This window comes from Tauraco erythrolophus, chromosome 3 (genome assembly GCF_009769465.1).
Source record: "Tauraco erythrolophus isolate bTauEry1 chromosome 3, bTauEry1.pri, whole genome shotgun sequence".
Taxonomy (NCBI): domain Eukaryota; kingdom Metazoa; phylum Chordata; class Aves; order Musophagiformes; family Musophagidae; genus Tauraco; species Tauraco erythrolophus.
The window spans coordinates 11,066,731-11,138,339 of NC_141467.1; the positions used below are offsets into that span (position 1 = coordinate 11,066,731).

At 43.8% G+C, this 71,609-nt stretch overlaps 1 protein-coding gene across 1 annotated transcript; it reads left to right on the plus strand.

Moving 5' to 3' along the window:
• The first annotated feature begins 16,692 nt into the window (after nt 1–16,692).
• RNF144B (ring finger protein 144B) lies at nt 16,693–48,231 on the plus strand. The gene is made up of 7 exons (XM_009983067.2): nt 16,693–16,857; nt 29,722–29,826; nt 38,570–38,630; nt 44,219–44,423; nt 45,561–45,705; nt 47,804–47,893; nt 48,091–48,231. Exons 1-7 carry the CDS (start codon nt 16,693–16,695, stop codon nt 48,229–48,231), a joined length of 912 nt encoding a protein of 303 aa, XP_009981369.2.
• Nucleotides 48,232–71,609: the final 23,378 nt, after the last annotated feature.

Consider the following 71,609-nt stretch of genomic DNA (forward strand, 5'->3'; position numbering starts at 1 on the left):
TTCCCAAAAGGGTGAAATTACTTTCGTCAGTGTAACTCTTACAGAAATATCTGCGTGAAGTGTTTGAAAATGCTGCAGTATTAGGACATACCTGTGTGGCAAGTAGTTGCCAAGATGGCATACTGTCAGTCATATATCTGTTTTAGTTCATATACAAGAACTCTCTTCGTACTGAAACCACGTCTGATTAAGCTGGAGGGAGCCCAAGTTTGAAATGCAGAGATTTCCTCCTGGTTTAAAGACATTTCTTCTGCCACAGTCTCAGGAAGGAAGAATATGCTGATACATATTGTGTTAATGTACACTTCTAATCTTTTCAGGGTTTAGTGTTATGTTGTTTATGTAAGCACTTTCTAAATATACAATAGATTTTTTTTCTAGTTTGTAATTATTTTTTTTTTTACACAAAACAGAAAATGGCATTTACTCGTATGTTTGCACTGCTTTCTCAGCGTAAGGCTTTCTCAGCACAAAGCTGCTTTGGTAATGAAGATGTTTCAGTCTGGTTTATTCTAAAGCTCTGTATTTTCTGTAATGCAAAGGCACTCTGCTTCCTAAGTGTACACAGCAATATCAAATATCTTCCTTCAGCGAGCACTGTAAGTAGTAAAATATTTAGCATGACTACAGTTAAGGAAGCATGGCAGGGTGACTTCCCATCCTCTTGGTAAATAGACACTGAATGCTTTTAAGAAGTAAATTTTAGCAGAGGTACAGGCCATGACTGAAATATCCCCATGCAGCTTTCCACCTGACTGTGAGCAGGCACAGCAACATGATATGTTTGGCTACCCTCAGCCTGAAGGGCAAGGGGTCTCGGTTAAGGGCAAGCACTGGGTTTGGGATACCAATATTTACGGAAACAGAAGTTTCAAAATCCTATCCTTAAATATTTTTCGAAACAAATATATTGACCTGATTCTTGTCCTGTTAAGTAAGGACTTGTCTGTGCCTGAATGTGAGTGGGCGTATGGGTTGTTGTCATAGCATGAAAGTGGCTGAAACCCTTCCCTCAATGAACATAAGCTGCATTGGAAAAAATATTGATAAGGGGATGGCTGCAGGTATGCTGCCAAAAGTGATGCTTTAGATTATGGATTGAGAAGTGTGTGTTTGCAGAGCATCTAAAGCTGTGGTAAAGTAGGAGTTTTTCCTTCAAAATAAACTAGAGCTGTTCTGGAGCCAAGCTGGTATGATGAGAATCAGACTCCTTTTCTCCCACGCACCTTACTGTCCGATGAGGGTATTTAACACAAAGTGCTGTCTGCTTGTACCAGGACATAGAAACCTCCCTACACTTCATATAGGAATAGCATTTGGCAACCTGGTGTAGTTTCTGTTCCCTGTGCTGAACTATATCCTGTGTGCTCCTCACTGATAGTCACCATCGTCTTTCCCACAGATGGTGACATTTTGGTGATTTTGTTTGTGTGGTGGTATATTTTGGAGCAAAAGTTAGTAATATAAATAGCAAACAATACGGAGTTGTTTCTCACTAGCTAGATTCTTGGATTACACTGTATTCTCTAAGTGCTTCATAAACTCTGTAGAAACAAATAAACAGCGTGGAAGTGATTATCTGGCCTTTCCCTTCTGGTGGAGGAGGAAAGGATGTACTTGTCCTAATTAACATCCTAAGTTTATAATGCAACTGTGAGAAGCAGCAAGTCACTTTACAGGAAAGCAAGCAGCGCTAATACTTAACCCGGATCCCAGTTCATTAGTATGCCTCTGATAATATCTGTGGTATGAGTCTGGGCCCCGTGCCTGCAATCCACCCTGTCCAGACCTTTCGGTGACTTTTAGTGATGAGGCCCAGTGGAGTGTATTGCTTTGATGTGTAGGTCAAAAAAAGCTGCTATAGGCTTGCTGTCCCTCTTCTTCAGTGGGGAGTTTTCTTGAATGTGTCAGAAACTACACAGTGCCTATAGAATGCACGTATCAGATCCATAAATATCTCCTGGGCTAGTAGTGCTGTGACATCTGAGACCATAATTACAGCTCTGGACTCATAGATGTTACAAGTACACGTGAATGGTGTGGCAGGCTGCCAGTGTTGCTGTGAACTGAGTCCATGGGACCTCCTTGCACATACCAAAGCAGAAATTGCCTTCAGCTTCATGAGGCTGAAAATGGTTCTGGATCTGTCCTCTTCCTCTGCGTGCTCACTGGGAGGTGGGTACAGTTACCTCCTCTGCCTCTGGCTTCTCCGTGCCAAAGCCCAGCTTTGTGTGATGCACTTCACAAATTCTCTTTGTTACCTAACATCCAGGAATAACCTTACATTCATTCCGTCTCAGAATTAATCTTCTTTTTGTTTGTGAAGGGGAACACTGGACAAAACAAAAAAGAAGAGATCCAAAGGGAAAGATAGCAATGACACTAAGCTCAGCCTCTAGCATTTTGTGTTTCTGCTGAAGCACAGCTGAGCTCCAGTGCTAGACTATGAGCCTTCTCACTTGATAAAAGTACAGGTCTGAGGGCCATCGTACACTGCAAATTTACCTAGTCTTGGACAAATATTTACGGAGATGCTTGTGCCAAATAACTTTGTGCTGATCAGTAAGGAAATAGTGTTCAGTAATCTTTCTCTGTGTCTCTTGTAAATTATTTCGGCTCAGTGGGAACTGAGTGGGAATTACATTCAGAAAGTAGATCATTGCTAGCAGATACTAAAACATTCATAAAAAAAAAAGTATCTCAAATTACAAAGGACCTCATCCTTCTCTTCCTACTGAAGTGGGACTTTTTCAACTCTTAGTCTTCCAGGGAGGAGCAGAGATACTGAGTGGAAATTTCTAGGCTTGAGAGCATGACTAGGTTAACTGCATTGTAAACACTTTCAAATCAAAAATGTAGCTATATAAAACATGTTTTGTTGATGCAGTTTCCTAGGTCTCTTTGTATGTGTTGATACTTGCACACAATGACATGTGTTCCCCATTTCTGGTTCCTCTTATTCTATTTTAATAAAGAAAAAATATTGTGGATGGTCCAAGACCTGGGTGTTTTTTACTGTATTTCTAGGGAAATCTGCTCAGCCTCCAAGGGAAAAATTCATAATCCGTAATTAGAAATGCCATCCGCTTACCTGATTCTTTGATTGTCCTTGGTGCCTGCAAGTACAGTTTTGACTTTGGTGGAGTTTGAGCTATTTGATTACAGGACCTACAAGCATCTTTGTGCCGTGTGTTTGTGAATTGCTCAGATAGAAGGAAGAAATTTTTTACACTGAGGGTGGTGAGGCACTGAAACAGGTTGCCCAGAGAAGTTGTGGCTGCCCTATCTTTGGAGGTGTTCAAGGTTGGATGAGACTTTGAGCAACCTGGTGTAGTGGAAGGTGTCCCTGCACATGGCAGGGGGGTTGGGACTAGATGATCTTTGAGGTCCCTTCCAACCCAAACCATTCTATGATTCTATGATCTTGGAGTCCCAAAGCCAGCCAGCACCAGGCACAGCGATTTGGGCCATGTGAATCTGACTCCTGCTGCAGAACGGTTAACCTCCCTCAAGTAAGGCAGTCTCAGACATGCTGTAGTCAAGGGACTGTTTGTATAAATTATGTTTATATAAAACCTGATGAGAAATTCTGTACCTGTCTGACAGACTTCAAAGACCATAAATAAGGGCAATTGGGTGAGTCAGGGTGGGACTATTGTGTGGCTCCAGAATTGGAACTTGATAAGGTGTATTTTTTGGTGTTGGTCTGAAGCTGTTACCAGTGAAGATGGTGAAGTCAAGATGTGCTGTTGATGGAAACTGTAGTCAGCATATTACTGTGGAAAAGCCCAGCTTGTTTGTGTGCGCTAGAACACATCACCTGCACGGGTTTTTTTCTTGTGTGCTAGAGCCTGTTGTAGACAAAACCGTCATGGGTTTTTTGTCTGAAGGAGAGATGAGAGATGCTGATTAGGAGATGGAGTACAGAATTACTTTTTACTAGAAGGAAAAAAGTACCATTTTACTGTAATGCTCATGTTTCTTCCTTTCAGTTGAGAAGGTCAGTATTTGTGTCTGTTGCAGGCTTTTCTGCCTTTCACTTCGCTGTAATAACAAGGAGGGGAGGGAAGGTGTAAGACGTGAGTCATTACTCCAAGAGTGGACACTGTCTGGGTGTCTGACCGAAGCTTTGATGTTCATGTTTGGTTATACAAACTATTGTATCTTCAGACTGCCAGGGAGTAAATGTGCAGAACCAAAGACCTTTTTGTGCTCTATATGTTTGGAAAAAGGAAAAACCATTGCAACAGAAGAGCTGTATCTCTGTGTTCAGGGACTGAAACAGATCCTTCAAGGCTACCTCTACTTACGCTTTTGTGTACTATATGTTGCTGTGGCTTAGGGGTGAATTCCTTACTCATGCACATATAGCCACAAATCATTCAAAATTGCATACTCTAAACCTCTATGTATATAGAAGGAAAAACACGTTTCATGACAGCTAGTATATAGGCTAATCATTTACGTGCAAAGAAAATTCCAGGATTAAGTAGAAGCTGTGACATGCAGGCTGACACCGATTATGTCTGAGCAGTAGATGGGAAAGTTCAAGTGTTCTGCCTGTGCTTAATTTTGGAAGCATTCTGATGGGTGGAGGTGGGAGATAATGTAGGAAAACAAGCTAGTCTTCTCTCCTTCAAAAAAAAAGAAGGTTGCAAAGATACAGTCGATGGGGAAAACTAGCTGATCCTGTAGGCTATTTACCATTGCACTCACTTGAAGCTTTTTCACAGCAGCAGAGGCTCAGCTAACCACTGATCCTGGAACTCTTCCCAATGGGGTTTACCCATTATAGGGCTAAGACAACATCCATGGTGCCAGCAACAACTTGCTTGCTGAAGTTTTGCACAATGGAGAGGATGCAATCTTGCACCCTCCTGACCTCTTCACAGTTGCACTGTGTTGGGGAATCTTCATGACAGTCTCGGGGAGGATTTGTGGGAAAGGCAATCATGCCCTTTCTCTGGAGTGCACTAAAAGCTACATATATATATATTTATATATAACTTAGCTGATACTACTTTAAGGACCTGTGTTTTTTGGATTGGTCAATGTTTTTATTGCAAATACCCAAGCAGTGTACATGGCTTGACCAGTTTCAACCCCCTTGTTGACTTAGCTTCCCACATTTTGGGAGAATGGGCCAACAAATGAAGGAAACATGCGGTAGTGGGGAGAGGAGTAGAGAAGGAGTCAAGAATTCTTGCCGTAGCTCCTTTTCCTAATTCCTTAACAATGAAGACAAAATGCCTATTTGAAGGGCATTAGTTGTCATGTTTGTAATTAAAGAAACATCTAGCAGAAAGTTATTTTTCAAAAGATTTCTGTCAGATTGTAACCCTATAGTATAGTAAATCTATGAGTTCCTTCAGTGCTGTGTTCTAGATTTTTCTGAGTGTTTGGGAGGTGGAGCAGCTTCTTTCAACTGCTCTTAGTTGCTTATCCTTGCACACATAAGCAGATCCATTGGAGCCATTGGAAACACTCCCATTGGCAGGGCTTCGATGTCATGGCTAAGATCATGTAGAGACTAGCTGGTTGTTGACAGATACTAAGGCTCTTGAGGCTGAAATCTTGTATATTTACAGGTTGCTGTTCCCCTTTGAAATTATTTACCTAACAAAGGTTGAAAATTGGAATTGAAGTGAGGGAATGATGAATGCAAACCTCCAGCTGCATTTGATGTACATTTCTGGTTTATTATATGTCTTGTGGTAGCATCTGTGTTTCTAAGTAGCTGTATTGAGCCCCTGAGAAACTAACTGTGCTCCCTGTGCTTGACACTGTACAGGCAAAAATCTTCTGTGAACGCTTAGAGCCTGAAACATGGAGACAGAAGGTGGATGTGGAAAGTCAAGTGGGAGAGGGCAGGGCAGCAATGAGACAACATTGCATCGTGTGGTAGACAGTGTTGTCAGCTGAGCTGCTGCAAAGCTTTTTGACTCAAGTTTAAGAAAATGTCATATTTGTCTTATACAGTTAGTAAGATGCAGGGCAAAATAGATCATGCTCTGTTAAAAAGGTTTATAAAAGTGAGATTTCAAAATATGTAGCTGTTAAAGTTAGTCAAGAGCCTAAGACTAATTGCAGCTGAAGCTATTATTGTTATTCCAGCATAGTGTGCAACTTCTGTTCAGTAGTGTGTACGTGAAGCCTGTCAGAGGTTAGAGATGCTCCATATTCATGTCCTGATTGATGGGGTGGGCACCACGCAGCTCCTCCGCGCTGCGGCAGCAGGCAATGTGGGAGGAATCACCTGCAGCAGAACTCCTCGCTCCCAGTGTGCTGGGCTCCATTGCCCTTCCCATGCATGGGCTGGAAAAGAGGGAGAGCAAATGTGAATACTGAGAGGACAAGCGGAGAGAAGCTCAGTCAGGAGATTATTACTGGAGTTTATGTCTCCTTTTCACCTCTGCAGATCTGGCCAGAGCTGGGACTCGTTCAGTGCTCTGTCCTTCCCTCATCTCCGGGTGCAGCTGACTTTGGTAGGGCTCACTGAGGAACTGGCAGAGGGGTGGTTTAGGAATACACTCTGATTAGTTTAATAACCAGTTGTGTGAAGCAGTAGTAGTTACTTCAGTAAATGCACGTGTTCAGTTTCAAAACAACCTGCTCATGACTGGGTCCAAACCTCTGCTATTGCTTCTTAATGACTGTATTGTTTCTTGTCAAACTCCAGTACAGCGGCTATTCATGTTGTTTTCTTAATGGATAATGCTTGTATGGTCTAATTTTAATTTTTGACTCCCAGTCTTGGGAATGTCATTGTAGCTAAGACTTCAAAGTTACCACTGGGTAGTGTGTTTCCCCCCACAGCTTTCTAAGTCATTGAGATGTATTTGGATCAAGGGCAGTTTTCAATGTTTTACTTGTTTTATCTTGGTTACCTTGATAGGTTTCTTTTATAATAATGGGCGGCATATTTGACTGCGAGATTAGATAGGAGCAACTTAAAACATTATACTTACTAGTTTTATTTACTGAGCCGTCACACAAAAATTGTTATAGAAGAAAAATGAACTTATTATTCGATTCCCGTTGATGTAAATCTAAAGTTGTGTGAAAGTGCTTTTCAGTCCTTCTAGTGAACAAGGACTGTATGACCATAATCTTGCAAGTTTGCAGTATTCTTGGCCTGATACAGTGAAATGACAGAGACGTTAAAGGTATCATCTTATTACAAGCACTGAAAAAAACATTTCTCAGGTCTTCTTTTTTAAAAATAAATACCTAAATATGTATTTTTTTTTTTCAGCTGATGGCGTTCAGTAAATTTTTTTGGTATATGGTGTTTTTGCAGAATTCAGTGGAGGATCAATTTCATTGTTTCGGTCAGCTGAGTTTTTCTTTGGCTTCTGGCAAACTCTGCACGCTTCCCTTATCCCTAAGAAGTTTCTTGCTGTCACTTTTGAGGCCTGGCTTTGTGTCATGTCTCTGCTTGCCTTGCACCCAGGACGCTGCTTGCTCCAAACACAGCATTGGCTGCTCTGAAAAAGGAGCCATCTCCAGCCAGAGGAGCCTGACAGCCCAGTTAGTTTCTTCTTGGAAGAAGTGTCCATACTATGAACAGACAGATAAAGTTGATCCCTCTGTCAAATAAGGTTCCATTGCTTTCATGTTAACACTGTGTATTTACAAATACCTTCTAAAAAATCCCTGATGTTAGAACAGGTCAATGTCACAAATTTATTCTGAACATGCCCTATCTAAACTGTAAACATTCCAGCTCAAGGAGTTAACATATCCCAAGGTTTTGTTATCTGATTAACAAAAATAAACATTTTTTTTCTGTGTCAAAGGCAAATTGTTACATCTGACTTCCTATTCCTGTTTCATCTGAGACGGCTAGCAGAGTTAACAACTTGTTTCACCTCCCAAAAGCTCAATTCCTTTTTACTTAGTAAATGCTACAGTTACCCAAAGCCTTCATGTGGTCAGAAAGGGAGACCTATCATTTGCTTTTGTCATTAATGCCATGAAGAGTGCATTTTTATTTAATAGTGGTGTATTACCTTTTGTGAACAGGAAGTTAAAAGTAAAGTGCACCAAACTAGTTTGAGTGGAAATTCCTTGTAGCTTAGCATTAACAGATGTTGCATAGTGTCATTAAGAATAGAGGGTGTTATTTAGATAAGCTTTAGAGTCTAATCTTACCCTGGTAACCAATACTTGGAATTCCACTTGGTATAATTTTGATGTTTCAATGTGTTTTGGAAATATTTGGAGACATTTGATGCCAAAATATGCAAGTTCTGTTGTCTGGCTGCAGTTTGCCTGTTTCAATGCATTTTGTGCTGATCAACTTTCTTTAGCTCTTTGACTGCCAGGGTGAACAAAAATCTTTAGGGGAATCCTGCTACTGACCACCTGCAGGACCAGATGTGTCACCATAGCCTTCTGCCCGGCACTGTCGCACTCCTCAGGCATAGTGAATTTGATACGATACGTCTGGATCATCCCAAACTTGATGCTCAGAGGCCTGCCCAGGACTCAAGTCCAGTAGATCTGGTGCAGGGAGCTATGGCTGTGTGGCCTGCCAGTGTTAACAGAGCTGTATCCTGAACTTTGGCATGTCCTAGTTCAAGCACAGTTCCAGCAGAACTGGGTGAAGGTGATGGCTTCTGTGGTACAATGGTCTGACCTGAGTCCATGCAGAAGGTCTTACTCCTGTCCTCATGGATTCAGTCAGTATTGCCATTGAGGCTCCTGTCAGTGTTGAAAAGAGACCAAGACCATGTTTTCGTTATGTATTTCAGTTTAGTAGCAGGCTGCATTATTTCTTTTTCTGTCTTTTATGTTTTTATCTTCAAGTGATCAGAAAGTGTTTTTCCTAGCTGCCTGTCAGCTGGGAGTAGCAGCGTTTATTTCACCATTAGCTATTAGAGTCCGTTTTCTTGAACTCCCCAGCTTTTTAGGAATGGAAGGAGGAAAAGCCCACTTTTTTCCTCTTGCTTATTCTAAAGCAGTACTGCAAGGAAACATAAAGGTTTCCCACAATTGCAGAGAGTCACATCTGTTTGGGGGGGTGGTAAAAGTGATTTGTTCTATTCCGTTAATATCCATGGTCTTCTTGCAAAAAAACTCCCTGAGAACATGTTGATGTAGGGTTGCTAGAAGTTACTGTGAAGAACTGGTATTCTAAAATCTCGGAGTTATTCATACCTCTCAGTGTTACAGCACAGTACAGATGTTACCCAAAGTGTACTCTCAGAGACTTGTGGAGACTGATTTACGTGCGCCGTAATGACATTTTGATTTATTTGAATGATTTGAAATTATTGGGTGCATGTGAGATTTGGGAAACTGTTCAATATGTGTTTTAGACATCCTAAAGTGCTGGTATAAAAATGCCTGGCAGGAAGCAGGATGATATTCTTAATGAGTGCAGTCTGTCCCTTATAGGTTTTTTTTTTTGTGAAAGAGGCTTCCCACTCACTACATTCCTTTCAAAGTATTTGATATATTTGTTTTGTGGTTGCTAGCATGATATGAAAATACTCCATACAACCAGTGCTTCTTGAACAGCAGCTCAAGGGCTTTTTTTTTTTTTTTTTTCCAGGCATTCCAATGAAAACAAGTGAGAGAAATTGCCTTCGGTATATTCTCATGTACCAGGCAGCACGTTCACTTAGGCTGCTTGTTCTTTAAACAAGTTTTCTTAAAATAAAAATTTTACGGTGCAGAAAACTGCCAGGAAATATTATACATCTGACTTTTCTTAAGCCCTGCTCAAAGAGAATAGGTATTGAAATACTTTTATTCTTTCTAATGATTTGGCTTGGTAGCATATTATGGTAATCTAGAAATGGGTTTTCCTCATACATGCATGTAATCGAATGCTTGCTGTATTAAGGCATAGATGTAATATAGTAACTCTGAATATATTAAAATTGTATTTAAATGTATTTAAAATTAGACCTTCTATTCACTTATCTGGTTGCTTGGTTTTGACACCACAACTTCAGAAAGTCTAAGTAATTGTTTAACTCGTTCATAATCTCATTGCCATAGAGTAAAATATTCAGGCTTTGATGCCCAGCAGCACTTAAACATATGATTAAATGTCCTTCTTGAAGATGAAGGCTTTCCTGAATTGGAGCTTTAATCCTGTGTTTTACAGCCTTACTGAATCACTGCTTGATAAGTAATGCTGTATGGACCAGAGAGGTGGCTGTGTGTAGGCAGTGCGTATCAGAAGAAGGAGAAATTAATGCATTGTGGTCTAGCGGTCAGGCTATTAGACCGCAGATGTACTGGTATGCTTGATTCAGACTAATTCTTTGTGCAGAGCTGTTGAGTTTAAAAAAGCTGCCTTAGAAGAGAATTTTGAATCACATTGTCTTGAGAGAGTTGGGATGGCTAAGGACTTGTAACCAAAACTGATAACGATGGGCTTTTGCTGAAGTTGATAGAAATGTGGGTTTCTGACAGCTGCCTTCACATATCCTAATTTCGTAGCTCGGTTTATATCTTCTATGATCTGACCCCATTATCTTAATACCACTCTGTTATGTTTTTTAAATCGTTCTATAATTATTCTTTTTCTCCAAGGGCCTTATTTTTAGCATTGGTTTTGAACACTTGTATTTTTCAGGTAGTTTTCTTTTGCTATTTTATTTTTTAAGGGGGAAACTTAGTTACAGGAAACAACAGAATCCTGAGCTGAACGATGTCAAAATAGGTTTTTATATGGCATTGAAGTAATTTCGTAATGGGTGGAGTACTTGCAAAATCTCTAGGGCATGAGAAACGATTGTAGTACTTGCAAATGTTTCTTCAAGAAAGTTCAGTGAATACCTGGTACACTAAATAGGATCTTAGCACAGGTGCTGTGAGTAGTTTTGTTTTGATAATAAAATGGTTTTCATAAAATAGAGAGGTGCTACGTTATGCGTTAGGCCCACACATGACCTTAAACCTAACCTCAACCTCTTTATGATCCCACCATGCTTATGCAAGTCCATGCCTGAGTGCTGGTTTATGGTAAACCTGGGGGGTACTGGGGTAGAGAGGACTGTCAGGTCTCACCCTGTCCCACAGGATGGGCCCAGGCACACGCCACCCTGCAGGAAAAAACACATAAAAGACTTTTTTTTTTTTAATTTATTACATGAATGTTTCCTGGAGCAACGTGTCTTGTGTTTGTACATTTCCTCACTTCCTTTAAACTCTGAATTGAGCAAAGAGCCTACAGCTCTGCTAACTTCAGCAGAATTGTTTGCAAACACAAGGCTTGAAGTGGTTTCTCCAAGAACTCTGTTGTTGCTATTGGATGCAGCGTGTGAAAAATGAAAGGATGACTTGTGGTGCTGAATATAATCCATTCATTCTCCTCCAGCTTCAGTGCAGAAGGCTTTCATGATTTTATGTGATGTTTCTAAGCAGTGAAAGTCACATTCAGACACTTTTTTTTTTTTGCTAAGTACAGTGACTTGATTTCAGGCACACAGACAATGTCCTTCTGATGTTGCAGCTCGAGAGACTGCCTGGCTTGTTTGCTCTATCACATACACAGAGTAACTTTTGTTCTTTCAGCCTGATAATCTTGGTTTGAGGCACCTGGACAGGTTCAAGTGAGCCTTTGTATGGCTGTAACAAGGATGTCACCTTACAATGCGTGCTCACAGGGAAAGTTTCAGCTCTAAGTTGCATCAATTTTTAACATCTCTGCAGAGCTGTGGTGGCCTGACCTTGGCCGGCTGCCAGACGCCCACCCAGCTGCTCTCTCACTCCCACTTCAGGGAGTTAATCGTTTCTACTTCAGGACACTAATCCCAAGATTTGCAACAGGTACCTGTCTAGAAGCAGGCGCAGCAGATATTTGCAGTTAGGGAGTTGTATTTTCATGTTACTGTTTCTGCTTGGACCTATCCTTCCCACCCCCCTGAGCCCTTTCACCTTCTGCTTTGAGCATGCTCTAATGTTTTCTTGCTTATGGGTAGCGTTGAGACATTTCAGTGCTATGCGAAAGCACAAAGCTTTGTCACCTCCCAGAGACAAGGCGAAAGTGTCCGCAGGCAGATGAACGAAATGGAAACATGGATGGGTCTGAGCGCGCAGCAAACTGTGGTCCTGGTGACTGTCCGTTCTGGGACTGGCCCTCCTGGGACTGGCCCTGTATAGCTCACTCACATTCATTCAGACTTTCTGGTCCTGCCTTATCCTATGACATCAACACTGTTAGTGTCAGTGCCAGGGAAGGATGAGTCTTCCCAACAGTTCTTCTTCCTTATAAGCTGGGCAGCGTACAATTTGAGGAAATACATCTCATTTCCTGGAAATTCTGTGCAATGTAAAAGGAGCATGATCTGTGTGTATGCGTGCATGTACGTGCCTGATAGAAGAATGTAAAAAAACTTGAATCTTTACAGTTCATGAGTGTTTATGCACACTGGGGCCAGTTTGACCCTTCTTTGCCTCTGATTTACACTGGTGCAGAATTTGTCTAGTATGATCCTCCGGGTTACAGTGTCCTTGAGAAGTGTTTATCCTTATTCCACAACATCTCATGGAGCCCGTGTTGCTGTTCAGTGGAGGTTTTGGTGAGGAGTTAGATGCTGTATTCGGGTTTAGTGATACATTTCTTGCTTTATTTGGCATTTATCCTAAATGGATCATTTGTGTTTGTGAGCGTGAAAGGGAAGAGCTTAGTGATTAGAAGTGTATTTTATCTATACCAGGGTCCATTTTTTTCAGAGACTTTTTATTTGCTTTTATTTCAGATCACTTTTATTAATATAACCAAATATGGAATGGTCTTTTCCTCTGTCAGCAGCTCATTCTTCAGTGACTCCCTCTTCCCTGGCATGACACATACATCCAAGATGTTTTGTTTTAAACCTAAATTGTTGGCAACTCACTTGTAATTACAGTAGGAATTTTAATCCACTGTGAAGAGAACTAATGGCTATATAATTAACTAATGACATTCTGTGGGACTAAGCCTAGCAAAGTGAAAGCCATAAAAATTTGGAGGGCTTCTCTGCAGTGTATGGAAAAGTTGGTTCTGGAAAAGTCAGAGTATTAAAGTGGGGGAGATGGTTTTAGAGCTTGGGAGAGAACAATGAGTCTTGCAAAAGAACGGGAGAAGGAGTAGAGAGTGAGAACAGGAGGAAGACATGTCTTTCTCTCCCCATCGTTTTTACCATCTGATCTAATCATGGGAATGAACCTCCTCCGCAGGCCTGATTTCAGAGCCCAGTTGCCGTTGGATGGGGCTGCCCACCTCTGTAACCGTTAACTCTTCCTCCTGCATGCCTCCCGTGGCAACCGTAGCAGAAGTCACAATTCTGGGTTGCTCTGGGAAAAGGAGCAGGCCAAGTAGGCCCATGCATCTGCTCTCTCTTCGGCAGGCAGGTTTTCAGGTGCCAACAGGATGGCTTTGCCTGTGCCAGCCTGACCTGGAGGACCACTTATGGACAAGCTGGCCTGGAGGGAGTGCTGCTGCTGGTAGCCATGGTGCCTCCTCCGTGGTCCATGCAGGCGGGGCGCACAGCTACCCCGTGGCTCTGATCCTGTTCGCTTCATTTGCTGAAGGCTGCTGGGGTTAATGAGGCTGCGGTGAGGCAAGCTGGCCTGGGCTGTGTAGGAGCAGGATCCTCTGGTTCTCCAGGTTTGCTTGGTGTCGTCTGCTGGAGATTTCCACAGAGTGCTCTGCTTGTTTTAGAGAGAACCTCAGCCCTGCTCTGGCATCCTGGTGCGAGGGAAGGAGAAGAGGGAAGGGAACAGGGAGCAAAAATGAATTTAACCTATAAACAGTCTTCAGGGACAAGGGTGCCTGAGATATCATAATGAATCCCCACAGCCATCACACTGTGGCGTCTGGCCACTACCAGGTCAGAGCAGTGTATCGGCAGCCGACTCTTCACTGTGGCAAACTCTCTTGCTGTCACACTGAGTGCCAGATTTAGGCCATCTAAAATTAGCCCCTAGCCCTAAACCTCAGCTGTACACCTGAATCTTTCTACTGCTGCCTTAATAAAAGCATGCAGGGTCACAACCCTTTTGGTTATAAAAAGAACACTGACTTTGGAAGCAGCTGTATCCACTTTATATCCATTCTTAGATCCTGAAATGTTCCTACCTGTTCTTTTGCACATTCCTCCTCTTAATGTTGCTACCTTTCACTGTGTAAATGAAGAAATGTCAGATCCGTGCAGTGTGGGGTGAGTAGCTTACCTGTACAAATGCAGCTGCTGTTGAAAAGCATACCTGAGCAGATGTGATACAATTCTCCTAAATACAGAGATAACGCCTAGCACATAGCTTTAAATAACACGTAGTTCTTGATCTGCCGTGGTGTTTCCAGTGACTCACTGTTTTTTCTCCCCCGTTGCAGTAATTACAGACGAGTATTGCAGTCCCTGACTCAGAGGGAGGCTTCCTTCCAAGGCTTCTGGCCGTGCTGGAGTGCCAGCCCTGCAGCCGTACAGAGCAAATTGTGAGGGGCATCATGGTAGCAGGCGGGGACTGCACCAAGAATAGTGTGGGCATGGCGTATATTTTGAACTAGTGATAACAAGCCATTAAAGACAGAGTTTGCTTTGGATTAGAAGCCAGGAATCTGGTTGTCAGAATCTTGACTATGACTCTTGTGTCTCTAAAACTGGGTGCTTATAGGAAAGACATCCCAGGGGACACATCTGATGGCTTCTCTGTCAGGCTAGGCTAGGAGACTGCAAGCTGTAAAAATTAAAAAGCGGTAAGAGTGCTCCCACCCAGATTAGCTGTGGTTTCATGGCTTCTGAAGAGAAAGGGTCTTCCTGCAGACTGGTGGGAACACAGGGCATGAGGCTCATGGGGCAGGGCTGGGAACGGGGCTCGGCTGTGTGTCATGTTGTGGGGTGGGAGCTGCCGGGTGAGCTTTCACATGCACTGACCCCTTGAGCTCCATAAGCACCATCATTTCTTCCTCTGGGGAGGAATTCAGCAGGTTCTGCAAGCCGGCACGTTGTGTACGCACAGACTGGCTGCAGCTGGCCTGGCTGCTCCAGGAGCCACAGAACGGCAGCAGGGACGTGCTGCCAAATGTGACCTGACAGCCCTGACACGAGGGTGCCCGGAACTGCAGGGCAGGCAAGCAGAGGTGGACCAAAGGGCTTGAGTCTCCTGTTTGCCTCCTGAGATGTCAGATCTGGCAGGCACACGGCTGGATCTTCATCCTCTGTTGTTTTCATGTTCATGCAGCCTCCATTCGTGATGCAGCTTTTTAGATTTAGTAGAGCTGCGCTATTACTTGGTGCAAGCAGCTGCGTGCAGCTGACCACCAGGTCTCTGCTTGCAAGAAATGTGTGTGAAGGTCTTCTTGCCATCAGCTAAGTGTATTCAGAAGCAGATCTGTGGGAGCTGGGTCAAGTTTCTTGGAAATAGGAATAGATTTTCCTGTGCCTTACATGCTGCATGGAACCTCACTGTCTATTTTGAGGTGAATAAAATCTGCAAATTTGCTTTCCGTTGTTTTAGCTTAAGCGTGAGGACATTCTCTTTAAGATCTCTTTCAGCATCACTGTGTAAGAATGAGGGTCTTGAATTTTTTTACAGTTATGGTGCAATGTTTTCAAATGCTTAGATCAGAAAACATTACACATGAGCATGGTATGGTATTTCCCTTTGCTGCTTCTCGAAGGACAGAAACTTCTTCCCCTAGCACTGCTGTGACATAACGTGTGGCTATTCTGAGCATCTCCCTGTCAAAGTGCTAGTGCACTTAGTTCATGGTTCACAAACTTCAGTTAGGTGCCTAAGAGCCCTCTGAAATAGGAGAGCTGGATTCCAGTGAGTGGGATGGACAGAAGCTACAGAAAAAAAAAAAAAAAGCTACAGAAGTGAGCAGGCAGCTCTCTGGCATAGTCAAAGGAATGCAAGAAACAGGCCTGCATATGGAATATGCTTACTTGCTTGGATTTAAGCTCCAGCCCCGTATGAAGTAGGACATACAATCTGAAACCCTTTCCTGGGTTTAGATGCCCTTGCCATCCCTCTTGCGATGGTACCCACCACTTACGTTACGGGCTAAATGTTTGAAGTTCTTGCCTAAAAAGTGGGAATCTGTGCTTGCTGTCACCTTGCACTGTCCAGGAGAGCTCCCTCGCCACCAGCCGGAATGGAAAGTGGGAGTAGAGACAGCCTTTGAAACGGTGTGGGTGCAATGAAGACCGAAGGATTTATAGGGATAAGAGGAGTATGACTCTGAAACTCATTCAAGAGGGCACAGTGAGGTGTATAAGTATATACATATGAACACAGCTTGTTTTTTTAATTAAAAATTCATTGTCCCAAGTCAGATCCCTGCTCCTACGACTTTGGTGAGGGCTCTGACCGCTATACTGTTGCATATAAGATAGATAACGTCTCATGTGTGTGAGTTTTGGTTTGTTTTTTTTTTTTTTTTTTTTATAAATATGGTGATAAATGGCCTGACTGAGGTGCTTTGTGCCAGCAAGGTGAATGTTCTCTGAGAACCCAACCCAGTTCAGGCCTTGTGGCGAGGTGGGCTCTCAGGCACCTTCTTTGTAAATTTTGAACAGCCTGAAGTGTGAGACTGGCACCAAGATGCCAAATTAGTACATTTAGCAGGTGCTCTTATGGATCTGACATGTAAATTCTCAGGTCAATGAGAAGTGACCATGTGGCTTGTGGGATGTTTCAGCTGTTGATTTCTCTTTTCAGGCTGATTGGACCATTAGTGAGTGAATGGGCTCTCCTGGGGAAACTCGTCCTCACACCATGACAGCTGAGGAGTCAGAAGCTGGAGAGTTAGCTCTGGAGCCCCTGCTCACTTGCAAGCTATGTCTCTGTGAATATTCCCTGGATAAGATGACCACTCTTCAGGAATGCAGCTGCATCTTTTGTACATCGGTAAGATCTAGCAGTGCCTTTATGTTACAGGAGCAGGGTAATGGGAGATAGACAGAACTGGGAGATGGGGTTGCTTGTCCTGTACAAGAAGCATGTGTTATCCATGCTGATAGAGGATGCTTTCCTAAAGAACATTTGGTGTTAGTCCGTATTGTCTTATTTAAATACTTCTCTGTCATTCTGCTTTTGGTAATTCATAACTCTCACAGACATTCCCATAGCAAATAATGATAAATCCCAGCAGTAAATGGGAAAAAGGATGCATTTTAATACTGTCAGAGAACATACACAGTCTCTATGCAATCTCAGTATTTTTTTTTTTCTGAGCAAAATCTTGAAATGTCGTAGGATAACTGTGAGGTTTTGTTTCACTGTTATAATTTTTTGACTACTCAGAGGCCTTTTAAGTCTTGTATGTAATTTGTGTGGGCAATGAGAAAACCTAAACAAAAATGAACCTTGGCCTATTGAACTTTTGCGTCTTCTGTCTGTGCCGCAGAGATGTTGCCTAGGTCATGCGTTGCCTGTAGTTGTCAGTGAGGACTTTCTGTCCTGCAACTTCAGATTAAATAAAGCTGGTGGAAATGATAAAGGCGGAGGTTGAGTGAGCTGATAAAAGCCCTACAGATATTAGTACTCTTCTGGTCTCTTTGTCAGCATGGGAAAATGGACTCAGTTTCTCTGGTGATAGTGACTTTGATGTACCTGACTAATGGATTTTGGAAACAAGTCAGAAGCCGCTGGAGGGATGTTGTTTTTTTTTTAACTCCTGAATAAATGTACTTGGTTTTATTTTTTAACAACCAGTTGTGGATAAGCATCAAGCAAGTAGATTTACGTTTTGCCCTTGATTGCTTGAACTCATGGAAGAAACCTGATACTTGTGATGCTAGCTTGAGTTGAGAGTATCTTCACTTACTCTGAATTAAGGGTAGCTTAAATGGGGTAAGAATCTAGCTGTGTGTTTCAATAAACTTGAGTAAGATTGACTAACATGCATTTTCAGCCTGAAGTTTGTTTTTGATACTGACTTCCACAAAACATTTCCTTATTTTAGTTTGTAACTAAACTTTGTTTGTAAGTTTTAAAAGAAAATACCTAACAGGTAGACATGAAGATATTGCTTCAAATTAAAAAAAAAATTGGAGACGTTGATACCTTTACAGTGGTCCTGCTCTTCTCCAAGAATTCAGTGACTCTGATTTAGTATCATTAATGGCATGTTAACCTCAGCGTTAGCTGGGCAGAGTAACCTTTTTGCCCCTGGGGAAGGGAGGGCTGCTGAGGAATGTGCCAGGCAGAGCTGGGCTCTCCACTCCTCCAGGGCACTTGCTAAAGGGAGAGGTCACTGATGGCAGGGGGTTGTTGCTGTTCCCGCCTGTCCCCTGTTGGTGCTGCAGCTGCCACCCTGTCCATACACCCCTTACCTGGCTGGTTGTGGAAAGAGTATCCGCTCTGAGGTTGGCTCTCCAGTGCCATGACAGCAAGGTGCAAAGTAGAGTCACAGTTGTTTGGCATCTGTGCTAACTTCGCCGACTTGCTCTAAACCAAGAACCATCCATGAGTGAATGCGGAATGCAGCTGAGAGAAGCCTTTAGACATGCTCTATTTATTTCAGTGGGTGTAATACACCTCGATTGTGCTTATGCTCCATGTCTACCCTTTCTCTGGCTGTTCTTGCCTCTGTCTGAACATCCTCCCGAGGGACGTGTCTGGGCTGATGCGACAGAGACACGTAGATCTTGCATCCTATAACAAAGGGGGCTCTGGGAACTTTTAACCCGCCTGTATGGCTTTCTGTCTTGAATCCAGAGCAGTTTCAGGGAGGCCTTATGAACTGCACCTTTGGGCAGCCTCCAAAGAGCAGAGTCAGAAGCACCTTGCCACGGAGCGCCTCGGTGCTGGGGCTTGCGTGGGGGATTGCTCTGGGCACAGCCTCCGGTAGCTGCACTGATATGCAATGCCCTACACTTCCTCACACACATGCCAGGGCTTCTAGGTGCCTTCAAATTGCCCCTAAGACAGATGTTGGGGTAAGAATGTCAGCTGTGAGCTATGGAATTGAGCCCATATCAGTTTTTCATCTAGCAATGCTTTCAGCATTATATAGCTTATTTTTATTTTCTATCACTAAGGTTAATTATATAGATCCAAGAGTAGTATTAAATTTGAAGTAGGAAGGGGCTTGACATAAATATAATAGGTTCTGCTCTACTAAGGTGAAACAGTTTTGTTAATTTTTTGTTGTATTACATGTGAGATCTTTTTTTTGCTAACTGTAATGATGATTGTGTGCTTCTGATTGTTTTTGACTACAGCATTTTTGACTGTGGAAATAATTGGAAATTGTTACTATTTAGGCATCTGTGGGGGTGAGCTTATATCTCCTTTTCATTTGTGGCCTGTAAAACCAAGGAATTTCAATGAGTTAGAATTTTGTACAGCTAATTTTTTGGCTTAGAAAATCTGGTAATAAACATTATACCTCGTAAAAGCTGTATTTTAGCCAAAAGAAGCAAACTGTTTAAGAAGGTGTGTATTTGCATCTTGATGCAAGGGTGCAATGTTGCTAGTAAGACAGGAGTTTTTCAAATAGCTATAAACACTTTTACTCATTCTGTTCTGAGAAGAAAAAGCAGATAGCTTGCAGAACACACTTGCCATCTTAACTTGGTAGCCCAGTCAGGCCTGAAGAGGCATCAGCCTTGTATTTTTCAACATTTGTTGCACTTGGCGTTAAGACTCCACCGAAATGTGAGATAAAGCACACATTTACACATCCCCAGAATTTGGAAACGGCTATAGTGTACCTGATGGCTTGGTTTCATTGTGTTTTGACTATATTAGTTTCAAATGAAAGACAGATCTCTGAAGAGGGTTGTGAGGTGTTTCATCTGCAAAGGTTCTAGAGGACTGCACTTTATATTTTTCAGATCATTTCCCATACCTATAAAACCTTCACAGAGTGCCATGCTGTGGTGCACACTCTTACGTATATATATTCAGCCATATATGTATTGCTTAAGCGGCATGGTTTTACGTTACTTGTCCCATTCCCAAAAGGGGAAAGAGTCTCATCTGTTCTTGATACTGCTTATCTTGGTTTTTTGTCTTGCCAGTCATCCTTCTTGTATGTTTAGTGGATGTCCTTCCTATCTGCAGTCCCTTGTGCTTACCTTGTCGTGCAACTTTTTCTTCCTTGGGTGTGCCCATGTACAACTACACCAGGTTTTTGCCCCTGATGTGGTCACATCACTACCATATGTATGTAAAATAATTATACCCTGTGTTTGGCTACACCATGAGATTGTTACAAAGCACAGTATTTTAATGTACTTATATCTGGGTCCAAAGCAAACTTATGTTGATTACATCCTGACTGATACACTTACAAAACTGTATTTTGAAAATTACTCTTATTTCTAGTCAGTTTGCCTACACGTTTGTATCTTTTGCTCTCTCCTTCCTCTCCCAGATAGCTTCAGCAGTGCCCCACTCAGACAAGAGTCAGGAGTGCTCAGTTGGGGTGGTGCCAGAAATGGACGGGCCGTCCTCCCTGCTTTGCCTTTGGAGGGGGCACTGGGTGTTGCCCAGACTTTGGTGCTCAGAAGATTGGCTGGAAAGCATACATCTCGGAGACTCCTGCCTTTTCAAAACCTGTCTGAAACTGGGAAAACAGCTGGGAGAGATGATGAGTGGTGTGATCACATGCACCTCGCTTCCTCTTGCTAGAAATGCCCTGGTAGCTGGCACAGCAGAAACTACCCTTTGGAAGCAGTAGTGAGGAGCGCAAGACTAGGAGTAATACTGGAAATACTAAGGGCCCTAATGGGGCCCTCGGTGCGAGTCTGTAGCCTGTAAGCAGCCGTGGAGGTGAGGTTTTACCAGGTGTGGTAAGATTGCCCCGATGCCAGTGACGACAGAAGGGAACCAGTGCAGTGCCGCTACGGCAGACGTGGGTTTGGGGGTCAATGAAAAAGCTGATGAGCTGGTGTCAGCTTCTTCCCCACACGCTGATTCTGTTTGGTTTTGTCTTTCCTCTTTTTCCCCCTCCTAAGCATTTCCGAGTCCTGACGAGAGCCAGGTGAGCAATAAACAGTATTGCTGCTATTTACATCAAGGAGCAGCTTAGATCCATCTTGTCTGTTAATTACTGGAACAGGGTTCGAGATGCCCAGGACAACATGTAACAAACTCTGAAAACAGAAGACACTTCTTGTATTTGCTTCTGTGTTGTCAGCACATGTTTATGCAGAACTAGCATGATTCACTCTTCTTTTTTTCCAAGCAAATTCTTTGTTGGGTCTTGTTCTTCTGAGAAGTGTATGAGGTAACTGAGTTACAAAACGTGCAAAACAAATATCATGATGATCCACCTGCTTGTTATTTTGTTGCACACAGTGTGGTCCAAATGAGATTAAACTTCATGCAACCTTAAAAGGAGACATCAGTGTGCAACGTTGAATAGAAGCACAGGTAGCTTCTGTGCTATCTTGGCTATTCTACAAGTAGAAGGTGATCTGAAGGCATTTGGGAGAACAAGATTTACTGCTGTAGCTATGTGTGACAGCAAGGCCAGGGCTAGACATGAGCAAAAAAAGGCTCTTTTGCTGCTGTTGGCAGCCTGGTGCCCTGGGCAGCTGCCCGCCTGGCAAGTCAGGACTTACAGTCTAAGGTTCCTCTGCTTTCCTTAACGTTTTTAAGAGCAGCTGTGTGCTGCCCTGCGTCCTGCGAGTGGCTAAATACTGACGTTTTGTCCTTAGTGCTGTGCAGCCTCAGATCGCTTGTCCAGGGGAGCACTGGAGAACTGGAGACAAACTGAAGTGAAGGATCAGCATCATCAGCAAAAAGCACGGGCAGAAAAGCCTCAGAGCACAGGAGACCGAGTAGATCAAAGACAAGGAGGAGGCACATGACAAAGAGTGTGGGATGCTTGCTAAATGGAGAAAATGTACATGAATACTCCAGTGAAAGACTACTTAGTAAAACTTAGAAGTAAGGGAAAACTTGGATTTGCGTTCATCTAGCCAACATTGAGTTTTAGTAACTCTTCTGTTCCTTTGTGCTAATTTTCAAGAAGGAGTTTCATCCCCTCTTCTTCTTCCTCTTTTCCCCATCCTAAGAGACACCTGCATGTGCTCACCGCTGCACCAGAGCACTGCCTTCTCTTCCTAAATAGGTCTCTTGGCTTCCTTGTGCTGCAATGCCCTGCTTGCTTTACGTAAAGCTCCCTCAGGTTGTTTTCCACTTCCATCCACAAGTAACAAGCTGTCAAGTTTTGACATTTTGGATTTTTTTTCTTCCCTGGCTCGATGTTTGAAATGTTTCAGGATAGCTTTGTTTTAAAGTTATAAAAAAGAAAATTCCCACATCTGCTAATATTGGCACTGAACACATAGCACTTTTAGAGTATTTAAGACGGTTTAAGAACTTCTTGCATGCATTTCTGGGCAGAGTCACACCAAAGGCAGAGTTAGCAGGGATACCAAAAGGGCACAAATGTACCTATTGCCTTTTGATGGATGCTACTGTTTAGGAAGAGGGGCTACATGTTTCTGAAGTCAGTAGAGGTGGCAGCATCTGGGTGGTGGCCAAGGTCACACGTGAGGAAGAGGGAACTAACATGCTTAATGAGAGCACTGCATCGGTGAAGTTGGTGTTATCTCCATTTAACAAACGAAGAAACAGATGTGAAGTAAGTTTTTAATGCCTCAGAGTGCCACCGTAACTGAGCCAGGCTGTGACATGAACCTCAGGGTGAGGCCAGGCTTAGTCTGACACAGATTTGTTTGCCAGCTGGTTCGGTTTTGCAGGGGTGAATTTCTCTGGTGCTGTTCTCTGGTCCCTTTCTGTTTAGTGGTACCACTTCATGGCAACAACTACCAGGAACCTCTCCTGTCTTTTATGAATGGCTGCCAGGATGTGGGGGACCATGTGTAAATTGGTTTTAGACTGTATCTGAGCAGAATCTGGCACCACTGCTGGTAGATCTGTGAGACAAAGCTGATGACAATATATTTCTCAGATGTGCTTGAAAGATCCCCTAAAAATACAGCTTGTGGAGTAGCGAGAGGTCATTACATTCTGTTCCATTGTCATGTTTGTTTGATTTTTTCACTTGGCCATGACAAAATAAAATGCTGTCAGTGATGTTATTCGTCCCCTTCTACTTAGCCACGAGATGACAGGACATCATTTGGGGCTAAAGGGGCATTTTTTCACTTTCTTTCAAGTATCTTTCTCAATAAGACTCTTATGTGGTCTAACCTTCTATCCATTTGAAGGCAACTTCAAATATCACTGCATCTGGTCCTTAGCAGTTAAAATATAGGTTGGGCAATACAAATGCATGTTTTACTGGACTTTTGTTTTTCGCTTTAAACTGTGCCTATCATAAGTTTATCTTTAGCAAATTCATAAATGGCTATTTCAGTGGTGTACTTTTAAAAAACTTTCTTTGATTGGAAAAGCCTCGCATTTTTTTTCCAAGTGAAGAGCAGATGCCTCCAAGCTAATTGCCAATAGACTTGACTCATCTAGTTTTAAGACCTGTTGAGAAATACTTGAGAGAGTCCAGGAGTCTAATTACCACACACTGAAAGCAACTGGCCCATTTTAGAGATTGAACATGCAGAAGTGCAGATGTCATGACAATGCTGAACATAATCCTGAACTTTATGTAGATCTGTCGTAAGCACTATGAATAGTTGTGTGTTTTGGTTTGGGGGGTGGGTGTATTTAATTGCACACACAGTTCATTAAATGCTGAGTAGATCAGGTTGTTGAATTTAGAGTTCTGACATGAACTGTCTCACCGAAGTCAATAATACCACATGTTCCATATAAAACCACGTCACTACGAGACTTTGTCTTGTGTGTGCACTGAAGAACAGGTAACACTTGTAAATGATAAGAAAGAAATGAAAGCTATGTTTTATTGAATAAAAAGTACATAAACACTGCCCAGAACTGAAACAAAAGCTAAATGCCTATCTGTTGATCTGTTCTCGATCATAAGGCACTCTGGAATGCCAACTGAAAAGTTATGTTTTCTTTCCTTTTACAGTCTTTTTTTTTTTTTTTTTTTTTCCACACCCCCAAATTTTGAGTTTGCAAAAAGACTAAAAAAACCCCAAACCAATACAGTTTTGAGGAGAAATCTGGAAGAGAGAGCTAACATTTTCAATGTCTTGAGGATTTTAAGATGGAAACCTGAGGTTTTCTTAATTTTGCTGAAATTGAAATTGTCTTCAAGTTATACATTAGTAGGAAAGACCTTCTTCTATTGGCAGGATGCCTTCAATCATTTCTTGCGTTTTCATATTTAATGTAGACCATGCCCTAGTCGTGGTAAAGAAATACTGTAGATCTGCTCTTTTCCCTTTCTTCTATTCAATTAAAGATTTACCCTTACTCATTCTGTATCAACTGCTGCACAGTGGTTAGCAGCAATATCTGTAGCATTTGACAGGAAAACAGGCCAGCCTTTTCCATTTCTTTCTTCTTGCTAGCCATCCCTCCATCTTTCTTAATAAAACTACCTGTTCAATTTTGTCACGTCACATGTGCAATTTCCTTTTATGCTTTTGCATCCTAACCAATGAGGCTGCATGTAGGGAGCTGAGGAGCTGCATGCAGAAGGGAGACAAGCAAAGTAATGGAAAACATCGAGGTACTTGAAAAAGCAATATGTAGGAATGACTGAGATTCATCTTTTGCCTCTGGTACAGAGATTATCTGAAAATGGCTTTGAATAGAAACCTAAGATTTCACAGTGAAAGGGATATAGTGCCTTTGTCAGATCATTACCTAGCACCATAATACTGAAATTATACTTTGAACTCATTCTTATGTTAAAATGCGGACTGTTATGGTCCCTTTGCAGATTAAATACATTGCCAAACAGACTTTTTTTTTTTTTTTGGTCAGTGCATTAAAAATACAATATGCACTGGGGAAAAAAAAAAAGTCGAAGTTAGCAGCACATAGGAGAAGTGTTGAAATGAAGAATCCATGAATACCCTGAACAAAATTTCTATTCCTGAGGCTCGCATGAAAAACACTTTGGAAGATTAGAGGAAGTGTTTATTACCGAAGAAGGAATTTTATGTTATTTGTGAATTGCTGGATTGGGCTTTTCAGTGCTTGTTTTAAAGATTTTCCCTTATGTTACAAATACACTTTCAACAAACCCTTAGCTCCAAGAGAAATGTGTACTTGGGACATATGTAAATATTTGCCTAAACTGTTATCTTTTTCATGAGTCCTGCAAGATAAAAAATAAATGTATATATGTTGCATGTACTATGATAATTTGATCCAGGTACTTTATAGGCCTTAACTTACTAGATATTCGTGAGTAGCATTTTGTGAAACAGGTAATGGACCAAAATCTTCTGTTAGGTGTACTGAGTTTTACTGGTGGAATTATTTTATAACATTTGAATTGATCCTCCTTGCTTGGCTGCATCAGGATTTTGTTATGTATCCCAGAGCACAGATATGTACATGATGTAGTTGCTCAGTGGGGAACATGTCAGTAAACTGAACATAACAAGTTAGGGTACACTTGCAGGTGTGGAAGTTAAAATTCCTTGGATTGGTATCTACCATTTATTTGAGGGGTGAACATAATGGAGCTGAACCTCCAATTTCATCTGTAGTCAGCAGGATTCAAACCTGTTAAGCAAGACCAGCCTGCGTAGATTTTTAGTCTGTTGCCTCAACCATTCTGCCTTGGCTATGTGACGCATTCGTGGAAACCTCGCTGTGCTGGTAGGAAGGGCAGTGCTGATGACTTGCTCTGGCCATGGAGAGTAAGGCGACAGTATGGCTGTCACTGTAAGCTACGGGTCCTGTGGTGTGACCTCTCCAGTCACTGACTGCTCTCTGTGCTTGTAAGTCACCGCTCACTGCACTGTGGGAAATTGGTGGGGGACCGTAGCCCGAGGGTGTTGAGACCTGGAGATTTCGTGGATCAAAATTAAGATCCTTAAGATCAAGCTTAAGATCCTTTCGAGGAAATCCAATACCACAGAAGGCTGAGTATCTTGATCTTATCTTCACTTTGTAGGGCAATTAAGTGGCATATGTAGTGTGTGCAGTTTTCCTTAACTGAGATATTGCTGATATTTGTAGATGAAGTGCACAACAAGTCTTACCGTTTTATGTCTGTATAACTTATTCTCCGTAGTGTGGGAGAACATACTGCTGAGAAGGTCAGTCATGAGTCATTATACAGACATTGAATCCTCTTTTGATCACATTTGCAGCTTGTACATCTTTGCAGATACTTTTATTTGCCACTTTTCAAGTAAGTAGCTAAATTAGTAGCTGAGCTGTAAATAATACTAAAACCCCTCTAAAAACAGTTTTACAGTTAAAGCGAAGGCGTATTTTAAAATTTTAGTGATTTTCCACTCTCTCTTCTCTGTCGCTAACTTGTGAAAGAGGCAACAAGAAGTTCACATCTTCATTCATGTACAGACTTAGGTAAAAAGCTTAATCCTTCAGTGGTAAATATTAAATGCATCCTTTGAGTTTCCCAGCACCTTTAAGTCCTTCCATCAGCTTCTTGAGTTGCACCCACGGCACCTTCTCCAAGCGCAGAAAATCAAGGCAAAAGATTTAATATATATAAAAAAGTATTTAACAGGGAGGTTTTCCGCGAAACATTTGAAGATTCATGGCACTGCACAGACCTATTATAAAATCTCTCCAAGTCACCCTCTGGAAGCACAACTCCCTCTAAAAGTATTGCTGAAGGCTCTGGTTGCTCACCTATCCTCACCTACAGTCAAGCAGTGAGCTAGAAGAGGAGGAGAATCTCAATGCATTAGCAATCCTCAGAAACCTTGGTTCTCCTGGCTTGGTACCCCTAATGATTTAGATACTGCCTATTGAAACTGATTGCAAAATCCATACCATGGATCGAAGCTCCATAAGAGCTTCATGCCCATCCTTGCACGGAAGGGTAATTGTCAGTGCTCTGAGCTTCTGTCCTGGGAGTCTAAATTAAGAACAAGCCTCTGGGCTGCTGCTAGGCCTGCAGTAACTTCTCAGGCTTTGTCCTCCCTCTGTAACTGGCTGACCTGAGCTGCCCCCAGAACACAAATCCACTGTACCATGCTGTCAAAACAAATTACTAAATATCAGGCAGCGCCACAGAGGAGCCAGGATCTTAGCGAAAGTTCCTCTCCCATGCTTGCTGAGGAGTTAAGGCAAACCAAGTGCTTTGGAGGGAGGGAAACATTCCCCCTTCCCCAAATGCTGCCCTGAGACTTGATCCAGAAAGTAATGAGTTCTCCCACGAGGAGAAGGAGAGAGATGTAAGGATGCTCTGCTGGAGCATCAGCCACGTATCTCAGAAGTGCACTCAACACACTGCAGCGTGTGCAGGCTTTGGCGGGGGGACTCGAAGGGCGGAATTTTCTGTTTGCATCTGTTTGTGATGGAGGCTGGGTACAGGCACAAACCAGGGAGGATTTTTGTGCAGGGAGGGAGCACTCTATGCCCTGTTTCCCCTGTGATTTGGTCTGAAGCAGGTGGGCAATGCCAAGTGCTTAATGAACATGGGGCTGCAGGAGCACTTCACCCACAGTCTCCATCTGCATCAGTGATGGCACTGGGAGTCACCCTGGGTTCTGGGAACACTTTTTTTGGCTTTCCCTATGCTACCCACTGCCAATGCCCAGACTGCGGTGGCAGCAGGTATGGGCAGGGCACCGACAGTTCCAGTGTCTCTAGGGTACCTGCTCCCAGGCACCACCGTGGTTATGTACCTTCTTCTGCTTACTGCTCTGTGGAGGAGCTGCGTGTGCTAGTGGGGGGATTTGTCCCAGTGGTTAAACTGATTTTTATAAGCACTGTGCCTAGATACCTTTGGGAGAGGTGGGCGAGGAGATGGGACAGGGCACTGAAGCTACTTGAATAATAAAATAATAGCTCCTGGTTAAATCTGGGCTGATATTCTCTAGGGAGTGAATACTGCCTTCAGTTACTGACATGATTTCCTTTTTGCTCTTCACCTGGGAGTATCATCTCCCTCACTTCCCACATACTACTTGCACCAGCAACTCTGTACAGCTTGCTCTGCTGCTTTCTTATAGGGGCACGTGCTGGATCTGAATCCATTAGTGCTTAATGAGCTGGATATTTAAGGCTTACCATTTAGATTATACTACTACGTTCTTCTAAATGAATATGCTTCAAATATTTACAAGTCAAAAGTAAGCTTATTTAAAATGCCACTAAGTTAAGCTGTTTCTACTTGCTTGAACTAATATCTCCGTACAGTTCATCAGAATTAACCAAAACCTGTGGATGTGGATGTTTCAGTAGAGAGACAGACAGAATAATAAAGAAACCTCATTTCCATTTGTGAAAGTCCTAATTATCCTGACATTTAAGAGGCTACCAGCTTTCCAATAAAAATACAAATGAGGAAATTTCTTTAATCAGAGCACAATATGCAAGGCCTTCTCGGAACAGTGAGAACTCGAGCAGACTTGAATGTTAAATGCCTATAAATACTGAAAAAACGGTTTGTGAAGTGTCCCAGGGCTTTACGAGAGCTGATGCTCTGAAAGGCTGTGATAGCCCCATAACCCACCTAGTAGCTTTTGAACTTTTGCCTGTTCTTCAGAACAGTTGGCAGAGAGGCAGAGATGTCAAAGGCCTTATGCTTCGACATGTTTCTTGAAAGCTGGTGGGACAAGAAGGGAAGAAGCCAGCAGTACTGAGGAGGAGGAGGAGAGGTTTATCACGTGGGCATAAAATACAAATCTGTAGGGAAAAAAGCTGCCTTCGTCCTGCTGCTTGTAAAATATGTTGGTTTTCATTTACAATGAACTAGGCAAGCTGATACCAAAATCTGCCAGAAATCCATGTTTTGTTATTTTGTTAACAGTGATTTGCAATTTACTGGGTGCTTTGCCATTATTTTGAGGAGACTTGGTTGTTTTGTTTGATTCAGAAGTGTGCTCACTTACCTATGTGGTTTGGAGATACAAGTCGAGCACTGTCCTTTGGTCCACTGCACCGGTTTTATGTTGTGATTTTATTAAAGACTTTATAACATATGTTAAAAAGACAAGCTGAATATATTTGAAACTGGCATGCCAAATAAGAGAGGTGTTTTGTTGGTTTGGGGTGGTTTTTTTGAGAGGGAAAGCCTGCCATTATTATGTAATGAAACAATTTGGAAACATCATAAGAAGGCCTCCATACTGGAAATCGGTTTTGAACTCCTGCTCAATAGACTAGAGGCTGATGATAAATCATGGTAAACCATGGAAATTACCCAGTCTCTGTGGGAGGTTGGGAGAGGAGGGAAAGAACTGATAGCTGCACATCTTCTAGGGCAGATTATAACCTCCTAACCCAGTTATACACCCCCTTCCCTTTTTATGCAGCTGAGAACAGTAGCCTCTTTCTTGTAAATGAGGTCTCCTACAACAGAGACTGCTGGCTGAGAGGCTGAATTAAGAACATGGGAGGAAAGACAAAAGAATGAAGCCTGTTTAATTAGGATGAAAGATATTTCCCCCGCCCCGCCAAATCCTCCAATCCCAGTTTAGCAGGGCGTAGGGGTTGTTAGTGCTGAAAGGTCTGACTTGCTGACTTGGGTAAACGCAATGCTCGGCAGATGAAGTCATGCATAATTAATTGTTCTCTGTTGCATTCTTTCCAATGTAATGACTTGTAGCATTCGCGCTTATAATAATTGATGTTTTCTGTGTGCAGGAGCTTCAGGACAGCCAATTAAGGCAATGGAGGTGGTAGCTGTGCAGCAACTCTAGCATCTGTGAGTTACCAACATGTGGGCTATAACTGTGTTTTTTTCTTTTCTTTATTTATTTCTAGTGCCTAAAGCAGTACATGCAGCTGGCAATTCAAGAAGGTTGCGGTTCTCCTATCACGTGTCCAGACATGGTGTGCTTGAACCATGGGACCCTACAAGAAGCAGAGGTATCAATGCTTTTTTCTAACATAAACCCCCTATACTTCTTTATCTACATAATAAATATGGTCATATTTTTTCCTCTCTTTTTCCTCTCTTTAATTACCTTTAATGAGCTTTTGGCAAGAAGCCTGACTGACAAGAGGAACTAGAAACAAACAGATGTTTTTCAAGGGTTTTGCTCCTTTTTCCCTCCCTCTGTGCCTTGAGGAAAGGCTTACTTGGCATCCAGACAACCTCTGAATTACCCATGCAGGTGACTTAACCAGAATACCCAGAATTGCTGAGCCTCCATTAGCACTGTGATTTGATTTGACTGCAAACACTGGAATTCTTGTGCCTCTCTTAATTTAAGAGCAAGAACTGAAATTGATAGTACTCAAGACCAGAAATTCTTCATGTATACTTATATTGGGCTGCAACAACCAATTTTCAGCCCAGTATAAACATGAAGGAGTCTGTACAGTGATAGGGAAAGAAAAGTATCTGCACAGCACTGGGTGGAAGTAGGCCTTAAGAGATATGAGAAGTGTCTTAATTCCCAAGGCAGAGATCATAGAATCGTAGAATGGTCTGTGTTGGAAGGAACCTCAAAGATCATCTAGTTCCAACCCCCTGCCATGGGCAGAGACACCTTCCACTAGATCAGGTTGCTCAAAGCCTCATCCAACCTGGCCTTGAACACCTCCAGGGATGGGGCATCCACAACATCTCTGGGCAACCTGTTCCAGTGCCTCACCACCCTCAACATAAAGAATTTCTTCCTTAAATCTAACCGAAATCTGCCCTTTTTCAGTTTAAAGCCATTGCCCCTTGTCCTATCACTACGCACCCTTGTCAAAAGCCCCTCTCCAGCTTTCTTGTAGCCTCTTTAGGTACTGGAAGGCTACTAGAAGGTCTCCCTGGAGCCTTCTCCAGGCTAAACAACCCCATCTCTCTCAGCCTGTCTTCACAGGAGAGGCGCTTCAGCCCTCAAATCATCTTTGTGGCCTCCTCTGGACCTGCTCCAGCAGCTCCATGTCCTTCTTGTGTTGGGCACCCCAGAGCTGGACGCAGTACTCCAGGATGGGAGAGATTGAGAGCTCAAAAGCTAAATGAGATTTAGGCAGAGGAATTTGCACGTCTGGCATGTGCACAATCTCCCAGAGTAACTGGAAGGTTTGGTTTGAAAGTTGGAGGTGGGGAAACCGGAGGGAAAACGTGCTCCTCAGGCCTTTTTGCACCACTTGGGACCGTGAGGTTCAAGGGTGTTGTAGATGGTTCCTAACGGGCTGCCTGGTGGCCTCCCAGCAATGCTTGAGCAGTCTCCTGCCTGACTTAGGGCTGGTATAAAGTTTCTGAATTGGGCTCAGCGCCAAACCCATGACATGGGGAGGAGCTGTTGGCCCTGTGGCTGTGACCCTCATATGTGCCAGCTGTTCTGTGCATCTAGGTGGCCATGGAAAACTGCGGGCAAACTGATGTTGCCCTGTGGCTACTCTTGCTTGCTTGTTTTGTGGGCCAGGTAGGTCCCTGATGGGCCTGGGAGCACAAGCAGGAAAAAAAAACAACTAGGAAAAAAAAGTGGCTAAGGGATTTTGGCCGGTTTTGAGCATTCTCTCGTCATTTGTTTGCAGGGACAATATCAAGGAGAATCAGATCTCCATCCCTGAACTGAAGAAAAGCAGTTTATCTTCTGGGTTCCCTTGAGCCCTGTGTATACAGATGACATAACTGTGGTAGAAGTATATAATCCTGTTCAAATGCAATCAGTGGCAGTGCAACTCCCAATACCAAAATTGCCTTTTTCCCCAGAAAAAATCAGAATCTCCTCTCCAGCATGCATTTGAAACGTTGTGCTTAGCTGAAGCAGGGCCTGGGAGTTGCAGCTATGTCTGTTATGGCGTGCAGGCATATGGTGGAGCGTTTCTTTGGCTGAATCCAGCTATTGTGGAAAGCAGCCAGCTGTTTCCCTTCCTTCTTTCTTCTGCATAGATACAGAGAGGGTGTAGCAGTGTCCCTCCCACCCATCGCACCAGATTGGAGGCAACTAGCCTTTATTTAAAATGCATTTTTTTAAAGAAAATTAACAAATGATAGGAAGAATGCTGCTCTGTTAAGCTAGAGTTGTGATGCTATAGGAGTTACAGAGATGTATTTCCCCTTAGTAAAGCAGGAGGACACTCCAGGGCATGTATTAATGGACCATTAGCTTAATCTTTGGGTGCTTTTTGACTGAAGGCAGAATGACTAAACAGCCCAAATGTGCATTAGTGTCCTGTGGATGAATGACTCTTCTGATGATCCCTTTTGGCCATGGGCTAGAAACACAGACCTTCTGCTTGAAAAGCAGTCAGACCCCCAACCTGGTTAAAATGAACTGCTTATGTATTTTACTAAATATCTATTTCTTTAAGGAAGAAAACCCCCCAAAACCACTGGAACAATATAAAGAATAGATTGTCTCTGTCTGAGACAATAGTCTGAAAGATTAGTATGTAAACTACAGATTATGTATTCTTTTTTCTTCTCTATAAAGGCTCTTCCATGTAATAACGTGGCCTTTAAAAGCTATCATTTAAAAAACAGATCTTTATTCACATAATAGAGAATGTGCTTAAATATGGCTATCATTTTGCATGGAAGTACTATTTAGAATTACGGTTTATTCATTACACTCTGAAAATCCTGGTGTAAAAGTATGAGCCTTCTCACCTCTGGAGGCTCTGGATGTTTGGTCTTTGGCTTCTTGCAGGAATAGGTTCCTCACCAGGACAGTGCCATGAGGAATGACATGTCGCCTGTACCGGGGTCAGAGGGAATTGGTCTTTTTTTCTCCCACATTAGCATCAGGGTTTTGAAAAAGTGTATTTTTCATGCCCGGTCCATTTCAGACTATGCTATGACTGACATTCACCTGGTACCGTTCCAGTTTGGAGAAAAAACAGCAGTTCAAACTGTCCATGTCATGGACATGGTGTTAAATTGGTTCCTGTACTTTGGGCTAAATTGTGCCTAATTATGTTAGCTAACACGGTGGTTTTGTTTGCTTTTTAAATGCCTTTTGCCCTAGCCTGCACAAGGGAGATAAGATGAACTTAGGCATAATTTGAAGTGAAGGAAAGCCTTTTCATTGACTTCAGTGCATTTTGGATTGAGCTCTTCTCAATAAGGAAAGTGAACAATTAATAACAAAGCTTATAAGCAATTTGTAACACATTACAGCTATGAAAGTTCCTCTACTTCCCTCTCTCAAGGTCCTTATTCAGGGTGTGTAACATTTCTCCAGTGCTTTCCAGGAGCCCATTTGTCTTCATTGTGAATTAAGTCTTTTTTTATCTTCTTGATAAAATTCTTCAGATGGTTTATCTAGTTTGGTACTAAATTATGAGAGCCTTTTCACAGCTCTTGCCTCGATTTTGAGACACATGCTTCTTGTGTTGCTTTTAGGGACTAGAGGAGGACAAAAACCCTGGTTAACATTATAAACAGGGAACACCATTTCTTCTTGCATGTTTTACGAAGAAATGAGCGAGTGTGAATAGTAGGAATGTGTCTCTCAAACAGTTCAGTATTTCATTAGTGTTTGGGGAGTAAACTGTTTATTCATAGAGTATAGGACATGTTGGGAGTTAAGGCTTTACTTTTGGTGAGCTAGTAAAAAAACTTAAAATGAAAAGTCATTTGAACTAGAAAATTTATACTTTTCAGTACTTTAAAAATATGTTTCCTGAAATCCCTCCTTTTTTTTTTTATTATTCTTTACTTAAACAAAATCTATTTGAAACTGATACATTCCCCGGCAGTTTTATTTGTTTTGACAAATAGTGCATTTAAACAGAAGGAATTGTTCCACTGGAGTGCTTGAAACCAAGTGCAATCCTAGGTGGTATCTTGACCTGTTGCATCAAGATAGCAGCTACTTGTAGTATATAGCTGGTTTTAAGTAGAAATAAATGGGTGTTGGTGGTGAGAAGGCAATCATTTTGGCTACAGACTCTGTTTCAAATAGCTAGTTACACAAAAAAAAGGAAAGTTTAAAAGCAATGTCATTAAACAAGATGTTTGTCCTTTCAAGCTCTAACAGTACAGTAAACAAAGATGATTTGGATTTGTTCCTGGAAGCAGAAGGTAGAAGGAACACTTTATGTTAATAGAGTTCTCTTCAACCGTGCAGACTTCTCCTGTCTAGAATATTCCTGCCTCCGTTGGGAATTTGCTCCATTGATTTAATTGGACCAGTTAATATCCCTAACCTAAATAAGGGTAATTTATCATGGTTTGAAATGGTTTTACTTGGTGCAAATCCAAATACCAGTGTAAGCTATGAATCAGGGTAAGTCTGAACTGCATACAGATATTTCTAATGGAGTACTCACTTGGATAACGTCTAGGGGGTTGCACATTACTGATTCCTGTATCGATTTGAAGCTTGTAGCATCGATGCCAATGATCCATGTGTACATAATCTGATTTGGATTAAAACCGTGCAGCTGGCAATAAAGGAGATGCTGATTTGGGATCCCCTTTTGTCTCTTAGGTTCAACAAGGAGAATTACCCCCTTGCATGCAGTGCAGATTCTGCTTATTGTCCCTCCGTCTATGTAAATCCATGATCTACAGCAGTGCTAATCTAACAGAGGGTTGTCAGCGCTTTGTAAAGCAATGCTGAAATGGGACAGTGACCCAGATCTTAGAATTCTTAATTGTGTTATATTCCATACATAGCTGAACAAAATTCCCATTGGGAGTCAGTTTAAAATACCAGTTTTATTTTTAATTTGAAAATTGACTTATGTTTTGCTAGGAGTGATTGAAATGGTAAAATGAGGAGGAAGGTGAGAAAATGTTGCAAACTGACCTATCTTTTTCAGGGTCAAAATTAAAATTTTTGTTGTTCTTATTTACTCATTTTTAAATGAATCCAAGGGGAGCAAATGAGAGCAAATATTTTTTTTTTTTGTCACTAAATAAGAGAAGAGCTCCTTAATAGAGAAAATGAATAAATTAATATTTCATGATGACTCTAGTGAACATGGTAGCTGATGAAGAAAGGTGTGGGTGTAATTTCTAACAATAAAGAGCTCAAACTCCCATACTCCTTACAAAAGCAAACCACAGCCCAAGTTAAAACTATTCTGCACTCCTTGCAAAACCAGGCAGTGCCTCTGAGTGGGACTTCGGCAGAGGTGGGCAATGCAACCTTTCGCAAGCGGCCGTTGCTGCTGCCAGGGCAGGATCTGCCTTTGCTGCGTATGTGCTAAAGTGAGAAAGGGGGAAGCGCTTGCCCTGGTGAACTTTCCTTCCTCGGCATTATCGAGGTTTGATTCATAGGGGCGTGAAAGGAAGTCAGATCTATTCTGTTTTCTTGATTGCCTCCTTCCAACTCCCTTGAAAGCCTGAGAATAGGTGGAGTAGTGATTTTCCCTTTCCACTGTGACAGCCAGTGTTTGAAAACAGAGGAGTTGTTCTTCCTTGGCTCCTGGTTATTCCACTGCCCCCATTACAAGGAACGCTCTGCCCCTGTGTAAACTGAACCCAATTATTTCAAACCCTTTCATTTTCCTTCCTTTACTCTTTTGTCTCGCGTAGTAATAGCACCCCCAGTTATCGTACCGCCTTGGGCAAGCTTTTTGGACACTTGGCAAGAGTCCAGCTGGAGCCTTTTGTGGTAGTGAGCCTTCAAAATTTTGCTGCTTTTCCATGGATATTTTTACTTCAGGTGAAAGCTGCCTTTCTTAGCGAGAGCTCTTACCTGTTCCTGTGCTCTATGACAAGAGTAATCTAACTGCAGAAGTTGATTACAGTCTGTAGAAAACCAGAAAAATTAGTTCAACTCCCAGTGGTCTGATAAGTCTCAAATCAACATCTTTTCAGGAGAGGAGAATCCTTGCCTCTCATTTTCTTTGTAGGTTTTTGTTGTAGCCTTAACCCAGTATTAAAAAAAAAAAAAGCCCTAAAACTTGTCCTGTAGCATTTCTTGCTGCATTGAATAATTTCTTAGGCTAGAATAAAAAATATCTGCTTTGTGACGTGCTCGTGGTCTTTCTCTTTTGGCCCTTTGCCATCTGCCATGTTGCTGATTTGCTTCCTCCTCAGATCTCCATCCTCCCAGGAGCTTGTGTGGTTGTGCAGGATAAGAGGTGTTTGGGATGGACTCACTGGTGGGGCTGGAGAAATTTTGTGAAGATGGACATTTAGATGTTCTGATGCCAAGTAGGAAGCGATAAACACCTAATCCCCTTGCTGTGCTTAAGGCTGTCCTTCTTGACTGAGTGTAAATGAGCTTAAAAGTTCACTGAGGAAAGGATTTGCTGTTTTTTTTGGGGGACCTGATATGTTTCTTTTTTTTTTTTTTTTTTTTTTCAATTGAGTTTGCATGTACAGCTTTGATGTGGCACTGAATTCAGGCAGCAGCACATTGTGCCTTCCTTTCCTCATGCCTAAAGATCCTAAATCTGTGAGAGGCTTTGGCTCAGCACCTCTCAGGTCAACCTCAATGTAGGTGTTATCAGGAGCTGATCTTTCAAAGCCTGGGGGAGTCAGTGGCAGAGGTGATGAGCCGAGCTGTGTGTGTTGGTGCCCAAAGCTGCACGCATGGATGGGGAGCTGAGCTGTGAAGAGGCTATGTCGGAAGAAGGGTGGGGCTGGGTGAAACCAATGGAGAAGGCTGGCACGGCAAGATCAGATTTTCAATAGAAGAAAGGGAAACTTTCAGCACTGACTCTGCTTCCTATTAAATTCTGCAATCAAACTCCTACCTCTGCTCCCTCTGTAATCAAAAAGGCCAACTTTGAATACATGGGAAATTCTGGTCTCAATAAAACTGCTTGTGAAAAACTGTTTGTTAAAAGCAAGAGCAAGCACAAAAAGACCCCAGACAACTAAACAATTCAGTCAAGTGGCTCTTACAGCATCGAGACTCGCTGTTTTAATTTAGTTGTAATGAAGGAAAACTTAAAGTCATTGCCAATGCTCACCCAGCTAGAGCAAAGCAGATGACTCGTTTTGTTTTCCAAACTCTATTTAGATTTGAAGCTGCCCTGGGGAGTAGTGGGCAGTACTGAAATGATGTGTCTTGTGGGTTTTACATAACTTTGTTGGTTGGCTTCATCCTTTGCTGAAGCTGCTGAACTTCACTTCTTTTTCCTTGTTTGATTAAGTTATTATTTGTTTTCCAAGAGTGTTTCAGCTGACTTCTGATGACAGGTGAAGAGTTTCCCAGGAAGCTCTCGATGTCTTACATTCATACTAATATAGGATTGTTTAGCTTCATACTTTCAATACTTCCATATTAAAAATAATTTACACCCTGAATTCAGAAGCCGAATGAGAACTGTACTCTGTCCTCAGGACTGACTTACTAAACTAAGAATTTATTTTTTAAAGATTTGTTGATGTTTCCCATTTTGATATTAAATCCTTTGATTTCATCAACTATAAGTCTTTTAAGCATCTTTGAACACTTAAATCTTGACATCGGTTGGATTATTTTTTGTATAACTTTAATTTAGATCAAATAAATGGTCTGCTTCAAAATGCAATTTTAATTCCAATTTGAGATCTTAAGTAATTTTGTATTTTATAATATACAAATGGAGATATCTTTTTTTTCTATCTATGAAAGCAAAGGTATTCACAGCATGATATTGAATACATATTGAATTTTTTTTTCTTTTTATTTCTTCTTGTGAGTGCTGCGTCACACAACCCAGAAGGATAGCAAGGGCCAGTGTTCACTGAGGGCAAAATTTTGCTTTTTACAGTAGTCTGAAGGACTGTGATGGGGTGCTGGATGTGAGGGTTGAGAGCAATTAGTTCTGCACTGTCCCACAGTGCTTCAAAGGGTCAGATCTTGTATTAGTATTAGTCTAGGGTTTATCTTCAGTAAAAGAGAAAGACATTTTCAGTGCTGGTACAATATCGTGAATGGATCAAGTATCGAGAAAGATCTCAAATTTTTCTGACTCTAACAAACATATGGCTCTGAAGTGTCTGTGAAGTTTCTTTTGAACCTCTCCTTACTGTGTATGCAAGTTTGCTTATTATTTTTAAATAGAGTGTGTGGTTTTCTTACATAAACTGTTAATTGCAGATTAGAGCATTTGGTCTTTTAGGCTGCTAGTTTAATTATGGTAATGCGTAAAATCTATCAGCAAAGCCCGTTTGTCTATGCCAACTAAATTTTTTAACTTCGTCCATTCCCCAGTGGACTAGTGTATGTCTAAGTCGAATTCCAACACCAATGCCACTAGCTGTCTCAGCCCCAAATCCATGAAGTGAATTAGAAGTGGAAACCAGGCTAGCTTTGAAGTTGCTGAGAGCTAAGTGACCCCTGCCATTAAGGCTGGGAGACACGAATGAGGAAACATTCGTTTGAGCTGTATTCTTGTGCATGAACAACAGGCTGTAGTCTCGAAGGCTGGCAGTCTTGAAGGCTGGCAAGCTGTCACCCTTCGTTACGTTAAACCAACATGGAAGAAAACTGAGAAGCCTGAGGTAAATACAGAACCCACAGAGAAGGCTTTCCTATGCATGGTAAGAAAGATGTGGGCTGAGCTACTGGGCTGTGTGGCTGAAATAGGAGAGGTCAAGAACTACTTTACATTTTGGAGAAGGAAGTCAAGGTATGGAGGAACACGGTGGTGAAAGGAAGTAGGAAACAAAGGTGGATTTGGCTCAGGAGAGAAGGTGTGTAGAACAGGGTGCTTACTAATTTTTTTCAAGTCTGTGTTTCTAATGCTTTTTCTTTGTGTTTGTTTCACATTTCAGATTGCCTGCTTGGTGCCTGTTGACCAGTTTCAGCTATACAAGAGGCTGAAGTTTGAACGAGGTGCGAACCTTTTGGTTTCTATTACCTTCCTTTTTAAATTGTCAGTGGAAGCAGCAGTATTACATACTGCAAAGACAAAGCCTGTTGTGTGAGTTAAGGAAGAGATAGAGAAGATGTCTTTATTTCTAAATAGTTTAGGAGCAATCACTAAGTCTGACTGCACTCCACAGACAAATTTGAAATTATTTCAGTGGAGCAGAGTCAACAGAGTGGCATCTTACTGAAATGCCAGGTGTTTACTCAAGCTTGTGGGCAGCATTCTCAGATTGCGTGCCTGAGGCTTCATCTTTCTTCCTGCAGCATGCTAATCTTGGGTCCTTGAGGTGATGGTTGTACTGGTAGAACTAGACAAGGTGCTAGAGGCTCTTTCACACATCCATAGGGATCTTCAGAACTTGTAGGGGAGACAGACCCTGCAGTGTGATGGTGATTTTTGCAAACATACCTGCAAGAGAGTTTTTCTTATGTAGAAGCCTCATGTGTGTTCATCTAGTATATTTTATTTTTTCATGAGGGATAATTGGACCCCTCATTACTAAGTAAGGCTTATTAGTAAAGAAGTTTGAAAATGAAGGTCTTACTGGGGCCAAGCTTTCCTATGCCAGAGGTCAGCTTTCTGCTTCAGGAGATGGTTCCTTGACAAGGCTGAAGAAACTTGCTAATCAGGAAGATGAGGTCCCATACTGGTTTTAAAGACTGACACCAACTTGAAAGCCTCAGCTGGAAGTTGCAGTGCTTTTCAAAGAACTTGCTTTGTGGTAGCTTGCAGGGTAGCGTATCTGGGGCTGATCTGCCCTGACTCTGCCTGTTTTCAAACTTTCCTTGAAAGACTGTATTTGTGTTCTTGCTTTGAATGCTTGCTTAGATGCAGTTATGGATTTGGAATGTGTATTATAATGTGGATGTTCATAAAAGGTAAGCATGGTAATGCACTTGAAAAGATAGTCAGAGAGAAGAATATATGGCTTTTTACAGAATCTCATCTGGCATGAGTCATGGTGAATGACCATGAAGTACAAAAACTGCAAAATGAATATACCCCAGTATGCCCCAGAGTTCATGGGCAGATGCAGATTGTAGCTACAATTTGCAGGCACTCAGGCCAAAAAATGGAAAAAAAATCCCAAATTCTGCTTTCATTTCTTATTTCTCTCTCCTATTTTACCTTCATCTTGTTTACCCCTAATTCCTTAGGAAGTCCCTCCAGCTCATAAGCCAAGTAGCCCTCAACAGCAGAAATCAAAGCTTGTTAAATCATGATGTTAAAGGGTTAAGAAAGAGACGTTCTTGCAATACATTAATCTGTTTTATGTAAAGCCTTTCTTTAACTGAACACTGAAACTAATGATTTCCTGGTATCTCCTCCTAACTAGCCAAAGCTGTACTCATGATCTTTTGTCCAACTCGCTGTTAAATCTCTCTTTTTTTTTTTTTTTTTTTTACTGCCTCCCACACACAGGAGCCTGAAACTTGTCTATTTTTTAAATCCTCCTTCCCTTTTCTTACTTGCATAAGTCTGACAAATCCTCCTCCATCTCCACTACCTCTCTTCATGATGTTTCTAAGATCTGTCCTTTCTCCTTTGGGATAAGTAAAACTGGCATCCAAGTGGCAGGCTTAAACTCTAGCCTTTTTACCTTGCCTATTGGCCCCAGAAATTTTGATCACGATCCGTTCTCGTGCCAGCCCTCAGCCAAACTCGCCCACAGCTCCTTGACCTAGCAGCAAAAGCAGTTCATCCATCTTTGTGTTGAACCATGGGCCCTTCCCTAAAAACACATGAGGTTCCATCACTGTGCAGCCCGATGGGCAGGGCTGATACCAGCCAGAAGCTGAGCCAAGTGCACCTTCTGAGTGCCATGAATTCATTTGATTTTCTTAATGAGAGAGGACATTTTGTAGAACTGGAATGCAACATAATGGTAGCATTGCTCTTATCAACCTTTCAGGGTACATTTAAAAATAAAGAAAACCTTTATACATGAAATATTTTGAGCTCCCTTTTCATCTCAGTTTTTAGATGTTTTCTTCAGAAGGTGCTGGGGAAGAGCTAACTTAGGCTTGCTAGGGTTTTTTTTTCTGGGGAGAAGGAATAAAGAGCAATGAGTTTTCCAGACCTTGCAAAAAGTCTTCTTTTCCATGCTTGCAAATGTAGTAGACCAAAGTCTGATTCTTAAAATAGGCAGGTACTAAGGTGTCCTTCATGACTTTTTCTCTGATCAACAAAGCCCTTTATTCAAACCCTTCAGCGTCCTATATTAAGACCCATCTTCTCTCAGCTTTATTCTATTGAGATACAGGCTCTTTGCTTCAGCACCCCCTTTGCTGTACTAGAAATGCTAGAAATAAATAACCAGCTTCTTGGGTAGATCAAAAGACTTGCTTTTGCTCTGTAGTCTTTGCTTACCTGTCTTCAAGTAACTGGTAAAGCCAATGCTTTTCACCCTCCCAGACGTTTTCCATCGCGAGATTAATTTTGAGGAAAATTTTGAAGACGTGAAGGACTTGTACATTCAAAAGCTCTTTTCCCCATGCCCCATCTGTGCTAGCCTTTTTATTAAACTAGATTTTCTCTCTATTTCCTTGTTTTTTTTAAAAAAAAAAAATGGACAAGTAATGGATGAAAAAGTAATGAGAAGTAATTGACATAAATTGTATATCTATAGACACTTGCTTAGTCTAATAAGGAATGCACTGAAAATATTCTATCCTGTTGTGGTTTTTGTGTTCTTAGAATGCAAATGTTTTCAGGCTTAAAACCAAGCTTTCTTACATATCTGTAACTTCTCTGCTTCCAGTCAGGACCTAGCCACAGAGCTTCCGTGCAGCATATTTTAATAGAAGAAACAGGAATTACTCTATGTCTGTTTAGGATGGGGTTGATGTGGTCACTAGACATAACAAAATAGAGGAATAGGATGTGGTTAGGACATATGCATTATATTTCTATTTCTGTGACAATTGCCCCATAGGCTGAGCGGTAGATGATGAGAACCTCCACTTTATGCCTGACGGAAAAGTAGTCCATTTTTAAAGGACATGTGCCTAATATTCTGCAAAAGGCATAGGCTCATCCTTTCAGTGGGTACCTCTCCTGAGCCAGAAATTCCCCTTTCTTCAGGGTGCTGCATTTCCCCCATCTGTCTCCCACATCTCACCTCCTTGCTCGCACGTTTTGTGAAAACTGGCCAGATCCCTGCCCAGTACTGGCACTATTTGGGAAGGCTTTCCTCCTGAGAGGTGGAGCTGAACTGGCTGTGGGGAAGCAGGAGAAAGGCTCGGGAGAGAAACGGCCCTAACCAAAAGATGGAGCAGCTTGTCAGAGCAATATCATAGCTGCTTTCCTTTTTTTTTTGGCTACTCTTTTTTAGTTTTCTCTGGTTTCACTTGTACTCCATGGTAAACCAAACAGTATGAGACAGCATGGATTGCAAAACACCATCTGTAGGGTCTTTGTAAAATGGAGGAAGTGGGAGAGCCAGGAGTTTCATCTCATGCATTACATCTTGCTGCAACAAATTTGTGAAAATCAGTAAGATCTACAACCCAACTCTCCTCGTCTCAATGATGTCAAACATCATGTCTCTCATCCAAAAACAGGATAGGAGAATTTAGGGTTCCAAAGCTGAGTATGTTCACCAGCTATCTGCAGGAACTGCACCTTATCTCATGTTAACTGCTGTTCATCAACAGAAAGCAAGAGAGCCTACTGTGTGAAGACTTAAATGCAATAGCCAGTACTAGGCCATGGTCTTATCCAGTTCTGAGTTTCTTTTAAGCCACACCGAGGGAGGCTACAGAAATAATGAATTCTCAGTCAGGACATTACTTTTAATTTAAAAATATATAAAAATGTAAAATGGCTTGTACTGCCCATCATGTCACTCTCTTCTCACAAATAAAGCTGCAAATTATTTTGTTCTGGATTTCATTCAGTAGAAAGCAAAATGTTTGTTTGGTTTGGGGGGCAAAGGAAGCACATGTAAGAGAATAAGAAGAAAAAAGGCAACTAGATTCATGAAGTGCCTGGAGGTAGATGGTACAGGTGTTTTGCTGGCACTGTCTGAATTATAGATGACAGCCTTTAGCATGCATGTCGAAATTCTCCACATCTCTTAGAGCACTCTGGCACAGACGTAACAATTACCTGTAGTCTGAGCATTATGTACCTGTGTGTCCTGCAGGCAGCAGAGATGATGATTTACGTGGTTCCTCACTGTAAGTGTTCTGGACAAAGGGGAGAAAGGGATGACTTTAAAAAAAATGGAAGTTTTCAAGGTGAACAGAGAGGTTTGGCATACTCGAAAAGAGCTGAGTTTCTAGTGCTCTTTAGGCTATGAGGTTTGTGGAATGTCCTTCTCAGATGTTCATGCATGTGTATCTAAATGCTTGAGAGCTTGGGGGAGAGTTTTACTACTTTGAACACATTTCTAATTGTACAGTTTCTAGTTTCTGGGTATCTGGACACTGAACAGGTATCACTGTTTTTCATGCTGACTGGAACATCTGCTAGGTATCCATCCACCAGCCCCCTTCACTGTGGGCTACCAGCAACCTCCTGCAGAGGAGCGGTGCAGGCGGGGGGGTGTGCATGGGAGGAAGTGCCTTCAACTGTTTTAGCAAAATTTGGCAGAGAACATATGTCTGGGGCCCTTGTGCAGCCTTTTGTTTCAAGTGAGACAATATGCTATCTGCTGGAGGTACAGAAGAACGTTGTGATGGCTTTTGACATCTCATAGTCTGGGATTTCCACCTGTTCCTGAGTCTATCCCCTCCGCCTATTTATTTTCAGTGGTGGTAGCAGAGAGCTCCCAGGGAAGGAAGAGAGGCAGGTAGCTCTTGCAGGCACAACAGCCCCTTTCTAAGGAGGCTTGCCAGGGTGGGAGTGTTTGGCTGCACCTCATGGACTTAAGCCAGTATAAAGCGTGCACACAATGGGCATGCCTTGCAGTGAACAGGTTTCAGCTGGATTTCTGTCATAAGCCCACATTCCTTTGATAAAGGAAAAGGTTGGGGGGCGAGAGGAAAAATCAACGTTTCTCGTTCCCTGCCATGTGGTGACGTCTGTAACTGAGTGTCTCCACCCCAAATCTTGCCTTGACTATTGTTGTAATCTGAGACCTGACAAATAGTGATCATATAATGAAGTGAATATTAATCGGAGTTTGTAGATAGAGGGAAAGAAATAAAGCATGGAAAGTGACTTGATGTTCATTTAATGACAGTCCTTCTGCTATTTACATGAAAGATGCTGCATGGCTTGCACACTTGAAAGGCACAGAGTGGCCTAATATCACAAGACGTGCTTCTCAGCAAGCAGCACTGATGTTCAGCTTTTGTACCTCTCTGTAAAGGCAAAGAACATCTCATGTTGTGTGTTGCTTGTGATGCTTCCAGAGCAGCTGCCTTTGCAAAGTGCGATTGCAGACCTGCCTAAAGAAGAGGAGTAGGCTGGAATACCCATGGGCATGGGCACTTCAACTTTCCCACCCACACGCAGTATTTGGTCTTGTCTAACTAGACACATGTCGCTGCAATGAGGAGGAGACTGTATAAACTATTTTATTTCTCTCTTTGTTACATTTCAGAAGTCCACTTGGACCCCCAGAGAACGTGGTGCCCTGCAGCCGACTGCCAAACAGTGTGCCGTATTGCACCGAGCGAGTCAGGAGTGCCGGTGCCAGTGGAGTGCCCGGCGTGCAGCCTGACGTTCTGCTCCTCTTGCAAGGAGGCATGGCACCCCCAGCACCTATGCCAGGAAAACCAAACTGCTCCAGTACCAACTGAGCAGGGGTAAGAGGGGAACCCACAGAGGTAACAGGGTCTTTCAGTTCTTTTTGGCATGGGGTACTAGCTCTGTACCTCACAGTTTCATGGAATGGCTTCCTTCTAACATCTCAGGTGCATCTCTGAGACTTTCCATCTTTCCTAGTGTTTCCTAAATATAATTCCAGATTAAATATTAGTTTAAATGATACATTTCATTTTTTTAATACTTATTCAATATTATTTGGATACTTACAAAACTTGTGGTGCCACTTACCCTTTGGAAAGGTGAAGCCCTCCAGGGCTTTAAATCTGCCTAAAGGCTTTGTTTGCCTGCTAGAATTATGACTTGTGCCCATACAAAAAATCCAATCCACTAATATTCCAGGATCCAAACTTTGCTTATACTATGATTAAGAAATCACCCTTACTTAATATTTGTAGGATCTCTGCATAGCTGAATCTTAACTTTTACACAGAGTGGATGTAATACGTCCCTTTTGGTGTGAGAAATATGATTTATGCTCATTTTGCATAGATGTAAACAACCTACAAATAAGATTACATCAGGCATTAATCTATAGAAAGAAAACACTTTTTCTGTTTAAATTATATAATATCTGTGGCCATCAGATTAATTTCAGTTATGTGTATTCAAAGTTTTCTATGATTTATAGCAAGCAGCGAAAGACTTACTTAAAATCTAAGCATTCTGCTTGCTAGCCACTTAATCAAATCAAGCTTGCCAAAGAGCTCTCACCATAATTTTCTCTAGATTTGATCTTTCACTTTGATGGAGTTTAAGGCTGTTCTGCTCAGGCAGGGACAGTGCTGCAAGTTGCATAATCCAGTCCCATTAAATGGTGCAAGCTGTCTCACAAAGTGCTTAGTTTTAGTGCTGTAGGTCATATATTTGTGGGTATAGTGAGTGTTGGTTTTATGTAGCATAAAAACCCAAGGGAATGGAGTTTCACTTTTACATTATCTTAACACCTCGTAGTGCATATACTGCAGTGTATTGTACTGAATATAACAAGCTTCACGCATTAAGTGCATTAGGAAACAACATTAGATGTTCTCCAAAATAAGCGCAGCAGGCAGCGGAGCTGAATATCAACAGTAATTACATTCACATTTCACTTTAATATTTCCCCTCTCTTCTAGATCACTTATTGGAACAGAGACAGAGGCACCAATTAAGCAGTGCCCAGTTTGTCGGATCTATATTGAGCGAAACGAGGGCTGTGCTCAGATGATGTGCAAGAACTGCAAGCACACGTTTTGCTGGTACTGTCTACAGAACTTGGATGTAAGTGCTGGAGAAAAAAACACCTAGATAAAGGGTACTGGTGTTGAGGTTAGTCAGAGGCCCTATACAAGCTCTCCACCAACTTGTCGATAACCTAGTGAACAGCTCAATTCAGCTTGTAACTTCATTTATTTCTTCTCATTCGTCCAGTGGTTTTATTTATATCAATGTCCTTTTTCCATAAAGGATTATAACCACGTCTGTGGGTCCTGTCTTAGTTCTCTGAGGGAAGTGAGACAGACTGGTTGTTTTCTGGAGGTCCATTCCAGCACTACCTTTCTCTGATTACCTCTCCCAGTGTGGTCGCTAAAAATAGTTTGGTTGAGAGCCAGGAAAATAAATGTCTTCCACTTGCTCCAACTGCAAGGGTCACAGCCTGTCCAAAAAATGGTATGGTACTGGGTGAAGGGGGTTGTTTCACAAGCGAGCGTGTTAAGAACTCACATGAACTAGGTCTCCTTTAGCAGCTCATCTCTAGTGCCGTGTTTGCTGAAGAGAATAATTGGTTAGTAGACTTGAGGATAAAAATCTTCAATTGTGAACATGGATGATGAAGTGCAGGTTGCTAGTTATTTCTCAAGTGATACCAACTAGTCTCAACTCGTAAGGACTTCAGGTTTCCTAGCAGGATTAAGAGTAGAGGAACTAACACGCTTGTGTATGTGACAGCTTCCCTTTTTGGCACAGTCATCAGTAACAACTGTCGGAGTGTGAAAGGACTGTACCAGCACTTGAAATAAAATGGTAGATGCTGCATGGCTTTTCTTTTCTTCTTATTTGTAGCCCACAGCCAGCAAACAATGAGACTTCCTCATTCTTTGTCCTTCCTTTTCACGGCATGCTAAACAGGTTTCGTTCCGCGTTATGTCCCGTTTCTGTGTGTGTGAGCGTGCTTTTTCAGCACGAGTCTCACGGCTTGCCTCAGAGTACGTACGGTACACAATGATTGCTCAACATCGTGCTGAGCTGGAAGGCTGTCAGATTCTCACAGACTCTGCAGACATGCCCTTACCGAGTTTTCATCAGTTCAAAGGAGAAAGAAAAAAGAAGTGTGGTTGTGTGATTCAAATGTAGTTTTTCTAAATGCGCAGGGTTACAGGAGCTCCAGGTGTAGATGAAGGTAATACCTGCAGAGCCAAAAGAGTACGGCTGAAAAATTGAAGAGGAAGCAGCATCTGGTTACAGTGCAGTTGGCTAGGGGAGGGTAATGCAAGGCATTAGTCACCTTCTGCAGAAAAAATGGATAATTTAATAAGTATTAATGGGAAAAGAGAAAGGAAACAGGGATTTTCTACTTTTTAAATTTTCCTGTTAAGCCTAGGAAGAAAATTACTACAAAGTGTAGGAACAGCAAAAGAACAAGGTAGAAGTACCTCAGGAAGATGATCCCTCAGATTGCTAGCTTTCACAAATCATAGAATCATTTGGGTCAGAAAAGACCTTTAAGATCATCAGGTCCAACTGTTAACCTAGCACTGCCAAGTCCACCACTAAACCATGTCCCTAAGCACCACATCTATGCATCTTTTAAATACCTCCAGGGATGGTGATTCAACCACTTCCCTGGGCAGCCTGTTCCAATGCTTGACAATCCTTTCAGTGAAGAATTTTTTTCTAATATCCAGTCTAAACTTCCCCTGGTGCAACTTGAGGCCGTTTTCTCTTGTCTTGTCACTTGTTACTTGGGAGAAGAGACCAACACCCACCTCGCTACAACCTCCTTTCAGGTAGTTGTAGAGAGCGATAAGGTCTCCCTGCAGCCTCCTTTTCTCCAGGCTAGAATATCTGTTGTTTACAGGCCCCTTTATCATCACCAAGCTCCAGACTAGGTACTTGTGCAATAGGTGCAATGCATATGCTTATGCGTTTTGAAAGTGGAGGAGGAAAGAAGCTGTACAATAGCTCAGGTCCCAAACACATTAGCTTTTTGAAACGGCAAGATTTTTCTTTAGATAATTATTTGGAAGACCAGTGAACTTGTCTGCTGGCACCTGGTAATTTTAAAGCAGCGTCAGGAAGATTGTATTTCCAGTCCAGTCTTGGACCTCTCCCCGCAGTACTGTAACCCGGTCTCACAGCTTCTCCTTTTGTTTTTCAGAACGATATCTTCTTACGACATTACGACAGAGGCCCTTGCAGAAACAAGCTGGGCCACTCGCGGGCTTCGGTGATGTGGAACAGAACACAGGTGTGTTTGTAGTCAGCTGAGCAGAGCTCTCACGCGTGCATGAAGCAAAGAGATTTTACCCTTCAGTGAAGGACCAAGATGACTATTTTCATGTTTTCATCTATTTTTTTGTGAACTATGCTGTGCTGATGCATGCACACTTGTGGTTTATTTTCCACATCAGCTAAATACATATTTTTCACCACCATTTCTTTCAGGTTGTGGGGATCCTTGTTGGACTAGGTATCATAGCATTGGTGACCTCTCCCTTGCTGCTCGTGGCGTCTCCGTGCATCATCTGCTGCATTTGTAAATCTTGCCGAAGCAAAAAGAAAAAACACAGCCCACCAACGACCTAAAGCTCTGCGTCTGTTTGAGTCTCCATCTGTACAGCATACGTATGTGAGAAAGCACAACGGCTGTATTTTGGTGCCATACCGACCAAATAATACTCCCTTTTTTTGTCAGTCCTTATAAGTGCCTATTCTTTACAGGCTACTCTGTCACTAACAAGTCCCAGTGTGGGAAGTCTAGATTATTGTGCAGTACATATGGTGTCGGGTTTTGCTTTCAGAAAGGAAAATGGAACACCATTCAGTAGTTCATACCCTTAAAAATGCGCCAACTGTTGAGACTGCTAGAACTTTACCATCTTCCATCAGCTGCACATGACTTGATCCTGCAGTACTACTCTGCCTTTGCAGACCCAGTCATTATTGTCATGCTTTCTGTTGGCTCTTGGTCACACTCAGATTTCTCAGAAAGTTTTGTGTATTTTGTAAAAGAGGGAGAGGGAAAAGCCTGATTAAGTTCTTTCTGCTAGCCTGCATCCCATTAAAGGTCACAAACTGTAAGGAAATATATTTGACATTTCCTGTCAATTGGCTGCCATGGCATTTCTTTCAGCATTGAAATCAACTTGATTTATGCTGTTGATCTCAATTACAGAACTAAAACCCAACACATGTGTTTCTACCTAAAATTGAAATATTGACAGACTGGACTGCTTTGAGAAAGCTGGTATTTTTTCAGATCCAAAATGACATATCTACCTTGAATTCTTAGAAGTATGCATATTTCCCTGCCATTGGGCATGCCTTTTGTCAGTAGCATTGGTGTAGCAAACTCACCATGAACCTAATATTTTAAGAAAAGCCATGATACAGTTCCTCTTTTGTGCACAGTATTGGGATCTTGGTTGTGCATATACAAAGTGGCCACATGTGTGGATGTACCAAGTACATGTGCACAATTCATTTTCAAGGCAGTCAATATATTTTTTCAACAGTTTACATGGGGTGGCAGCAAGAACCTTGTTAAAATGTTACTCAGACCAGGCCAAGCCAAACCCTCCTTTAAAACCTTATGGACCTGCTGAAGTGAACACTTGAGAAATGCTGTATCAATGAAAGTTCCGTCCATTGGTGGGTCTTTCTCCTGTCACGTTCACGGTTAACAAACTCTGTTACCGATAATTTTTAGTTATTCTAAATCTGAAAGGCCATCGTTCAATGAACCCTTCATTTTCATTTGGTGCCTCACCACCAAACTGATTCAGACTCTGGTATCCGTTACACCTGTATAAGTTCACTGAAACCTCACTGAAGAGCTGGAGTTACTCCAGGCTCAGTCAGGAGTAGCTGGGATCAGGCTCTGCTCGCTGGAGTTTGTTTCCTTAATGGCTGGTGCTCCTCACAACCCTGGCCAGTGGTGGCTTTTGTTCTGGACTCTCAACTGTGCATTTTAGATCTGTGGGAACCGATAGGAGTTTGCACTATATAATTCCTTGTAATTCCAAACCCCTTTCAATAAGGGCTGCGAGGTTTAAATGAGACGCTCAGCCTGAACGTCATGTCGGGCTCACACTCCGCCAGTCTGCGCTCGTCTGTGCACACAGCGCGAGGCGGCCGAAGAGTGCTGTGAAGAGCGTCTTTGCCGTTGTGTTTGGCCAAGCCTCAGGAACTTTGCCTTCTTGGCAGCCGTAAATGTGACCTTTTATTTTTTTTGTTTAACTTCGCTCTCTAGTTACTGTAACAGAAATGGTAGATGTTCTTATTTTAAGAAAGTGTAGTCTGTTGAGCAGACTAGCAGGGACAAAGGCCTTAAATTATATTGTCTGTTTTACTTTTTAATTGATTTCTTTTATAAATACTGTCTGACTTTGCTATCAGTCGTGACTGGAGGGCAGGCAGTGCTCGCCAGTGTGAAAGGCTGTATTTATTCTCCATCTACAGCTTCGAAAGGAAGCAGAAACGTAGTCAGTACATTCTAAATACAGAGTGCAATTCAGGCAACTGCCATTTATAATAAAGAGAGAATGTTTTCTGTATGTGTTTTCTTTAAGAGCAGTGAGAGTAATGCTTGGAGGTACTTGTGACAGATTAAAGCGTCCAGCCTTGGCTTTGCACTGGTTTTCTACCTATGTTTTTATGGCACTGCTGTCATTTCCATTTTATTTATGAACTTGCAGTTGAAAGTCTTACTTTAACGAAGCCTCAAGGACAAAGATATAGGAGCTGTACAGTCTCTTTAACCATAACTGGCATCGCAATCTACCAATATCCTTTGCATGTTAAAATTTGTGAGTTTTTCATGTTTTGAGGTCTTACCTATGGCCAATGCACCCTCTGCTAGACTGGTTTCTTTCCTTGTCCTCTCTCTCTTTCCCTTAGACTGTTTTTGCTAAAATGCCTAACGGAATGAAGGTGTCCCATGTTTTTTTCATTAATAGTGCTGTGTTAACAAAACTGCCAAGTTCTTCCCTCTGTTAAAGAAATGCAACTGAAGGCTGTTGTCTTGCCCAGAATATGCTAAATGGACAGAAGCCCACCGTTTGCATTGTAATATAAATTTGACCTTTTTCAGTTCTTTAAATGTTGTTTAAGTTAATGCAGATCTCTCAATAGAGTGAGAATTTGTTCAAATGGTTTGAAGGATAATGTTTTATAAAAGCATTGCACACATGCATAGCTTTGAAGTCTGGGAAAACAACACTATTCAGTTTATTTTTAACTCAGTTGGAGTGCAGGGTAACTTCTTTCAGAGGCTAATACCTACAGAGCAGAAGGAAGGTGAGCCTTTTCCACGTGCGCATTTTATTGCGGGTGATGGTTTAGGTGCCTGGTAGGGGTACCAAAAGCAGTAGAAATTCAGTATGCAGGTGTTAGCACAACCTGATAACCAGAATGCCAGTCCAGACATCTAAGAAGCCTGTGTACAGATCAGTGGAGGTGGCCCAGGCTTTAGCTGGGGGTCTTTACATAAAAGCTAAATAAGGAAAGCATGAGCTACAGGCACATCTTCCTTTGGATGTGTAGATGCAACAAATTGACAAAAAAAGATGCTCTAGAAATACTTCTGAGCTTAAAATACAAGTCTTACAAAGATTGTTTTCTTTAAAAGGCTGCATCCAGTGCACTGTGTATCCTGGCTTTTCATTGCATGGCGATGCTTGAGCACGTGCATTGAGTAGACCCTGATGTAGCTGGCACATGAGGACGTGCTAACTGTGCCGAGTAGAGCTGTACCTATGCTGAAGTGCTGGGAGCAGTAGGGCCCCGTTGCCTTGTTCTCCAGAAGGCAGCTATTTTGCACCAGCTGGTTATGCTCACAGTTTCCAGAGAACCATTTTAGTGAGAACCTTTTTACAGTGCTGAGTTTTAGTTTTGTTTTGTTTTTCTTTTAACCTTATAAGAAAAATTAAAGTAACTTTATAAGAAATGTATTGCAAGCATGACAAATAATACTTACAGAGATTAGGGAGAGAGAAACAAAACCACCACTCTGACTACTTGTGACACTTCTAAATCAATGTAGCTGTAAATCCACCCTCTTGAACTCCATCTGTGTGATGTGGTGCATACTAGTACCAGGCTTCACTGCTCTTACCGTCTCTCTTCTTTCCCTTGTGGCAGGTGGCTGGTGTGCAGGTAGCACCCAGGGGAGAGCTCAGGGCTGTGGCAGGGCAGGATACTGCGCAGGAGCTGGGATCCTGGTGGGACCTCTTGGGGTGGAGCACACCACTCACCCTGGCTCCATCACCAATTTGCCCCGAGGCCTTTAACCACTTGGAGAGACCTTGGGGTTTTTAAGCTGGGAAAGTTACATGGATAGTCACAGATGTCTCCCTTGGATAACAGAAGTGGCAACTATTCTATTCCCTCTGAACCAGGGGCATTCAGTCCTTCTGAAGATTAGGCCCTAGATGTTTAAAGATTGTGTTCTAAAATTAGAGAACAGTGCTAGAAATCTGAATTTTTACTGCAACTGGCCACGGATCTCCATGGCCACATACCTCATAGTAATTTCATGGCAGTCACTGGAGCTGTGTCAAACACAGCTGAGGATCCCACTCAGCATCTCATGCCCTTGTGTTAAAATGAGGATGATGATACCTGCTCCCCAAACCACCTGTTAATAAAAAAGAAAACATTTGTCATGCTATAGGATAACTATTTCCCTGCAGTATTTATTGTAGAACTATGGGAGCTGGTTGATGCTGCCATTCAGTAATTGATGATTTATTAATGGTGCTTGGGCCTACTTACCCCAAAGAAGAGCATGAAGGGTAGCAGTAATTAATGTTTCTACAGTGCTTTAATGATGCTAAATGCTACGTACTGTTGTCTGTCCGGTAACATAGCATAAAGTCCAAAGATAAGTTTAAAATGTATGTAATTTTTACTTGAGTGAACTAAGAGAAACTGGATATTACCTTCATATTTGCTTGAAGATATACAAGTGGACAGAAATCAATTGTGTTTCCACAGTGGGACAATGAAATCAACTTTTGGCTTCTCTATATTCTCTGGTACCACAGTGGGTGCTTGTGCTGTAGTGTCTGCTGCTTTGAAAATCTGAAATCTGCTTTGCATTGTAATCTCCTTCTCCCAGTCCCTCTCATCCTTCTCATACAAATTCCTTTTATGATCGTGTTTTTCATCCTCTATCTCAGGCCAAAGATTCTTAGAGTGAAATGAACAGATTTCTTTGTATGAGGATAAAAACCTTCCAACAATTTTCTCCCAGGTTTTAATAAGAAATTTGATGCTGAGATAAATGACCAAATATAGAAATTCCACACTTGGCTTGTTTAGAAAAACTCGTTCAGACTTAAGTTGTCTTGGAAGACCTAAATAAGCACTGCTTTGTTCAAGCTAATACGTAGAGGGGCCCTGCAGCTTTTGAGCTTCACAGGAGATAAGCTTCTATTGTCGAGCAGACTTTTCCGGAAATGTGCTGTGAAAAAAAAATAACATTCTGTATACATATTTTTAGTACATAAATCAAAAAAGCTTCTCCTGTATGGCTTTATATTTTAGGGATTCAAACCCTCTGAAGGCTTTCTAGGGTGTACTTACACAGTAAGATAATTTTTAAAATACACAAAAACAGGTAAACAGTTGCAAGACATCTCTCACAGAGGAGTGTGTAGGACCAGACCGTAGTTTATGTGACTGGCAATAAAGATGTGAAAATTTACCTCTCCTGAAATAGCGAGAGTTGATTTTTCTGTGGTCTGCTGGAAGATGAACTTACTGCTAAGATTCCAAAAAACTTCAGTCTCATTGTTATTTGTCCCCTAGTTAGTAAAGTAATGAAGTGAGAGCTGAATGATTTTGCCGAACGGGAAGCCCAAAGGTTTCTTTTATGTCACTACACTCAAGTTACTCAGAAACAACGTGCTTTTATAGTTTGTAATTATAATTTATACAATTCATATATAATTTATAATTGGTAACAATAAAATATTAATTTTCAAATATAATTACTTTTTATCATATGATAGATTTATTTTAGTTGCATTCATACTGGAAGCCTTTCCTCTTTCCTGTGGAGAAGGTCATGGTGTTCCTGGCAAGGTGAATTCCTACGATTTGGTGCAGACCATGGTAAATTTTCACTGCTGTTTTTTAGTTATATCAGAGGTTTTGTTATGATCCCTCAAGTTAGTTCTTTGAATCAAGCAAATTTCTATTGTTAGGGAAGGCACTTTCCTAGCAGTGAATTTTATTGACCATCACAATTTGGACTATACAAGATGATACTGGTTGACAAGGTCTGCCAGCTTTTTAGGGAACACGACCTCATTCTTTCCCCTTCTGCTCAAGAGGCTTTCTCTTTTTTGGCTGAAAATTAAGGACTTCAGTCATTTGCTTGTGCCTTCTGGATGTCCAAACAGAAGCAGCAGCTTCTGGTGGCCACATGCCGGGAGATCCCAGACAGGTTGAATGTGCGATGCTGCAGCACGTGTGCAGTGAGTTGCTTAAATTTCAGGAAGGTGCCTGAGCTTTATGACTTGCTGGGGCCCACACAGTGGATGTGGCGCACAAGGGATTCACCCAGGTGTCTTTGTGAGTGTCACCAGCTGTACGGCACATGTGGCGCTGGGCCAGCGCTGCAGCGCAGCCGTGATGCCGGGCTGTCTCACCGTGCATCTGGTCTCCAAGAGTTTTGTCAGGGGCCATGTCTCAAGCTGGCCCTTTCCATAGCTACCCACCCACCCCCAGAATTCCCCACATTCCATGGCAAATCTCTGTTCCTTTTGTTTTCCAGTCTCAGCTACTGGCCCGTTTCATTTTCAAAGAAACCTTGGTTCAGATGGGTATCTTGGAGCTCAGATGGTCTAAGCATTTGCTTTGCCTAATGAGCAAGTCTTGTGAATGACTGCACTGACGTTGGCATCACAGGTGCTGAGGGTCACCTTGTGAGAACTCTTTAACTGCCCCAGCTTTGCCTATTTCTGAAAAAAGCGTGTATTTTAAACACAAGTATGATCCCAAGTGTCCGAGTCTGGCGGCAGGGTACGTTTCTGAGCACTGATGCGGACGGGTGGCAGACGTGGACCCCTGTCCTGCCTGGTGGGAGGCAGGTGCTGGGCTCTGGGCGTTGCAGACGGAGGTGCTGGGCTCAGCCAGGCTATTTGCAGCGCTCCCACCTCTTCTCAGCCGAAGGTCTCCCATCTAGAGCGATGCTGCTTTCAGATGCGTTTGTTTGGAATAAAGCCTTGGCTTGAGAGGAACAGGAGAGGGGACACTTCGCTGCTGCGCGGGGTGAGCAGCTTGGCAAAGGGTGGCTTTGTCTCGGCAGGAGGAATCGCGTTCCCCTTCACAGCTCTTCTTCTTTGGAGGCCTCGTCTCCTGCGCTGTGGCACATAGGGGTAAATTCCTCCTTGATGTCTACATGTTGTTTCCCTGGTACCTGTTTAGGCTTATATTTTGTTTATCTGTTTGGGTTTTTTTTTTATTATTTTCCTCCAGGTAATACACTTTCTTCACCACTTTTCTCCTGGTGAAGGGCAAAAGGGTTTGATCTTTGTAAGATTTGTTAAAATATTTTTGTGTTTATAAAAGGAAAGCTGACATGTATAAAGAAATAAGTGCTTTTGTAAATTTTTTGTTGTATGATTCAGCATGCAGATGTTTTACAGATGCAATTTTTTGCACTCTCTCTGCATATATTCATAAAAAATGTATTTATTGTCTATCTTTAAGGTTTACTTTGGTTTTTTCTTTCTTTTAATGTTAAAAAATGCAGTATGTGCAACATTAAAAAAATTAGTGTAAAGACATTGTCTCGTTTTATTGTAATTATTAACTGCCTTTAAAAAGATGAACATAGAAAATTTATGGGAAGAATTCAAACACGTCTAGGGTGCTTAATGGGAATTCTGAGGATAGAAGACATTGGATCAGTCTTGACTCTTACAGCACCTCTTCTATGAAGACAGGCTGAGAGAGTTGGGGCTGTTCAGCCTGGAGAAGAGAAGTCTCCACGGTGATCTTATTGCAGCCTTCCAGTACCTAAAGGGGGCCTACAGGAAAGCTGGAGAGGGACTTTTTACAAGGGGACAGGACAAGAGGCAATGGCTTTGAACTGAAAGAGGGGAGATTCCAAATAGATATAGGGAAGAAATTTTTTACAATGAGGGTGGTGAGGCACTGGAACAGGTTGCCCAGAGAAATTGTGGCTGCCTCATCCCTGGAAGTGTTCAAGGCCAGGTTGGATGAGGCTTTGAGCAACCTGGTGTAGTGGAGGCTTTCCCTGCCCATGGTAGGGGGGTTGGAACTAGATGATCTTTGAGGTCCCTTCCATCCCAAACCATTCTGTGATTCTATTTACTTTCTCAACAATAAATGACATAAAATCCTTTTAAAGAGAGTGGGGCAGGCTCTGGAGTAGCTCCTGCATGCTGCCGCAGTGGCGTGCAGATGCCAGAGCAGTGGTGGTGTTTGCTGTCTGTAGGTGGGGTGCAGGGTTACCATACATCTGCCCGCTCGCAAAGTCTGCTGGAGACCACGGCCTGGGGCGTAGCAGGAGCAACCCGGAGGAGCTGGAGCTACCCCAGGCTGTGGGTGGGCGATGCGTGGGAGGCTGCATGAAAAGAGTCTGCTGCTTCAGAGTCCGCTCTCTCTGCCCTTGCTCCCTCAACCCTGCCTGTCCTTGCAGCAGGATTAGGCCTCCTGCTCTGCATTTCCAAAGGATGTGATAAAACCCTACACCCTGCCGTGTAATGTCGGATATACGTGCTCCTTAGGTTGTCGCACACCCACATCCTGCAGTGCTTATGAGAGACAATCACAGCTGTATTTCTGAGCATCACATGTTAAGGTGATGTTTACTATTAAATATTTCCAGCTTAGCTGCAAGTACTCAGTATCTGAAGTATCAGGTTTTCCACCTGGGTGACCATCCTTGAAAACTCAGCATGCTGTCTGTGGGGCTTTTCACCTCAATAGATTATCTGAAAGGTCTTCAGAGTTTTGTCTCCGAGGACACGTTTTGAGGGTTGAGAACAGACAGAAGGCTGTTTTCACCTCGACATTGCCTTTGCAACAACGTCTTTGTTGTCACTTACAGCTCAAAATTTCAGTCATGCCTGTGGATTTTTTTTTCCCCACCAGTTTGCTCAGAGTAAATTCACCACTGATGTTTTTCCACTTAAACAGTCATTTTATTTATTTACTTTTTTTTGCAGCCAAGGCTTTGGTCTTGTTTGGTGAACATGTGACAAAGCAGCAGCAACACATCTGTCCACATGGTAAAATAGGTGACGTATTGCAGCAGACCAACCGCTTCCAGCACGGCACTTTTCCTTCAGAGGATCTTGCTGGTTACCGAGGAAGCAGCTTTGCAGTGGGAATGTGTCAATTCTGTCAAACTTGTGATGGACACCAGCTGCTGGAAGCTGATGTGCCTGGTGCCCCACCAGCCGAACAGCTGCCGGTGGTGGGCACACTGCCTGGCTCCCCACCTGGTAGACAAGCGAACTGCCAGCTCCTCACCCGGCAACTTTGAAAAAAAAAATCCAATAAATCTTTTCCAAGAAAAAGTCGACATTTCCGCATTTCTTTCTGAGTTTTAAAATTCCAGATTAGACAAGTCTGAGCAACTTTCAGCAGAGTGGAAAGTCCAGAGGCCCTGTGACTCCTGTGTGGTCACACCTTCTTCTGTGCACACTTGTTCTTCAGCAGAAATGGGAACTGATTACCACATTCAGTTCACTTTCTTAACGTGTGTGGAGAACTCCTGCCAGCCGAAACATTTTCTGACCAGTTTTTTTTTTGAAAAAAAATATCAGTGACTCCAAATTTTCTTCAATCCCAGCTTCAATGTGCAATTTCCCCCCCCAGTTCCTGTACTTACCATGAAGACTAGTTTTCTTCAGCAGCCTTTTATTTCTGGGTTACTTGCAACCAAAACCCTGGATTTTAAACTCCTCATGTTTTTGGGGGTTACAAAAGATGTTGTTCGCCTTCTCAGCCTGTGTGTGTATAACAGCCGTCTGCCCACCCATGCCCACACCCCCTTCTGCACAGGGGCGAGTGCTGCCTTAAACACCACCCTCAGCCTGATCCGTCCTTCCAGTTTGACAAACGTCACCCACGTCACCCTCATAAAACACCTCCTCTGGTCTCCCAGTGAGTGAGTTGACATTTTTGCTCTGGGGTGACCCTGTGGGTGATGCTGCCCATCCCATAATCATTCTGTCATGCTTCTCCGTGGGGCCCATGACTCCTCCTGGAGATGTTTCCTCCTCTGTAGATGTTGATGGCCTCTGTGAAGGGTTGTCCCTCCAGATATGTTTCCCAGTGGTCTTAGAGCCTAGTGTCTGTGGGGCAGCTCCATTCTGTTTCAAGCTCTGCAGCTCTTCCAATCTGAAAACATTTTAGTTTTTTGAAACTAGAAATCGCTGAAAATTATAACAAAGTGCCTCGTGTTTCTACAGAATTTTCCAGAGATATCCCAGAATTAAAAAACCTGAAACCATACACAAAATCATACGTTTCAGAGCAAACACTTTCCATTTCCCATTCCTTCTTGCACAGGACCTCTCAGGCTGAGCTGCTCAGCCCAGAGCCTGGCTTGTTAACACCCACGCAGTGAGGGATGTCTCCAGCCTCACAGGTGTCCGACAGGCAAACTCAAGGCTGCAAATCCGTACTGTGATATTCAACATAAAAACCAAAGCCTTTCTTGTCAATCCTTTCCCTGACCTGAGCTTCAGGTGGGCCTGCAATTGAAATAGGTGCACTTTGAAGTTCAGCGGGGATGCTGGAATAGCTGCTCAGTGGCAGAGCTTGTGAGCAATAACCCAGTGTCCACACCTGCCTGAAAACGTGCCTGTATTTTATCCAAAAAGGGAAAATCGTAGGATCTCTGACTTCTCAAACTGAGGCTGCAGAATGTTGCTGCAGAAGGGTTGAAGTGAAGTCTCCAAGCAAGAGGCCCTTTGGTCTTTTTCCTTACTAGTATCGTGTAGCAAATAAAAGAAAAATCCTTCCCGATTATGACCTCTTATTAGCATAATCCATTAGCAGGCACATTTGGTAATTTGGCAGTCTTGCCTTCTTGAGATCCATGCCAGCATCAAAATGTCAGACGTTGAGAAAGCCTGGAGGACTGGCCAATTAGTGAGTAATTGAGTTTTCCTGGGTCTTGGCTAACGAATTTAAGCCCAGGTGAGTGCATGTGCCTGTGGCAGTCTGTGCTGCTGCCTGTTGTGAGGGGCAAGAGGCTTCTGCTGCCTCCAGCAGCTGCTCATCCTGGACACCACAGCTAGTGAGGATGCTGCCTTGGGAACTGCTGGCTTTCCCTGTGTGAGCATGTCTGACCATCCATTGCTTGGTTGGGTCTGGGATGAGAGTCTAACTGTATCTATTCCTGGTTTCTACTTGAAAGCTGTAGAGGGGCTTTCTGCAAGGGTGTGTAGTGACAGGACAAGGGGCAATGGTTTTAACTGAAAGAGGGGAGATTTAGATTAGATTTAAGGAAGAACTTCTTTACTCTGAGGGTGGTGAGGCACTGGAACAGGTTGCCCAGAGAAGTTGTGGATGCCCCATCCCTGGAAGTGTTCAAGGCCAGGCTGGATGATGCTTTGAGCAACCTGGTGTAGTGGAGGGTGTCCCTGCCCATGGCAGGGGTTTGGAACTAGATGATCTTTGAGGTTGCTTCCAACCCAAACAATTTTGTGGTTCTATTTGGAGGTTTTCTCCCCCTGGTCTCCCTGGGAGCCCCAGGCAGTGAGATATGAAATAGGAAAGGTCAAAGAAAGACTTCCTCATTCCTGAGGGGTGGGGGAGGGTTAGCAAGTGGCTCTGTGGAGTTTAGTTGCCAGAGTGGCCTAAACCATGACAGTCCTTTGTGACGCCCAATGTGAGCCCTGGAAGAGCAAAGGCCCTTCTTTCCAGCTGACTCTCGTTTTTATACTGGGCATGATGCTTGTTATGAATTTGCTCCTTTCACTTCTCCCTTCCATGTAAGAGTAATTTCTTTCAGCAAAGACCTAATCTCTTCTAGATGAGCCAGTAAAACTAGCAGTGTGCTTCAAATGAGACCAGTTTAGAAAGAAACTCTAAGGACCAGCTCCCTACCCACCAGGGTAGAGGCTTAGCAGGTGACCCAGCCCCTGACGCTCATGTTGGATGTTTGTGCCAATGCTCCTGCACTGATGCTTTTGCAGGGTGCTGTGCCCAGCCCCCAAGGTGTCATGGTATCTGCAGGGAGCAATTACTGAGCTGTGGGCACCTGCCTTCCTTTGGTGTGGTACTGTCGGTGCCAGCTGCACTGCTCCAAGGCCACGTCTTGTTTCTCTTGGGCATGTTGGGCTGGGAATGGCCAGGAGATGTGACCCAGCTGAAGGTAGAGGGAGAGAGAAAGGCTGCAGAGGTGGTTGGGAAGATGCTTGAACAGAAGGGGCATAAGCATGGTTGTGGCAGCTTTTCCTGGTGTCCTGGGCTCCAGGTGGGGGACCTGAACAGGGCATGTGGAAGATACTTCAAAAGGAGCGTGTCCATGTGGGGGCTGGAGGAGGAGGGAGATGTGGAGACTGAAGGGAAGGTCTAACTGCTGTTGCCCTGGCATCTCTCCTGCCTTCCAGGGCTCTGTTCAGAACTGCTTCCCAGCAGCTCCAGGTGGGTCAAGGCCCTTTCTCCAAGCCCCTCCAAAGCCCCCTAGAGAGATGAACGTTGCAGAGAAAACACAAACATGACTGCAAAGAGGAGAACAAAGAAAAACTCACTGAGAGTAAGAAAAAGCAAATGCATGTGTAAGAAAAATGTTAATGGGAGCAATGTGTAAGACTACATTATTTTTATGTTAATTTTGATAGGATGACTCAGTTAAGCTGCCAGAGCTGAAGTATATGGGATCAATAGAAATAATTCAAAGAGAGCATGGATGTAAACAACAGGGGGTAACTTAGCAAGAATTGAGCATGTGCTTTAGTTAACGAAGAGCAAAATCCCGATTCTAAGCTTCTGGTGGCTCATAAACCCTCTGATCATTTTGGTCACTCTTCCCAGCTGTGGCTTGGGTTTGAACACTCTGTGGCTGTGTTCAGTGTTACATGTTCATGCATGTCCCACTGCAGCCAGTTTGGTCTGTGCCAAGTTTGTGCCTGTGTGTCAACTCTGGTGGGACAGCACTTCTGCAGGAGAAGAGCCCTGTATGGTGGTGGCACGGAGGCTGCTGGGGTTGCATGCTGGCTTTCCTGCAGCAGTCTTGTCCATTGCTGATGCCACCTGAGGGGGTGGTGGGTGGTGTCCCCCTCTCTTCCCAAGCACCTTGTGTCTCCTTCTGGTCCTGCACTAATGCATTTTGGATGCTACTGACACATGGCCAGATCCAGCTGTTGGTTAAAACTCAAGGCAAGGCTAATGGTGGCTTTGCTATGTAAACAATGAATAACAAAGGACTGTTTTGCTTCACTCTTAGCTCCAGCAGACCCTGGAAGCTGTGATGGTGCCCTGTAGGGAGATGTGTGTCCTCACTCCTGGCACAGACACTGGGGTACATCCTTTGGTAGGAAGGTACATCTGTGGCTCACCTCTCCTGCCCTGGTTTGTGTGGTTGCAGTGAAGTATTCTGTGATCCCCCTTCCCCTCCTCTGGGAAGGCAAGTCCCTCTCAGACCTGGGGTTTTGTGTCAGTCTGTCTGTTGCTGTCATTAGGTCACCCAGGAAGGATTAGCACCAGTGGCAAGCAGGACTACTTACAGCCTCGGCAATGGAGGTGTTATGATAACATATGTTATGTTCTCCTGGGAACCATGCTAAGGCACATGGAGAGCAAGGAGGTGGTGGGTGACAGCCAACATGGCTTCACCAAAGGCAGATCATGCCTGACCAACTTGGTGGCCTTTTATGATGGGGTGACAGCATTGGTGGACAAGGGTCGACCAACGGATATCATCTACCTGGACTTGTGCAAAGCTTTTGACACTGTCCCGCACGATATTCTTCTCTCTAAACTAGAGAGGCATGGGTTTGATGGATGGACCACTCGGTGGATAAGGAGTTGGCTCAATGGCCGCACTCAGAGAGTGGTGGTCAACGGCTCGATGTCCAAGTGGAGACCGGTAATGAGTGGTGTCCCTCAGGGGTCCGTGTTGGGCCCGGCCCTCTTCAACATCTTTGTCAGTGACATGGACAGTGACATGGAGTGCACCCTCAGCAAGTTCGCCGATGACACCAAGCTGTGTGGTGCCGTCGACACGCTGGAAGGGAGGGATGCCATCCAGAGGGACCTCGACAGGCTGGAGACGTGGGCCCGTGCCAACCTCATGAAGTTCAACCAGGCCAAGTGCAAGGTCCTACATCTGGGTCGTGGCAATCCCAGGCACAAATACAGACTGGGCGGAGAATGGATCGAGAGCAGTCCTGAGGAGAAAGACTTGGGAGTACTGGTGGATGAGAAGCTCAATATGAGCCGGCAATGTGCTCTTGCGGCCCAGAAGGCCAACCGCGTCCTGGGCTGCATCAAGAGGAGCGTGGCCAGCAGGTCGAGGGAGGTGATTCTCCCCCTCTACTCTGCCCTCGTGAGACCTCACCTGGAGTACTGCGTCCAGTTCTGGAGCCCCCAACATAAGAAGGACATGGACCAGTTGGAGAGGGTCCAGAGGAGGGCCACGAAGATAAGAGGGCTGGAGCACCTTTCCTATGAGAACAGGCTGAAAGAGTTGCGGCTGTTCAGCCTGGAGAAGAGGAGGCTCCGGGGTGACCTTATAGCGGTCTTCCAGTACCTCAAGGGGGCCTACAAGAAAGATGGGGAGAGGCTGTTCAGGAGGGCCTGTTGTGATAGGACAAGGGGTAATGGTTTTAAAATAGAGGGAGGTAGATTCAGATTGGATATTAGGAAAAAATTTTTTACCATGAGAGTTGTAGAACACTGGAACAGGTTGCCCAGAGAGGTGGTGGATGCTCCATCCCTGGAGACGTTCAAGGCCAGGTTGGATGAGGCCCTGAGCAACCTGATCTAGTTGGAGATAACCCTGTTCCTTGCAGGGAGGTTGGACTAGATGACCTTTGAAGGTCCCTTCCAGCCCTAACCATTCTATGATTCTATGATAAACACCATTATTCACAAGTTATCATTATACAATCATGTAGAGTATCATTTGACATAATGGTCATTATCTAGTGCTGTGGTTCAGCCCAGCTGGCAGCTCAGCTACCATGCAGCCTCTCACTCAGTCCTCCCCCTCAGTGGGGTGGAGAGGAGAAAACACAGTGAAAGGCCTGAGGGTCCAGACAAGAACAGGGAGGGAGCACCCACCAGTTACCGTCATGGGCCAAACAGACTCAGCCTGGGGAAAAATCAGTTTAATTTGTTACCAATCACTTCAGAGAGAAGATAAACAAAGCCAGATCTTAAAACCACCTCCCCCCACCCCTCTCTTCTTCCCAGCTCTGCCTCCTCCCCCAAGCAGCACAGGGGGATGGGGAATGGGGTCTCAGGTCAGTTCATCACATGCTGTTTCTGCTGCTCTTTCCTAAAAGGAGGAGGACTCCTTATGCCCTTCCCTTGCTCTGTAGGGCCCCTCCTTATGGGAAATAGTCCACGAACTTCTCCAATGTGAGTCCTTCTGGCAGGATGCAATCCTTACCCATCAGATTGCTCCAGTGTGGTCTTTTCCCACAGAGTCACAGCTTCTTAGGGTGCAGCCACCCACTCCAGCATGGGGTCAAATCTCACGGACTGCAGATGTATCTCTGCACGACTGTCAGCCTCTAGCAGTATGGGGTTCTTTCCCATGGAGACAATCCTCTAAAATAACTCCCTCAGGCTGGGGCATCTCTGCTCCAGCACGGGCTTCTTCTCCCTGGGCTATGGGTGGGTCTGTGCCCCACCAAGTCTGCCATGGCTGCGGGGGGGCTGCCTGCATCTCACTACGGGCTGAGGGCAATCCCAGCTTCGGCACCTCCTCCCGTTCCATCCTCACTGACCCAGTGTCTGCAGAGCTGTTTCTGTCCCATCTCAGCCCTCTCTCCTCTGCAGCTGTGGTGGGCCGAACGGGCCTGATGCACCTGGGTGGTTCTGGCAGGATGAGCTCTACCTGGAGTGCACCAGGTGCTTCAGAAGTCTCCCAGCTGCACCAGTGGCCATCTCCAGTGGAGTGATAGTGGCCCAGCATGGGCAGCTACCTGCCCAGGAGGGGCAGCCCCTTCTCTTCACAGCAGGCCCTGCATGGTGCAGGTTCCTTTGTCCCTGTCTTAAATAAGGCATTGGTAGAGGCATTGAGTGGCTCAGCCCTGGCCAGAGGGGATGAGGGTCTGACCTGGCCAGAGATTGGTCCAAGCGGTTTTGGAGCTGGGGAAGCTTCTCCCATCTCCTTACAGGTGCTATCCCTACAGCCCCTCCCCTGCTACCAAACCCCACCACATAAACCTAGCACATATAGCCATTTATTTATACCCACATGTGGTCTTGGGACACCTGAGGTGACTGGTTTCTTCCTGGAAATGGTTACATTTCAGCATATGTGAAGCTAAAATACATGGCAACCATCCAAGGCCTGGAGAAGCCCCAGGACAGTGAGGTGCTGAGGCAATGAAGGATGTTGCTTTGCTGGGGGAAGAGAAAGTTATTTTGCTTTTTGCAGATCGTGTTTTCCACCCCCTCTCACACTGATTCATTCTTTGAAATGACCGAATGGTTTTGGCTGAAGTTGTGCCCTCTGCCTCTTGCTACTGGATTTTGTACGTTTAAAGGTTCCTATAAATCCAGAGCTAACGAGGGGCAGCTCCAAGGCTGCAGGGTTCCCACAGACTGGCAATACAGGCAGGAGAGACTCCTTTACATCCTGAGGACTGCATCAGGCAGCACATATATTATAGCTTCCTCCCCAAGATTTGTTTTAAAAAAATTGATGCTCATGTACTAGAAGGAAAGATGCTATTTATTTTTAAATGGGCTTTAACTAGAAACCGTTTGCCCTGTTTCATCCTGTATTCTTGGTGTTTCACTGGCATCATGTATTTTGGGAAAGCAATGGGGCAAAGGCGTGCGAGTCCAAGCAGGGAGCAAGAAAGAAACTGTGATGAGTGCTGAAGAAATTTGGTCTGTACTTGTAAAACGTCTCCTACTGTCATACCCATTATCATGGTGTTATCACGGGTCATGCTACATTGTCTCTGCTCCTGGGAAGTGGTGGAGCCACCAGAAATGCTGCCGAGTGAGAGGTACAGAGTGCTGGTTGTGCTCCTTGCTCTGAAACTCCTCATGTCATGGCATGGAGGCAACTTGTAAAGGATGGACATGGCTGGACAGACAAAACAAGTGCCAGGAAATAAAAAACAGGTTATAATAATCATCTGTCTCAAAGGTGAAAAACCAATGCTGGATTGTGGCAAGCTGATTGCACAAAGTAGCTGTTTTTCCTTGAATGTTGCTCAGTCTCTGCTGGGAAATAGTTGGTGTAGGCACACGGTTAAGACTTGTGCTCCTGGGGGAGTCAGATGTGGTTCTGAACTTTTGAGGTGGTTGTTGAGAGGTGGGTCTCAAAGTGTTAACTCTTTGAGAGGGACTGGAAGATGATAGACACCACGGCATGCATTACCCCTGGAGAGCTGCATGTGTTGCTGAGCTGGGTGCAGGCTCCACAGGGCACAAGGTAGGTACAGCTGCACCCCAGAGGGGTGTCATGTGGGACCCCTTCTGCCCTGCTGTTGCAGGATGTCTGCAGAGGTCATGCTAGGTGAGCCTTTCCCATTTGCCTTGTGGATCCAGCACAGAGGTGGGACAGAGCCCTATGCTGACATCTCGGACATCAGTGTCTGATATTTTTCCTTCTCTTCAGGGGAATTTTACAGCCCGTATTGAGGCTTCAGGTGGGTGCAGCTTCCTTGAGCTGACCCTGCAGAGAGGAGTCCTGGCCACTGAACCCCTTCCACTACATAAGGCTTGTGGGCATCTGGTTCTGAGCATCGTTTTCGTGAATATTTGAAGGATCATGGGAAGCTGTGTTAATGTCCTTGTCCCTCCCTGTTCTCCTCCCTCGCTTCCCTAAAACCTCTCGTGTGGCCTCAAGGAAGGATGAAGCTGAGACATTGGACAGAGCCAGGTCCCTGCTCCAGAAATAGGACACCCTTTCTTGGATGCGCAGTCTCAGTAGGGTCTTGTACTTAGCCACATCCAAGCCACATCTGGAGGTGGTCCACAGCGAGCACAAGGGTCTCACATGAGTTGCAAAGGGATTTGAAGCATGCCTGTGGGTGGGCATGCTGCCTGGCTAACGGGGCACCCCATGGCTCACCAAGTGCTGGCTCCCCACATCTGGGAAGAGAGGGCAGGAGGGGATGAGGCCGTGCAAGCTGCTGGATGGTGTCCAGCTCCCTGTTCCCTGACCTTTAGCAAGAACGGGAATAGAAATGGGATAAACTAGTGAGGTTTGGCCCTACCTGGATTCAGTCACAGCCATTTCCCCTTAGGAGCGATGGGAAGGTTAAATGCCGATTTGCAGCACGGCTGAGTGCAACATTCACTCCCCTCCTGGGCTGTGCTGCAGAGGGCGATTCTCTGGAAGTAGAAGCAAATTCAGCTGGTGGAAGTAGGTTATGTTCTTCAAATGCTGTAACATTTGACACATTCAAACATGGTTTAAGTTGCTGGGGTGATGCAACTTCCCAGTAACTGAGATAAGGGTTTTACCATGGATTGTTGTGCACTTCAGCTGTGATGTGTGAGGTTCTGTGGGAGCAAAGCGGAGTTTGTTGCTTTTCACTGAAGTTAAAGGATGTCTCTGAAATACTTCGGACATTTCTCTGTGTGGGAACTTTCACTATGACTTGCTGGAACAGAGCCTTTACGAGTTTGGAAATAACCTGGCTCTCCCTTGTGTACTTAGGGACTCCCTGGGGACTTTGCTGCTTTCCCCTTTCTGCAGGCATGAGCCAAGGCAAGGGGTAGGGTTAAGGGTGATAGCTGATGTTTTCGCCTCTCTGCCAGGCAGCTGTCCTCCTCGTGCGACAAAGCAAAGGACTAACCCAGAGGTTTTGGCTAAGTACCATTTTAGAGCCAAATCTGCTTAAGTGCTCTGTTGCTGGAGAAGCAGCCACTGTGGTGAGGGCTGGGGACTGACCTTCTCAGCAGCTGCTAAGCGGAGCTGATCAAAGTAGCCAGTACTTTGCCTTTTAGAAAACTAACACCTCTTTATCTCTGGGTGGGCAGCAGAAAATGGAGTTACCCTTTTCCTGCTAAAAGCTTAATTTTCTTCTTGGCACAGGCTCTGAAGGGTCTGGAAATGCCAGTGGCTCCCCTCTGCTACCTGTGAGGGTTTCCTGGGGCTGGCATTGGGTTGGATAGAGAAGCTTGGAGTGGTGGCTGAAGGTTGGTTACTGCCAGCAAACACGGTGCAAATATCACTGGGGTTGTGCTGCAGCAGGTTGGACTAGATGCTAGGAAGAGATCATGGAGATAAAAGCACAGCCTCTGAGAGATAAAAGACTCTCTGAACAGGAACAGGATCATCTGAAAATACCAGAGTGAGGAGTACAGCAGCAGACTAGCTGGGGCTGGATGAGCCGTCGAAGGCCCTAAAGTGTGTTTTGAAGGAGCAGCTTTATCAGAGAGAAAAGCAACCTTAACAAGGAGAGAGAAGCACTCATAGACAGTATGGAAGAACTCTCTATTTTTCACTTTACTGTATTTCCCACACTCCCCGCCCAGTCTTTAGAAAGCCAATGCAGTGAAGAAAAGGACCTGGGTAGCGTTAGCAAAGAAGGGAGAGGGGAGCTGGTTTAACTGGCCAAGTCTGTGCAGCTTTAAGATACAAAGTACAGGTCTGGCAAAATAACCTCTGAATATTTCAGCCTGTTGGCAGCACTGAGCTCTCACGAGCTCACCACCTGCCATGGGATTGGGACTCTAGCTCAGAGATGCTGAACCTCTCCAGTGATACCCCAGCCCTGCCCAGCTGTGCCCTGGCTGTGGAAGGCAGCTGGTGCAGATGCTGGTTCCTGCACCAGGCACCTGCAGCAGATCAGGCTGCAGAGGGGAGATGAGATGCGGAGTTTCCTCAGATGTGGGCTGCTCTGGTGTAAGTGTCAGGAGTTGAGTGTTGCGGAGAGGACAGAAAGGGAGGATTAGGTGCACATGATGCTAAACACATCTGATGTAAAGGGGAATTATAACTTGAGCTTTAGCTGTCCATCAGATCTCATCCCCCCTCAGGTAAAAGATGTTCATCATCTCTCCTACTGCTGGTAAGAGATTTGCAAGGTGGGTATTATGGATATGATACTGCAAGAGTAACTGATTTGTGTGTTTGTTTACTTTCTGTGGCTGAGTGTAGGCGAGGTTCGAGGTTGGTGCTAGCAGGTTTGGAGCCCCTCAGGGAGAGGCAGGCAGTTTGAAGAAGTGAATACAGTGGATACATGTTTTAGATTGTATGACATGAACATAAGCACTGTGCTGCTGTAGACCAAGGATTCACCTCAGTCCTGTCCCATCATCTTTACCTAAAGGATGAGCTTAAAAATGGAGCATGACAGATGATGCTGTACCCCAGTACAACCTCCTCAGCTTCTCTCAGGCAGCTCTTGAAGGCCCTCAGAATAATCTCTCAAGGTAGCCAGTGGTTGTCATTGCTCCGAGAGGCTCACGAAGGGTGCATTAGCTTGAGAGGCTGCACAGCTGGATGCCTGTATGTGGGAAATAAAGCTGGGGAAAGCAGACCTGTGAGCAGCCTTGCTGCTCCCAGTTCTTATGCCACAGGAGAGTTTGAGCCCATTGTCATAAGCCTACTCCTTGTTGCTGTTTCCGCTCCTGGATAGGAGGCATCCAACTTGTTGGTGAAGGTGGGATGTACAGGAAGGCTTGCTGTGCTGAGGTGGCCCTCCTGCCCCTTGAGAAGAGCCATCATGGGATAATATGTGGGGAAATGCTGCATAGTGCATGGCCAGGCAGGTGACATGAGGTGTCTGTGGCCTGTAAGTGAATACTGAAAACAAAAAACAATGTTTTGGTGAAACCAATGGTTTGGTGAAACAAAACCAATGGGTTATCCCAGTTCTGCACTCTCCTTTGGCCTTCTGCCCCATTAGGCAGGTCAGGATGGCATCTCTGTAGCTATGTCAGGATGGAGGGATGAGCTGGGGGAGCAGGATGCAATTCTGTTGTGTGAATCAGTAGAGGTTTTAAAGGGAAAGAGGTGGCTCTAATAGGAAATAATGTAAAAGAGAGGCTGGTGAAGGAAATAGAGGCCTTTGAGCTGAAAGAGTGAGCACATGGGGAAGCACCCTTGAAAGGCTGCTCAAAATTATCGTTGGGAGAAAAACAGCCCTGTTGGAGGGGAAGAGATGGAGAAAGTGGGTCATGGCTGAGGCCTAGGGGAGGCTGAAGGGCCTTGGAAAAGGGTCTGGGTTGGCGATGCAATGCCAAGGAGAGATGGCTGGTAACATAGGAAGGTTTGCAGAAAGCACAGGGCAGAGCACTCTGCCACCTTACATTGGACGTGTGTGACCTCTACTGTTTCTACATGCAGCTTGAGAAAGCATCTGCTAAAGGAACCAGGGGCTGGCAGTGGAAAGATGCTCCGAGGAAGTATTTACTGCTGGAGACTCTGATTTGGGATGGGCTGGAGATTCAGGTGACTGAAGGATCTTCCAGCAGATCCATCTGCGTCACCTGGATGTACCACATTCACTGTTGGGAAAGCAAGAAGTGATGTGAGGCAGGGGGAATAAAAAGGGCAGAAAGAGTAATTTGGAAATGGAAACAGCCCTCCAACTAGTTGGAGAAGCAACGCTTGCGTTGTGAAACTTACGAGATTTTGGGCTCAATCTATTTATCTCAGTGTGCTTGAAGTATGCTATTGGGTTTAGAAGGCTGCTGGAGTCTGGCACGCAGCAAGCTGTACCCCAAGGGACAGGTGTCCGGAGCAAAAGGGCTTAATACCCCCGGGCCAAGCTGGCTCCCAGCCCCCAGGGGCTGGCCTTGCCCGCAGGCGGGGGGGAGGCTGGGGCTCATCGGGCTGCCAAGTGTAGTTTCTTGCTGCCATCTGCTGACTTCCAGGGGTAACTGGAAATGTCCCCAAATGCCTGGTTGTAGTGTCGGGCTGCAAACGGAGCCGCGAAACTTGCAAAGTTAAACAGCAGGGAAATAATGCTGAAATAGTGTCGCCTTTCTGTTTTCTGTATCTCCTGCAAAACAACCGTGGGAAGCTCTGACACTCCAGATTTCGGTGGGTAATTAGTCGTGAAGCATATTTGTCATTGAATAAAGTGATTTCTAAAGTAGAGACAAAATCAGAGCTGCCTTTTCCCCTCCGTAGTACTGCTGCTCCGGGTTGCAGCAGGTTTGCTTCACCTGTATTTGCTGGTTTCCTCCTAACAGTGCCCTTGTAATGTCTGCACAGATACAGTGAGAAGCCCCTGATAAAAACTCTGCTGAGGAAACTGGAGTGATCCCAATAAAAAGGGACTTTCAAGTGCTTCAGGCTCAGGTAATGATGGACCATGTCCCTTAAGATAATTTTTTTTTTTCTATGAAGAGATGTAGGGAAAACCTAACAAGGCAGACAAATAGGGCATTGATTGCTTGTTCGAGATGGGTTATTAGGATCAGAGATTTCTTGGTCTTCCCAGCTGTAGGAAATGAATAGGGTTACAGTTCATCTTAACTTTTAAATCTGGACTCTTTTCAAGCTTTCGGGTGAAAATATGATAATTTTCTACAGGAACCAAAGGGAGAAGCTCCTGTGGAATTTGATTAGGCCAAGATTTTACCTTAGAACTTGGAATTCCATTTGCTACTTCTGAAATAAAAATATTCTCTTCATCATGTTGTTACCTTAGAAACATTTTTGGAAAGTTTACTGGAGCTTCTTTGTGTGTGCTGCTGCTGTGGCCTGTTCATCCCAGTACAAATATGTTCCAGGTATGCAAGCTTTTCTCCTGTGTCTCTAAATACCCTCGGCAAGCACCAACACCTTTGCATCCTGTTATCACCCAGCAGGCTTCTCCTCTCCTCCTGCAAAGAGCGACTTGCAAGAGCCATGATGGTAAATGGAGTATTGCAAAATGACTTCTCTTTATTTCCCCTCTCTCTCTGTGCTTTCCTCCCTGCCTGAAGCTTTCCAGGGAGCCCCACTGTGAGGGCTTTGCTGCTGAGAGCAGGAGGCCTAGAAATACTGCAGGTATCCCATTACCATTGCTTCAGTCTGTCTTGTTCCCTGGCACCTCAGGGAGCTGCGGTGCCAATGGTGATAAATCATTTCTGCCACTTGTGTCCTTGGGGGCAGCCACAGTAATTACTCAGAGTGACCCTTGCTTTCAGCCATCAGGAAAACCTTGCCATAATCCCAAAAGAGCTTAAATCCTTGATAGGATGTAAACTGCTGGCACCAAGGGCAGCGAGCGTAGCCAAACAGGAACATAATGCTCAAACCACTGCCCTCCAACCTGTGTGTTTTTAAAACAAGGTTAGTGGTCTCTTGTTAAAAAGAGAACAAATGTACAACCGTCTTTGAAAGGTGGTGACTGTTTATCCATCTATAATGTTTTAAGGACTGTTACCAGGGAATTGGCAATGATGGTTGCCTTCACTGGAGTCTGGAGGCTTGTTTGGACACACGAAGGTGATGTGTGTGCGATGTAGGGGAGCTGACAGTGCACTTGTGCGGGGACGGGAGTGGTGAGTGGGGGCTGCTCGTGGGTCAGACAGCCCCATGAGGAGATGTTATAGTACTTCCCCCCACCTCTGAAGGTGAATCTGTCTTTGCCGTGATAGGTTTGCTGCACTCTCTGAATGCTGGGGAGGGACAAAATCGGACAGGGGCAAAGTCAAAAAGCTCCTGGAGGTGTGCAGATGACTTTCAGATGGTGAAAGGCACACAAAAAGCAGAGGTCTCTCCAAAGAGCTATGCACTTCCACAAGACGAGTGGCTTTCCCACCCTGCTGCACGGCGAGGTACGTGGCACTTCCAACCTGCTGCATGTTCCCAGGCTGACCTTTTCCTC

What these genes read in the sequence shown, in the direction of transcription:
- RNF144B (XM_009983067.2), top strand. Translation starts at nt 16,693, where the DNA reads ATGGGCTCTCCTGGGGAAACTCGTCCTCACACCATGACAGCTGAGGAG. An exon ending in GGACCCTACAAGAAGCAGAG is followed by an intron (nt 29,827 to 38,569) that starts GTATCAATGCTT and finishes TTCACATTTCAG; the next exon opens with ATTGCCTGCTTGGTGCCTGT. An exon ending in CCAGTACCAACTGAGCAGGG is followed by an intron (nt 44,424 to 45,560) that starts GTAAGAGGGGAA and finishes CCTCTCTTCTAG; the next exon opens with ATCACTTATTGGAACAGAGA.